The sequence below is a fragment of the Cololabis saira genome, chromosome 16 (genome assembly GCF_033807715.1).
Source record: "Cololabis saira isolate AMF1-May2022 chromosome 16, fColSai1.1, whole genome shotgun sequence".
Lineage (NCBI taxonomy): Eukaryota > Metazoa > Chordata > Actinopteri > Beloniformes > Belonidae > Cololabis > Cololabis saira.
The window spans coordinates 37,108,070-37,177,215 of NC_084602.1; the positions used below are offsets into that span (position 1 = coordinate 37,108,070).

Here is a 69,146-nt window from a genome sequence, read left to right on the forward strand (position 1 = left end):
CATCACAGGTGTATAGAAATGCGTATTGTAGAAACAAGATAGGATGGGTCCGGGTTACATTTTTATCAAAATATATTGGGTCCTTAGTGGTCATGTGTGATGATTGGGGTCCTAGAGGATTTTAGATCCTTCACTCTGTTTCATGTAGATCCTAAGCTTTTTTTTCCTCGTTTTCCAGCAAATCCATGCTCTTATGATGCAAAACAACCTCTTTAATGTATTTCAGTCTGGATTTCGGCCACACCACAGCACTGAGACTGTACTCATCAAAGTCTTAAATGATATTCATCTGAATAATGATGCAGGCAAATCCTCTGTTCTGGTATTATTGGATCTGAGTGCTGCATTTGACACAGTTGATCATAACATTCTTCATAACATTCTTCATGATAGGGCTTTTATGATGCAAAACAACCTCTTTAATGTATTTCAGTCTGGATTTCGGCCTCACCACAGCACTGAGACTGTACTCATCAAAGTCTTAAATGATATTCATCTGAATAATGATGCAGGCAAATCCTCTGTTCTGGTATTATTGGATCTGAGTGCTGCATTCGACACAGTTGATCATAACATTCTTCTCAGCAGACTGGAAAAGTGGGTGGGACTTACCGGCACTGTGCTTCAATGGTTTAAATCTTACTTGCATGATAGGGCCTTCTTTGTGTCAATAGGAAACCATGAGTCTGAGAGAACCAAAATCACATGTGGGGTTCCTCAAGGGTCCATTCTCGGACCGCTTCTATTCAACATCTATATGCTACCCCTAGCTCAGATTATGGAACATCACAACATTTCCTACCATACTTATGCGGATGACACACAGCTTTATATTTCAGTGTCACCACATGACTACAGTCCCCTGATCTCATTGAGTAACTGTATTCACCAAATCAATGAGTGGATGTGCCAGAACTTTCTCCAGCTAAATGCAGAAAAGACAGAGGTGATAATTTTTGGCCCTAAAAATGAAAGGGAAAAGATCAGCGCTCACCTTGGCTCCATGTCATTGACAGCTACGAATCAAGCCAGAAATCTTGGTGTAATTATTGACTCAGACCTGAACTTCAACAGCCATCTAAAGTTTATCACCAAATCTGCCTATTACCACCTAAAAAACATTGCTAGAATTAAGGGTATTCTGTCTAAACAAGACATGGAAAAACTTATTCATGCATTCATTTTCAGTAGGTTGGATTATTGCAATGGCATCTTTACAGGCCGTAACAAGAAATCAATCAGGCAGCTGCAGCTGATCCAGAATGCTGCTGCCAGAGTCCTTACAAACACCAGGAAACTGGACCACATTACACCGGTCATGAAATCACTACACTGGCTTCCAGTGAGTCAAAGGATAGAGTTTAAAATCTTACTGCTGGTCTACAAAGACCTGAATGGTCTTGGACCAAAATACATGGTTGATCTGTTAGTTCCCTATGAAGCTCCAAGACCCCTTAGGTCTTCTGGACCTGGTTTGTTGTGTGTCCCAAGAACCAGAACCAAGCAAGGTGAGGCAGCGTTCAGTTATTCTGCTCCTCACCGGTGGAACAAACTTCCTGTAGACCTGAGGTCTGCTCCAACTGTCAGCTCCTTTAAATCAGGGTTAAAAACATTACTGTTTACTGAAGTGTACTCTTAAATTAAACCTGCTGTACTCTACTGCCCTTTTTTTCAGCCTGTGCTTTTTATTATTTTACTTCTTTTCTCATTCTTACCTATTTGTTATTTTGTCTTGCCGCTTTTAATGTCAATGTAAAGCACTTTGAATTACCTTGTGTTGAATTGTGCTATATAAATAAATTTGCCTTGCCTTGCCTTGCCTTGCCTTTTTTGTGTCAATAGGAAACCATGAGTCTAAGAGAGCCAAGATAACATGTGGGGTTCCTCAAGGGTCCATTCTCGGACCGCTTCTATTCAACATCTACATGCTACCCCTAGCTCAGATTATGGAACATCACAACATTTGCTACCATACTTATGCCGATGACACACAGCTTTATATTTCAGTGTCACCACATGACTACAGTCCCCTACTCTCATTGTGTATTCATCGAATCATTAGCCCCTTTCACACAGCCAGTTCGAGGCGGGAACGTTGCGCCTTTAAGCCGCCTCGCTGTTCTGTGTGAAAGTCACGGAGGCGGAATGGGGGGGCCAAGTGGCCCCACCAATAAGCCGGCAGCGGAGGTAGTCACAGAGCCGAAACGGGGTCTGTGTGAATGACACAGCCGGCATGCCGGGGCCAGCCGGGGCCAGCGCTGACGCTGTCGTCACGCCTCTGATTGCGGAACGCCGGCATGCTGTGTGAATTTACAGACGGGAGCGGCGTTATGCCGGCGTTGTATGGTTCTGTGTGAACCAACAAAGGCGGCGTATTGGCAGGACTTCTTTACACCAATATTGCGGAATCTCTGTGTGAAAGGGGCTAATGAGTGGATGTGCCAGAATTTTCTCCAGCTAAATGCAGAAAAGACAGAGGTGATCATTTTTGGCCCTAAAAATAAAAGGGAAAAGATCAGCGCTCACCTTGGCTCCATGTCATTGACAGCTACAAATCAAGCCAGAAATCTTGGTGTAATTATTGACTCAGATCTGAACTTCAACAGCCATCTAAAGTTTATCACTAACCTAAAACCTTTATTACCACTTAAAAAACATTGCTAGAATTAAGGGGATTCTGTCTAAACAAGACATGGAAAAACTTATTCATGCATTCATTTTCAGTAGGTTGGATTATTGCAATGGCATCTTTACAGGCCTTAACAAGAAATCAATCAGGCAGCTGCAGCTGATCCAGAACGCTGCCGCCAGAGTCCTTACAAACACCAGGAAACTGGACCACATTACACCAGTCATGAAATCCATACACTGGCTTCCAGTGAGTCAAAGGATAGAGTTTAAAATCTTACTGCTGGTCTACAAAGCACTGAATGGTCTTTGACCAAAATACATGGTTGATCTGTTAGTTCCTATGAAGCTCCCAGACCCCAGAGGTTCATCTGGATCTGTTAGTTCCTATGAAGCTCCCAGACCCCTGAGGTTCATCTGGATCTGTTAGTTCCTATGAAGCTCCCAGACCCCTGAGGTTCATCTGGATCTGGTTTGTTGTGGTTCCCAAGAACCAGAACCAAGCAAGTCTAATTATGTCTTGCCGCTTTTAATTTCAATGTAAAGCACTTTGAATTACCTTGTGTTGAATTGTGCTATATAAATAAATTTGCCTTGCCTTGCCTAAGCGTTCCGTACCAAGGAAGATGTCTCCCATTCTTTCGTAACTCAAAAGTCAATTTTTTTTGTGCAGAGGGGAAATACAAAGAACAATGGCATATTTCTTCTACCAAACACATACTGTATACATCATGTTTTCATGTTTGACTTCAGGTTTAGATTCTTAAAGTGTGGTTTCTTCATTGAAAGAAAGTGTAGCGACCATTTGCTTATCAAAAAAGCCACTACCTGGCTGTGATCAGAGTTCAGTTATGACGCGTGCAAATACGAGCCTGTTCCAATGTTTCCATTGTACTTTTATTCATTACAGTGTGCAAGGAGGTATGGCCACTTGTCACTTTTGTGAACATAAAACAAACAAACAAATATCCACCTGCTATTTTTCTTACTTCTTCTATACACGCCCGAATGCACGGTCAAAAAACTTTTGCCTCCACACAGCAACCTGTGTGTGATTACACCCTGATTAAATAGACCGTGCCCAATTGTTTGTATCACTACTCCCCCTAGTGGATGGAAAGCTGACCAAAAACACAAGATAAACACATTTGGTAGAATAACACAAATGGCTCTTACAGAAAGTTTGGTGAGAAGATGGAAATATTCATGTAACATCCAACATGGAAAAACATCAGCAACATGTCTAAAAGTATTCAAGTACTCCTTTTTTTTTTCAGAGTGTTTTTATTAGAACCAGTTTCAGACATTGCAAAAAACTTCAAGTATACTGCTTATAGAAAAAGATAACAACAATAGTAACAGTATTAATAAAAAAAACTATAATAATAATAATAATACAATCGTCGAGCACAAATAAAAATATGTGCATATGGTCTGAAAGTGCAACACTTGATACAGCACTTCACATTCCAATGTGTTCATTTTTTTTTCCCCCTCCCACCCTAGAAAAACCCCCCCACCCCACCCCAGCTCACAACAAGACAACAATGAAAGTACCGCAAACAATGTATAATAGGATAACAAAAGCTCACAAAAAAATAAATAAATGTATATACATACTCATACATATGTATATACACATTTGTATGACTAGGCGCAAACTGTCAAAGTTAGTTAGGTAGCGTTTTTAACTTAGAAAAAACAGATAGAAAGCATTGCCATTTCTGATAAAACCTTTCTGTGCATCCTCTTATTGTATATTTTATTTTCTCCAGTTTAAAAAAAAAACATATCCCTAAGCCACAATGAAATTGAGGGATATCTGGCAGATTTCCAATGCAGCAATAAAGTACGCCTTGCTATTAAGGACGTAAAGGCCACAATATCCCTTTGTGCTGAACTCAAAACTAAGGAGGAGTCCGGAATCCCAAATATGGCAATAAATGGAGAAGGCAGCGGGGTCACTTTGAGAACTGTGGAGATAATTGTAAAGTAAAGTAATTAGACCAGAAATTATATAATTCCGGACAGAAAAAAAACATGTGCCCAAGATGACAGGGAGAGCCCTAGCATTTATCAGAACTCCCATCTACTCCCGGGTAAATTTCAGAGAGTCTTAATTTTGAGAAATGGACTCTATACAATACCTTAAATTGAATCAAGCTAAGACGAGCACATGAAGAGGACGTTCTAATTCTCATAATGGCATCCTCCCAAAGCTCTTCCGTTATTTGTATCCCCAATTCTTTCTCCCATGAATTTTTATTCTTCTGACTTGATTCATCATTCAATCTTAAAATAGAATTATAAAGCTTGGATATCAGCCCTCTTTGTTGTGGACCATATGTAACCATACTTTCCCAGGGTTGATCAGGAGGTATAGAGGGGAAGTTGGCAAAACACTTGGAGACATAGTTACGGATTTGAAAATAACGAAAAAGATGGGTGCCAGGTAAGTCATAGTTGGAAGATACATTGGAGAAGCTATCAAAGATCCCGGACCTATATAGTTGTCTTATTTGTTTAATACCCTTGTCATGCCAAATGATGAATGATGAATCTGAGAGAGAAGGTGGAAACAAATGATTTTTAGTTAAAGGACACAGAGAGGCAGCTACAAAGCCGAAACGCTGCCTAAATTGGACCCAATTTTTTTAAAGTGTTGAGAACCACGTGACTGTCCGTATACAAAGATGGTTTTATAGGCAGTGAGGAGTAAATTAATGCAGGTAATGATGAACCATGACAGGATGACAGTTCCATTCTACACCATGGGGAGCGAGGAAGCTTCAACCAATAGCAAATTTTCTGTATATGTGCCGCCCAGTAATAAGATTGAAAATCCGGCAGTGCCAGTCCCCCACTAAGTCTGCATCTTTGCAATAATTTTTTACGAACTCTAGGCGGTTTCCCATTCCAAATGAAGCCAGTTATAATCTTATCTATAGAATCAAAAAACATTTTTGGCAGAAAAAGGGGGATTGTCTTAAGAAACTTAAGTAAGATATTCATTTTAACAACATTAATCCTGCCCAGAAGTGAGAGAGGCAGATTTCGCCAGTGCTGAACGTCAGAAGTAATTTTTGAAATGAGAGGGGAAAAGTTTGCTGAAACTAAGCCAGAGAAAGAGCGTGTTACATTTACGCCAAGATACTTGAAACCCGAGTGACAAAGTTTGAAAGGTATATCAGATTGTTGAAGACCACAAGCAGTCGTATTAACAGGAATGTTCAAAACGTTGGGGATAGAACTAACTGGACTCGACACGTATAATAATAAATCATCCGCATATAACGATAGCTTGTGTTCGGTTCCATTCCGGACAATCCCACTGAATAAATTAGGAGAGCGCAAAGCAATGGACAAAGGCTCAATGGCAATAGCGAAAAGCAGGGGTGATAGTGGACAGGCTTATCGTGTGCCACGTCCGAGAGGAAAATAATCAGAAAAAATATAGTTCGTTTGAACTCTAGCTTTCTCATTCTACTCTGTCAAACGCTTTTTCGGCGTCAAGCGATATAATTATTTCTGGTGAATCAGATTGCTTTTTTGTATAAATAATATCTAAAAGGGTACGAACATTATAAAATGGCTGTCGACCCCTGACAAAACCATTCTGCTCCTCTGATATGATTAGGGGAAGAAATTACTTTAGCTAACACTTTCACATCAGCATTAAGCAATGATAATGGTCTATAGGAGCCACATAGAGTTGGATCTTTGTCTTTTTTTAAGTAAAACAATAGAAGCTTGCGTTAAAGGGGACATATTATGAAAAACATGTTTTTTCTTGTTTTAACATATATAAAGTGGTCTCCCCTCACCCTGCCAGCACAGGGGAGACAAAATACCATGAATTTTTGCAAGGTCTGTGACCCCCGCCTTACAGAATCCCCCAGTGTCACGCAATTTTTTTGAGTCGATGAGATTCTGCGCCTAGGGTGACGTCACCCGAGGTGCAGAGGTTTGGCCTCCGCTGCTGAAACCACGCCCACAACCAGCTCTCTCCGTCGGCTCGAGCGTCCGCCATTGTTCAGAAGCGGTGGCTGTTTGAACAGCGAGGGAGAGTAGAAATTAGATTTTGCATCGATATTTACCCTCATAAAAGGATCAGTTCCCACAGCACGGACCCGGCAACTGAACACGAGTCAGCGGTAAGTTCCTTTTTTTTTTATGTTATTTATATTTGTATGATCTTTGCATGGGCTAAGTATTTAGCTTAGCTCCGGAGCCCCGGCGCCGCATATGGAGCTGCGGGGGCTGCTCACGGACCGGACCGTCGAGGAGCCCCGGGCTCGGGGCTCTATTAGTACCGTAATACATTTTTCTTCTGTGGTTTCAGATCTTTCAAGCACCTGGAGCTGTTCACATTCAGAAGACGTGCGGTCCTTCCTTGAGCCAGCAATAGTGCATACATTTTATTTATATATTTTAACAATAAAGTTGCCATTTGTGAAAATTAAGCGTTGTGATTTGTTTACAGTTAACATGATTCATTTGTCTTGTAACATAAGAAGGGAAATGATGGGGAGTCACGTGGGACGCCGTCCGGAATGGCTGCGAAGTGAGGAGCTCCGCAGAGCCAAACACATTACACCCCTCTAAAAATGAGATACTAAGTGCTTGAATATAAGTCTAATAGTGATAAAAACAAATAGACAACATGCCACGAGACGAACCAAGACAAAGCGCGCGGGGGAAGAAGAAATATGAAAAGGAGCTGACAGCAACGGACGAGGCCCGGTCTGATACAGCCACGGAGCTAGCCAGCATAAAGTCCATGCTGCAGGGAATCGCAACCGACATCGGAGAAATGAAAGGGAGCCTCGAGTCTCTCCAGACGACGGTACAGCGGCTCGGGGGCCGAATTACGGAGGCTGAAACCCGCATTTCTGCGCTAGAAGATGGATGTAACACGAGAGAGGAAAAGGTAACTCGAGTGGATAAAACTATGACGCAGCTTCAGGAACGGGTGACATATCTGGAAGACGCGGGGCGCCGTAATAATGTTCGTATTGTTGGTGTTTTGGAGGACTCTGAGAAGAGAAATATGGAGGAGTTTGTGGGTACATTGCTGGAGGAGGGACTGGGCTTGGACATTGGCGGGGGCTTTGAGATGGAGCGGGCTCACAGATGTGGCCCCAAGCCAAATCCTGAAGCGAGATATAGCCGCCACATCTTGGTCAAGTTCCTCCGGTTCGGGGCGAGAGAGGCGGTGCTGAGAGCGGCGAGGGAGAAGGGCAACGTGGAGTGGCGGGGCCAGCGCATATACTTCAGACAGGACCTGTCTAAAGACACAGTGCAGAAGCGCAAAAAATATGACGAAGCTAAACGCCAACTTCGACTGATGGAAGGTGTATCATATGCCGTGTTGTACCCGGATATACTGAAGATATCGGTGAACAACAAGAGCCACTTTTTCAAGACCCCCGCAGAGGCGCAGGCGTTCATCTCCACTCTGCGCTGACAGCTGCGTCTGCTGAGGATCAGCCACTAGGGGGCGACAGAGCATCACGCAACCCCTTGGGACTTGGGCTTCGTGTTACCAGAAATAGAAACCAGGGATGAAGAGCTACTAGCACTCTATATGAAGGATGTAAGACATATTATCTGTAATTTCAATTAACCGTTCATGAGCATTCATATTACCTTTTTGCTTTTTTGTTAATTAGAGACAATACTGCTCCTACGGGACTATTATGGCAATGGGAGTCATTATAATTTCACTACAACATAATTCATATATGTTTTGTAAATATGTTATTGAGGTTATAGTCAAAACAGGGGTTCAGACTGCCCTATTATCTGGGAATTGGGACAGAAAAGACCGCACTAGTGGTCAATAATCTTAATGTTGAGGACTGAACATCTCAGGCGGATTACTATATTTTTTGTGTACTGGCAGTGGGTGGATGTATAATTGTGAATTGTCTGGGGAGGGGAGGGGAACTTGGAGGGGATGGTCTGACTTTTTCTAGGTTTGTACAATGGGTATAGACTTGCACTGAGGTTGGTATTAAAGGGGCCCAGTTACAATAGATTATTAGTTACAGTCTGATATTTTTTACTAGTTGGGTTGCGGAATCTCCAAGGATCAACAAGGCCATTCTGTGTCATGAAATCGGAAAATGTTTGAGACATTAAAGATTTATTTAGATTACGGGGATTAGATCTATCTAATGATGGCTCAAAAACACAGTTTAGGTCTCCCCCAAGAATTAGTAAAGATGAATTCAAACACGGTAGGCTACTTAGTAATTTGTTCGCAATATCTGGGTCATCTATATTCGGGGCATATACATTAACTAAGAGAACCTTTTCCTGCATCAAAGTCCCGGAAACTATCACATACCTTCCGTTCATATCTGCTATGATGTTACTAGCTGAGAATTGTAAATTTTTACGTATGAGAATAGCAACCCCTCTTGATTTAGAATTAAACTCAGGATGGAGAACTTGGCTTACCCATGAGCAGCGCGACCGATTATGATCTTTCATCCGAAGATGGGTCTCCTGTAGGAACACTATGGAAGATTTTAGTTGTTTTAAGTGAGAAAAAACTTTTGATCTTTTCACAGGGTGACCCATGCCCTTGATATTCCAACTGATGAACCTTAAAGAGGCGCCTAATGGAGTTGAAACAGGGCCTTTATTGGTACTAGTCATTTACAAAATAAAAATAAAAACAGAACCGCTGTTGTGAGCTGAGGTAATAAAAAAAAAACACCACCCACCCAAAAAAATAAAACCCAAACAAAAGTACACCCAGTCTCCATTAAACCAAAAACAAAAAACAACGGAGACAACAGTGATAAACATACCCCAAAAAAAAGTTGTTCACAATAAACTAGGAACAACTCGGAGGTAGTGCCAAGCACCCAAAGAGGAAAAGAGTCAACGAAAAAACAGAAAGAAATTGACTCCGCCAACTTCCAAAAATAGAAAGAAAAAAAAAAGTGTGTGCAAAAATAGAGTTAAATACTGTATTGCTCCAGTATAACCATCTGAACAAAAATAGGAAAAATTGCTGGTAATGTCAAAATTAAACTCACCACTCCTTAAATCACCTCCAGCATATCACGAATAACCACAAATGTCCAGATGGTAATCATAAAACTTCAAAAGACCCTGCAGACATATTAATTATACAATTAGTCCGCCGCTCAGCTGGAGATCAAAGTCTTGACATATACCATGGCGTCTTCAGGTGAAGTAAACTTCTTTTCGGCCCCCTGGTAGGTAACGCGTAGCTGTGCCGGGTGAAACAGTCCATATTTCACCCCCTCGATGCCACGGAGCTGCCGCCTGACCTCGTTGAACGCCGCCCGGGCCCATGCTATCTTTGCCGTGTAGTCTGGAAACACCGACACCGTCTTGCGGGCCCGCCGCAAGATGTCCACACAATCACCATAGTAGTGAAGCCTGCACACAATGGCCCGTGGTCGGTCCCCGGGCTTAGGTTTAGGCTGAAGAGTCCGATGAGACCGGTCCACCAGCGGTTCTTTATCCAGGGAGAATGCATCCTTCAGCAGCGCAGCCACCGCGGTGGGAGAGCACCTGCCAGGGCCCTCCTCCACACCAATAATCCTTATATTATTGCGTCGCGATCTTGATTCTAAGTCTTCACACTTGTCTTTTTTTTTTTTTTTTTTTTTTCTCCCTTGTCTGCACACATATTAATGATTGATAGCATGACGGTAGAAACCAAAAGTATATATATGTGCATTATTACTATATTTAATATATATACATATATATACGCATACATATGCGTACACATGGCAGGCAGCATAATTTCAAGATGGCAGCATGTTCTTTGTCTCTGTCAGGTGTCTGTCTGTTTTTGTGTTTTTAGTCGATTTTTTAGTGGATTTTAAGCATCTTTACCTATGGATTTTGTGCTGACGAACGGCTAAACCTCAAAGGTCTGTGGACTGTTCACGTTTTTGTCTGCTCTGGATTGCTGCGCTGCCTTATGATTTGGCCTGCTCTCTTGTTTGTGGACTGGTTTGTTAGCCATGGCTTGTTCTGAGCTTTTGGAACTGTGAGCCTGAGGCCTCCTACATCCACCCTGCTCTGAAGCCTGTAGCTTGCTTCATTGTTCTGCTCTTCAGCCTGAGGCCTCCTACATCCACCCTGCTCTGCAGCCTGAGGCCTCCTACATCCACCCTGCTCTTCAGCCTGAGGCCTCCTACATCCACCCTGCTCTGCAGCCTGAGGCCTCCTACATCCACCCTGCTCTGCAGCCTGAGGCCTCCTACATCCACCCTGCTCTTCAGCCTGAGGCCTCCTACATCCACCCTGCTCTGCAGCCTGAGGCCTCCTACATCCACCCTGCTCTTCAGCCTGAGGCCTCCTACATCCACCCTGCTCTGAAGCCTGTAGCTTGCTTCATTGTTCTGCTCTTCAGCCTGAGGCCTCCTACATCCACCCTGCTCTGAAGCCTGTAGCTTGCTTCATTGTTCTGCTCTTCAGCCTGAGGCCTCCTACATCCACCCTGCTCTGCAGCCTGAGGCCTCCTACATCCACCCTGCTCTGCAGCCTGAGGCCTCCTACATCCACCCTGCTCTGCAGCCTGAAGCCTGTAGCTTGCTTCATTATCCTGCTCTACAGCCTGAAGCCTGCTCATCATTCTGCGGCAGCCTGATATCTCATCTCCCTGCTCTGCAACCTGAAGCCTGTTCCACACTCCTGAGATCTGCTACATCCACCCTGCCGTGATACAGTGCTTCCTTGCACGCTGTTTTTCTCTCCTGGGTCTGGACTTTGTGCAGGTACTATGCATTTCCTTCTCACGGTCCTCATTGCTATTGTGACTCTTTTGGACTCTGGGGTAACCAGCCACTATGGGGAGTGCACATCAGCTATTGTGCTTTCTCCTCCAATTATTCCAAACCCTGAAACCAATATCTTGCCCAGTGAACAAAGTGAACATGTGTTGACTCATTCTTCACACTTGTCTTTTTTTTTTTTTTTTTTTTTTCTCCCTTGTCTGCACACATATTAATGATTGATAGCATGACGGTAGAAACCAAAAGTATATATATGTGCATTATTACTATATTTAATATATATACATATATATACGCATACATATGCGTACACATGGCAGGCAGCATAATTTCAAGATGGCAGCATGTTCTTTGTCTCTGTCAGGTGTCTGTCTGTTTTTGTGTTTTTAGTCGATTTTTTAGTGGATTTTAAGCATCTTTACCTATGGATTTTGTGCTGACGAACGGCTAAACCTCAAAGGTCTGTGGACTGTTCACGTTTTTGTCTGCTCTGGATTGCTGCGCTGCCTTATGATTTGGCCTGCTCTCTTGTTTGTGGACTGGTTTGTTAGCCATGGCTTGTTCTGAGCTTTTGGAACTGTGAGCCTGAGGCCTCCTACATCCACCCTGCTCTGAAGCCTGTAGCTTGCTTCATTGTTCTGCTCTTCAGCCTGAGGCCTCCTACATCCACCCTGCTCTGCAGCCTGAGGCCTCCTACATCCACCCTGCTCTTCAGCCTGAGGCCTCCTACATCCACCCTGCTCTGCAGCCTGAGGCCTCCTACATCCACCCTGCTCTGCAGCCTGAGGCCTCCTACATCCACCCTGCTCTGCAGCCTGAGGCCTCCTACATCCACCCTGCTCTGAAGCCTGTAGCTTGCTTCATTGTTCTGCTCTTCAGCCTGAGGCCTCCTACATCCACCCTGCTCTGAAGCCTGTAGCTTGCTTCATTGTTCTGCTCTTCAGCCTGAGGCCTCCTACATCCACCCTGCTCTGAAGCCTGTAGCTTGCTTCATTGTTCTGCTCTTCAGCCTGAGGCCTCCTACATCCACCCTGCTCTGCAGCCTGAGGCCTCCTACATCCACCCTGCTCTGCAGCCTGAGGCCTCCTACATCCACCCTGCTCTGCAGCCTGAAGCCTGTAGCTTGCTTCATTATCCTGCTCTACAGCCTGAAGCCTGCTCATCATTCTGCGGCAGCCTGATATCTCATCTCCCTGCTCTGCAACCTGAAGCCTGTTCCACACTCCTGAGATCTGCTACATCCACCCTGCCGTGATACAGTGCTTCCTTGCACGCTGTTTTTCTCTCCTGGGTCTGGACTTTGTGCAGGTACTATGCATTTCCTTCTCACGGTCCTCATTGCTATTGTGACTCTTTTGGACTCTGGGGTAACCAGCCACTATGGGGAGTGCACATCAGCTATTGTGCTTTCTCCTCCAATTATTCCAAACCCTGAAACCAATATCTTGCCCAGTGAACAAAGTGAACATGTGTTGACTCATTCTTATACGGACTCTTTTATTTTTGCTCAATGGTTATGTCTTGTTTGCACCTCTGTCTTAGAATCACATTTTATATTGTCTGATAAGTCTCTTGTCATGTTGCATGTTAGACTACACTCCAAAACAGAAACACCTAGCAATCTTGAAGTTACTAGGAAAAGATTTCTGCTGTTTATCTTACTCATGATTTCTGGTATTCAGCCAAACCCTGGTCCTTGTACTGCAATCTGTAACACACCTGCTGAATTTAAGGATAGAACCGGGCTAGGTTTAATCCACTTGAATATTCGTAGTCTGCCATCAAAGATTGATATGCTGCACATCTGGGCAAAATCAACTGACGCAGATGTCATTGTTCTGTCTGAAACGTGGCTTAGTAAATCCTATTCTGATAAAGCCATCTCTATCAAAGGGTACAATGTATTCAGGGCTGACCGCCCCAAGAAAGGGGGCGGGGTTGCAATTTATTGTAAATCAAAATTTAAAGTAAATGTCCTGCAATCCAAATCAATCAGTAAACAGTTTGAGTTCTTGGCCATAAATCTTGAAATTTCAAATGGGTTTTTCATTACTGTTGTTGGCTGCTATAGACCCCCATCAGCTACTGCTGAAGCACTAACTTCCCTGAACCAGCTTTTAGCTGACATGAACTATAATGAAATAATATTAACTGGTGATCTAAACTGGGACTGGTTAAATTCTAAATCTGATGTCTTCAAGGATTCCTGTGCTTCATTAAATCTTACACAGCTCATTGAAAGCCCCACACATCTCAACTTGAAGTGTCCAGATAAATCATCTTTAATTGACTTGTTTTTGACTAATGCTCCACACAAGTTTTCAGGTCAGGTGTCTTTGCAAACGATATAAGTGACCACTGTGTGATCGCTGCAGTCAGAAATGCCAAAATTCCAAAATCCAAACCTCGCATCTTGATAAAACGTAACATGAAGGCCTTTGTTGAACAGGGGTTCTTTCATGACTTATATAATTTCAACTGGGAGCGTATTGAATTGATTGATGAAGTAGAGACTGCATGGCAATTTTTCTCTGAAGGTTTCTCCTCCCTGCTTGACAAACACGCCCCCTTCAGAAGATATAGGGTTAAGGGAAGGGATAACCCTTGGTTCACGCCTGATTTAGCTGATCTATTGCATAATAGAAATCTTGCCTGGGCTAAGGCCAGAAAGACTCAGTCTGAGGCTGACAAACTTATATTTAGGCAACTTAGAAATCGTTTTACCTTTTTTATCAAAAAAGCAAAGTCCAGTTTTTATCTTTCTGCTGTAACGAAAAATTTAAATGACCCTAAGAAATTTTGGAAAGTGATTAAATCTATCTCACCCACTGACAACCATAGCGAACTCCCATGCTGTATTGTCAATGACGCTACCACTGTAACTGATAGGGCTACTGTACTTGATTGTTTTAATAATCACTTCTCTGCCTCTGGTTCGTTATTTTCTGGGTCTTCTTCCTCAATTGCTTTGCCTACCCTTAACCCTGTGTCTTCTGCCCTAGATGCTGGTAACATGTCTGGTCAACCTTCCTTTGCTTTTAGGTTGTTCTCAGTGGAAGATGTTCGTAGAGCCCTTCTCTCTCTTGACATTACTAAATCTGCAGGCCCAGATAATCTGGAACCATATTTTTTAAAGTTAGCTGCTGATTTTATCGCCAAACCCCTCCAATATCTTTTTAATCTCTCAATCACTACGAATTGTATTCCAGAAATTTGGAAAGTCGCTTATGTCCTTCCCCTTTTGAAAGGGGGGGACCCTACTTGTTTAAATAATTATCGACCTATCTCCAAGCTATCCATTTTGTCGAAGGTCCTTGAAGGTCTAGTAAACGATCAGTTAAAGTATTTCCTTCATATTCACAATATTCTCTCTCCATATCAATCTGGCTTCAGGAAACAACACAGCACAACTACAGCCACTCTCAAACTCACCAATGACATAATAGACTGGCTGGACCATAAGAAACTTTGTACAGCTCTTTTTGTTGACCTTTCCAAGGCCTTCGACACAGTCGATCATTCTATTCTGAAGCAACGACTGCTTGACATAGGTTTATCTGAGCAGGCCGTTGGTTGGTTTGATAATTATTTGTCTAATAGAAAACAATGTGTTCACTTCGAAGGCACCTCATCCACACTGTTAAATGTTACCACCGGTGTGCCTCAGGGCTCAGTTCTGGGACCCATTTTGTTTGTTATTTATGTAAATACACTGGGCAGAAACATCCCAAATGCCAAATTTCATTTTTATGCTGATGACACGGTTATATATTGTTGTGGCTCCACTCTTGCCGAGGCTCGACATCCACTGCCAATCCAGGAAGCAGGAACACACGGAAACACACGTCAAGCACTGGAAATCTGCAACAAAAAACCACAAACAAAGCACGAAACCGGCACGGAGCCAACCAAAACAATAACAGCAATCGACCTAAATCTTGAGATCTGATTGCAGTCTGAGCTAGGCTATCGCTACCGCTACCTAAACCCAAAAACTAGAGAGCCAGCATGCAGGTGAACAAGCCAGTGTGTATGTCTATGTGTGTGTGTGTGTGTATGTATATGATCATGTGTGTGTGTGTGTGTGTGTGTGTATATGCATATGCGTGTGACTAAGTGACTATGTGTTTGTGTGTGTGTGTGTGTGTGTGTGTGTGTAATAAACCAAACAAAGTTCCCCCTGAAGTGTATCTATAGTGGGGGAGGGGGGGGAGCAACCCCGCCACCCGCGAGACCAGAGGCCAACACGGAAGAGCCCGGAACCCAGGCCACCGGCAACCCCACAGAGGGGAGAAGTAGGAGGGAGGCAACCCACCGCCTGCGAGGACCCCCCCCCCCCCCCCCGGCGGAGGGGGCCCGCGGACGGGGCCCCCACGGCGCGGGAAGAAGCAGCCAGGGATCCCGCGGCGGACCGCGACCCAGGCAATCCCCGGCCACCCGGTCCGGGCCGGACACGCGGCCAGGAGGCCCCCACCCTTCAGGCCAACGACCCCCACCCGGCAGGGGGCCAGCCTGCCCGGAGAGACAGAGCCGCCCCGGCCGCCGATGCGGGCAGGCGCACCCGCCCCCCACGAAGTGGCCCTCCAAGACCAGAGGGGCGCCCCGCCGCAGAGGCAGCGGGGGGGGCCGGAGACGGGCCCGGAGAGATGGAACCCCCCAACAAGGCGACACCCGTGCAGGCCCGACAACGGAGGGCCCCAGACCCAGGCATCCCATTCATTCATCCATTCACCTATCCGATATCTATACTAATAATAATATGATATACTATACATAATAATAATACTAATAATACTAATATAATAATAATAATAATAATAATAATAACCATCTTTGTATAATATAATAATGATAAATTATTAAGTTTTGATGTCCTGCCAATGGAGGCCCGAATCCTCCATGGCAGGACCCTTCCATACCGCATTCTCACTGACACAGACACACAATCACGCACCGTTTCCCCCTCCCCGGAGGGGTCCAGCACCGCCAGAAGGCGCCCCAGGCTGCACGGCGAGCCCCGCCAGGCCCGGGTATCCCGACCCACCTATCCCAGGCCGGTGAGGGAACGCGGGTGATGTGGGACCCCCTCCCGCCCCTGGTGTTGAGTGCATGTGATTAATGCCATAAAAACAGGGAGGGGGGAGGGCCAAGTATCGATTTGACACCGACCCCCCCCCCTCCCGAACTACGTGTCCTTGTCAAATGTATTTATTAAGTGTTGAATGTGCAGTGTCTATTTTGCTGTTAAAACCGTGAGGCGGGGAGTGCCGGGCCACGCGGGACAATGCCCCCCCACGACCCGGACCCCCCGCCCTTCGCCTATGTGCGTATGAATCGTGTAGGGGGGGAAGGAGGGGGAGCGGAGGCCGAAGCCAGGAAGCAGGACCAGCAAAGCCGGCCCTGATAAGACACCCGCGTCCCCCCACCGGCCATCCAGTAGACGGGGGCCGGCCCTCCGAGCCGGGCCAGGGCCCCACCGTACCTCCACGGGCGCCCCCGGCGCCGCCAGCGCCCCCAGACGGAGGGGGAAACGGTCCAACATCCTCCCATTCATACTGAAAACATAAGACATAGACACCTGGGAATGGTGCCACCCCGCCGCCGTGCCCGCCCGTGCACCACCCGGTCAGGGGAGGCCCGATCCCCGGACCCGGCCCCACCCCCCCCCCCCCCCGAGGCCACCCTGGCGGACACCCCAAGGGTCACGGAGTCCCCACATCCGCAGGGGCACTTGGCCCCCGCCCAGCGACGGAGGACCAAGGCAGCAATGCCCCCCCAGCGCAGACAGCCACCCCCCACCCAGGCAGTGCCGGGCCCTCCGAGTGGGACCCGCCCGTCCACGGCCCAGCCCCCCCCCGGGAGACCCGGAGACGCCCAAGCCACAGCCCCCCAAGCATATTTGTGACCAAGAAAACTGGTCGGTATTCAGAGAGAGATCCGCCTCCCACTTGGAGATCGGGAGAGAGACTGAATCGTCCAGTTTAGACACTAACCTGTAGAGTTTTGATAACAACTTTAAAGTGCTTAGATTCAATAAATCTGTTATCTTAGCGGGAAGTTGTAAATCTAATTGGCTAATTTTGTATGTTTTATTTATTATGGCCTTAAGTTGTTGATACTCTAAAAATGTATTCCTGCTAACTCCGTATTGAACAATAAGTGTATTGAAAGGTACAAACTGTCCTCCTACAATTACGTGCTGTAAATACCGTATTCCTTGATCTCTCCATTGAACGAAATTAACCATCTTTTTATCATTTTTCACGATGTCTGGGTTGTTCCATATGGGTGTACGGTCACATGGAAAAAGTGAAATTTTAGCTACTTTAAGAAATTCCCACCAAGCTGATAAAGTTGTGCTAATATTAATGCTTTTGAAACATTGATGATGTTTGATACTTTGACTAATGAATGGTAACTCTGAGATTTCTAGTTCATTACAAAACACTTGCTCTGAGTCCAGCCATTGACAATCTAAAGGATGATCTTTTGACCATTTTGCAATATACTGTAATTTATTGGCTATGAAGTAATACTGAAAATTAGGTAACTCTAAACCTCCATATTCTTTGGATTTTTGCAATGTCTTTAAACTAATACGTGGAGTTTTATTTTTCCACAGAAATTTTGAAACATATGAGTCCAACGATTTAAACCAGGAAAGAGGGGGTTTGCATGGTATCATTGAGAAAAAATAATTTACTTTTGGTAAAACCATCATTTTAATGGTGGCTATTCTACCCATTAGTGAAATGGGGAGAGAGCTCCATCTGGAAAGATCATCTTCTATTTTCTTTATAAGCTGAACATGATTTAATTTTATTAACTCTGACAGCCTAGGGGAGATGTTTATGCCTAAAAATCTAATGTTCCCTGATTGTAATTGAGTATTGGTTATATTCCTAAAATAACACACAAAACAGTGGATTTAGACCAATTAATAGAATAATCAGACAGAGATGAAAATCCCTCTATAAGTGCAATTGTCTGTGATAGTGAAGATCGTGAGTTCTGGAGGAAGAGGAGTACGTCATCCGCATAAAGACTTATTTTGTGCTCTAATATTTTGCATTGTATACCTTTAATATTTTGATTTTGTCTAATAGCTGCTGCTAAAGGTTCAATAAATATTGCAAATAATGAGGGAGAGAGAGGGCAACCCTGTCTAGTCCCTCTTTGCAAGGTAAAACTTGTAGAGATTTGATCATTTGTCCTTACACGTGCCTTGGGAGAGCTGTATAATATTTTTATCCAGTCAATGAAAGATTCGCCAAATCCAAATTTATGCAAAGTTGCCAATAGAAATTTTCAATTTACCTTATCAAATGCTTTTTCCGCGTCTAAGGATATAATAGTAGTCTCCTGTTTATTGATACTCGAATAGTCTATAATATTTAATAATCTGCGAATATTAGTAGAGGAATGTCTACCTTTAATGAAGCCTGTTTGATCCGGATGTATAATAGAAGGGGTGACTCTTTTCAGACATTCAGTAAGGGCCTTGCTAATTATTTTAAGGTCTACATTTATCAATGAAATTGGGCGGTAGCTCGATGGGAGCAAGGGATCTTTGTCCGGTTTTAATAAAAGACTAATATTAGCAGAGTTCATATTTAAGGGTAAGCTTTTATTCTCCCTAGCATTTAGAATCATTTTATAAAATGTTGGTGCTAATATGCTCCAGAATTCCTTATAAAATTCAGCTGGGAAACCATCTGGGCCCGGGGCTTTATTATTGGGCATATGTTGAAGAGCTTCATGGAGTTCTCCTATTGAGAGCGGTGAGTCTAAATTCGTAACCTGTTCCTGATGTAACTTCGGCAGATTAATGTCTCCAAGAAACTCATTAATGGATTGATCAGATGGTTCAATTTGTGACGAGTATAATTTATAGTAAAAGTCTCTAAAGACTGAATTTATTAAACAGGGATCATGTGTAACTTCCCCTGACTGGTCCTTAATGGATGTTATGGTTGTTTTTTCTTTGTTTATTTTTAGTTGATTGGCTAAGTATTTTCCCGATCTGTTAGCATGTGCAAAGTTTTCCAGGCGAAGCCTTTGTACTAGAAATTGTGTTTTTGCGTCAATTATTTTATTTAATTCTATTTTAGTTTTCCTTATTCTGTTAAGGATACGTTCGTCTGCAGAGGTCTGGAAGGCCTCCTCTAGCGTCTTTATTTCACATTCTAATTCTTTTGTTTTTAAGTTGTCTTTTTTTTTCTTATTTGAGGAAAAGGAAATTATTTTGCCTCGCATTACTGCTTTTCCTGCTTCCCATAGAACGCTCGCTGATATTTCCGGCTGGTCGTTATTTTGTAAAAATATATCCCATTCTTTCTTTAAAAAATTAGTAAAGTCGGGGTCTTTGAGCAATGATGTATTAAATCTCCAAATTTTGGAGGATGATACGCTCCCCCTCTTCCCCAGAGTGAAAGAAACAGGTGCGTGATCGCTAATAATGATTGGGTGAATTTGTGATTCTGAGATATCTCTCATCAGAGAGCTACTGACTAAAAAATAATCTAACCTAGAGTATGAGTGATGAACGGCTGAGAAAAAAGTGTAGTTCCTAAGGGTTGGGTGTAAAGAGCGCCATGTATCGCAAAGACCCAGATCATTCATGTATTGCTTAACAATACTTGCTGACTGCCAACTCCTGTGTCCGCCTGCATTACTGAGCCTTCACACTTGTCTTCAAGCATAGCAACCCTGGCAGTAAGGCGGTCAATGCTTGGTTTCATGGCAGCCACATCATCTGAACACCCAGTCAGGGCCCCGTCCATATCACCCAAAGTAGCCGTTAGCTTAGCCAACTTAGCATCGATGGCAGCGCTGTTGCTCGCCATCTGCAGTTTCACGGACTGCAGATGGAAAATGGAGAATGAAGAAAAAATATCTTGCGGAGGTCGATGAAAAGGAGCAACCAAAAACACTATTTTTTTTTTCAAAAAATTGCACTACTAAATAACAATTATATCAGAAGTTGGCAGGAGCCAAAAAAAGTACGTCTCACTCCATTGACTGCTCAACAGCGCCCGTATTCAAGTACTCTTGAAATAAACCAACTTCGGCCTTAGAAACCGATTGAAGATGAAGTGATGACATCTCTTCCTCTCTGACCTCCAACTCCTGGATGGAGGTCACATGATCTGGTGCTGGTGAGAGTTTCTCCAGGAACTCCAGCTTCCTCTCACAGCTTCACCTAAATGGAGGGATGAGACCTAGTCTGGATGGGTGGAGGGATGAGACCTAGCCTGGATGGATGGAGGGATGAGACCTGGTGCCACTAGATGGCGAATTAATGCAGTAACTTATATGTCCACTAGAAGGCAAATAAGTGATTTTAATGCAGTAATTTATGTGTCCACTAGAGGGCAAATAAATAATTATAATGCAGTAATGTATATGTCCACTAGAGGGCGAGTGGTAGCCTAGTGGTTACAGAAGTGGACTGGAGTCTGGGGACCAGGTTCAAGCCCCCAGAATGCAACCCAGGTCAACCACCCTGGGCCCCTGAGCAAGGCCCTCAACCCCAACCGCTCCCCGGGCGCCTTTCATATGGCAGCCCACTGCTCTCTAGTCTAATTAGAGATGGGTTAAATGCAGAGACCACCTTAAAATTTTAGGGGGAGTGGCAGCCTAGTGGTTACAGAGGAGGGCTGGAGTCCAAGCCCCTGGATTGCAACCAAAGTCAACCACCTTGGGCCCCTGAGCAAGGCCCTTAACCCTTACTGCTCCCCGGGCGCCATGCCATTGCATGGCAGACCACTGCTACTAGTTCAACTAGAAAATGGGTTAAATGCAGAGAAAGAATTTCCCCATTGTGGGAGAACTTTTTTTTTTTTTTTTACCTTGTCTGCACACATATTAATGATTGATACCATGACGGTAGAAACCAAAGGTATATATATGTGCATTATTACTATATTTAATATATATACATATATATACGCATACATATGCGTGGGGATGACGACATCCACTGCCAATCCAGGAAGCAGGAACACACGGAAACACACGTCAAGCACTGGAAATCTGCAACAAAAAAACCACAAACAAAGCACGAAACCGGCACGGAGCCGACCAAAACATGAACAGCAATCGACCCAAATCTTGAGATCTGATCGCAGTCTGAGCTAAGCTACCGCTACCGCTACCTAACCTCAAAAACTACAGAGCAAGCATGCAGGTGAACAAGCCAGTGTGTATGTCTATGTGTGTGTATGCGTGTATGTATATGATCATGCGTGTGTGTGTGTGTGTGTGTGTGTATGTGTGTGTGTGTGTGTGTGTTCGTATGTGTGTGTGTGTGTGTGTGTGTGTGTGTGTGTTCGTATGTGTGTGTGTGTGTGTAATAAACCAAACAAAGCTCCACCTGAAGTGTATCTACCATTGTGGGAGTACTAAGGGAAGCATTTGTTTTATTTATTTAAATAAATGCATTTCAATGCAGTAATTTATGTGTCCACTAGAGGGCAATTAAATACATTTAAATGCAGTAATTTATATGTCAACTAGAGGGCAAATAAATGATTATAATGCAGTAATGTATATGTCCACTAAAGGGCAAATAAGTCATTGTAACACAGTAATTTATGTGTCCACTAGAGGGCAAATACATTTAAATCTAGTAATTTATATGTCCACTAGAGGGCAAATAAATGATTATAATGCAGTAATGTATATGTCCACTAGAGGGCAAATAAGTCATTTTAATGCAGTAACTTATATGTCCACTAGAGGGCAAATAAATGCATTTCAATGCAGTAATTTATATGTCCACTAGAGGGCAAATAAGTAATTGTAACACAGTAAGTTATGTGTCCACTAGAGGGCAAATAAGTCATTTTCATTCAGTAACTTTTATATCCACTAGAGGGCAAATAAGTCCTTTTAATGCAGTAATTTATGTGTCCACTAGAGGGCAAATAAATACATTTAAATGCAGTAATTTATATGTCCACTAGAGGGCAAATAAATGATTATAATACAGTAATGTATATGTCCACTAGAGCAGGGGTTCTTAACCTTTCTGACCTTGGGGCCCAATTTTTTCAGTACAGAGTGGCCCGGGGCCTGTTAAATATTAACACTGTATAGCAGGGGTATTCAACTTTAAGAGGTCCATTTAGAGAAAATTTACTCAAGCGAAGGTCCAGAACATCATAATATATATATATATATATATATATATATATATATATGCGGTACTCCGCACTGCCGTTCGGCCCGTAGACACAAACAAGGACGGTTTTAGGGGGGGCAGGGGTGCGTCCTGCCCACCCAAACGTGCGTCCTGCCCACCCAATCAAAGGTTATGGTGATCCTTTATTTTTTTTATAAATATAAAAAAATATCACAAAATATCTGTACCGTTTCTGATTGGGTGGGAACCGCGCATCATTTTTAGACACAACAATGAACGCATACCGCAAAAGTTGTGTTTCGGTGGAGGGACCCAACGTCCCAGCAAAATGAGCACAACAGAGAAGTGTTCTGAACAGCGCACAGAGACAACACTGAGGGAGAATGAGCCGTGTCGAAAACCCCTTACACATAACCACGCCTCCAGCAACATGTCCACCAATCAGCAGTTATCCATGCAGAAAAGACACAGAAAATGAGAAAATACGTTTCAGTGTTTTTTTGTCTAAGAAAATAAAGTTTATAATCACGGCCTCGGTGCTCCCGTCTGCTCACTCTGTTGGTATCAAGCAAAAGACATGCATCGCTTCTTTAAGCCCATAAACAAAAGCAAGCCTAGTGCTGCTTCTGCCTCTGCAGTGAGCGCAGTCCCTAGCACGTCTGTTAGCACTGTTGCTAACACGGAGGCTGCTGTTCATGCCCCCCCCACAAACAGTGTCTCAACACCGGCCGGTGCGGCCACAGACTCTGCTGTCTCACTCGAGTCGGGCTCGGCTCCAGTGAGCACAGACTTGAATGAAGAGGCACCATACTACCATATTAATATACCATAATATACCATACAACCCATGTTAAATTCATACCCCAAACGTGCATTTGGTGCGACATCACGTGCATTTAGTCATGCCTGGTACCGCACACGACCATGGCTTGAGTACTACATGGCTTGAATAGCAGTGTTGGTAATGAATGGGATGTTGTTTTTACCGTGCGGGGTTACACTAACCCCCTACACTAAGGCTCTGCGTTGGTCCAACGAGGAACCATAAATCAGCCTGTACCTCTCACTGCACCGACACGCGCGGCTTTAAACAACAAAAACAAAAAAAAGTCAAGTCAAGATGTCTCCAGAGGCTCCAAACTCCCCACCTCGTCCTAAAAGAGGAAACAGAGGTCTCCCGGAGGTGTGTCAGACAGCATGCTGCAGGACCCTCCACAAACGTAATATAAAGTCACAGAGGAGCCAGGCATCTGTTGCGCAGTTCTTCATACCTGAAACATCCCCTGAGCTTGATATGGTGTGATATGGGACATATATTATGCTCTTATTTATTGGTCATAATATACAGGTGAAGGTCGGAAAATTACAATATATTGCTAAATTTAATTCGTTTCAGTAAATTCAACTAAAGGTGAAACAAATATATTATTTCCCACTACATGCAAAGTGAGATATTTCAAGCCTTTGTTATAATTTTGATGATTATGGCCCACAGCTTATGAAAACCCCAAATTAATCTAAAAAAATTTGAATATTTTATGAAATCAATAAAGAATTAAATAATCAAAATGATAACAAATAGTTCAGTGGAGCTCCTCATCACTGAACTTTGAGCAGACCTGTTCGGAGTTCCACACCACAGTTCTGAAAGACAAGGAGCTGCTTGTCTTTTATCGTTTTGTCATTTAATTTAGGTGCGGTTCTGTTTAACTGCCCAATGCAGGCAGACTTTGTTTAATTTACGATGACCATGCGCAGGTTCAGGCTGTCTGTACAGTCATGAAAGTTCAATGCTATTACAGCATTGTGGCAGGGTGGAGGAGATGCAGCCACTCAGGCTGATTAGGGCACAGGTGGGCCCAATCAGCCTCTACACCCTGCCAGCCTTCATAAGGCATGGCTGCCCAGCAGCAAGGGTTCTCCTGTGAAGCTGCTGTGAAGGTGCTTGTGCACGCGTGTGATTTGGGTGAATAAAAGGGTCTGCACGAAACTCCGTGTCTCTCCATCCTTCGGTCGGCCCCGGTAGCACTCGCCCTCGCACTCCCCCGCACTCCCCCTCTCCCCTGCAGACCACGCCCCAATCCTGCACCCTGCCACAAGCATTTAGTTTTTTTATATAACATATATAAATTTCTATGCATTTTAGATGTTTTGGGAATGTCCCTTTTTTTTAGTGCTCGCGGAAATCGCTGAAATCGGGACGTTCCTTATTTCTATTTCTGAAAGGTGGCAACCCTAATTGGAGATGTTATCAAGTTTCTCTGTGTTAACGAGCTGGGGCTCCGTGGAACAAAAGAAAACTTACGTGACCACAGCAATGCTGATGCTGGTGATCATGATGACATTGCTTCTGGTCTTTTTTTGAAGTTATTTGAAGGATGAGAAGCTAGCTGCTATTGCTAAGAGCATGAATAAAAATGCTACTTACACATCCAAAGGTATTCAAAATGAAATCATTGCAAAATTTGGCCAGCATGGTTCTTGCAGAGATACAGAAAAGATATTCAAAAGCTGACTCTGCAAGATTCTGTATAAAAAGTGATGGGACAAGGGACAGGACAAATGTGGAAAACCTGTCTATAATTATAAGATTTGTAAGTAAATCCATACCAGAGGAGCACCTAATTGGATTACTTAGCTTGCACCAACTTGATGCTGAGTACACCTGCACTGAAATATTAAAACACATTTCTGAGGCTGGCTACAGTGATGACAATATAGTTAGCCAGTGTTACGATGGTGCTTCGGTGATGAGTGGAGTACAAGGTGGTGTCCAAGCACTACTTCAAAAGAAGCTGGACAGATATGTGCCATATATTCACTGTTACAACCACCAGTTGCATTTAGTGGTTGTGCATGCTATGCAGGGTGAGCCACGTGCCAAAAAGTTTTTTGATCTCTGCAATTCCCTGTATAACTTCTTCCGTCACCACTATGTGTCAGAAAGGTATGATGCTCCTTGTCTCAGACGACTAATTGAAATTCGCTGGATTCGCATTGTTGAGAATGAGGAACGTCTTTGTACTATCCTGTCAGAGATTTCAGAGGATGATGAGGCCTCAGTTGATTTGTGCACTGAAGCATCAGGCCTTTTAATTCAAATTAAGAGGCTACATTTCTTTGAGATTGGCACATTTCTAGTGCGGGTGCTTAGTGTCTTAATTCCAGCAAATGGAATTCTACAGTCTCATGCTGTGGATATGTGTTCTGCAGGTTTGGTTGTTACTCAAACACTGGAGTCCTTTAAAGACATCCGCAAAGAGGATTGCTGGACTGAGCTTTCACAGTTATCTGCAGAGGATCAGGGTGTGTCACATCAACCTAAAAGAAGGAGAATATTGAGCAAACACCTTTGGGAAAGTGTTGTGTTGTCAACTGTGGGTCATGCAGATACTGATAACCCCACCATCACCCCCTCTCAGTCTCTCAAAAGATCCTTGCTCAGCATCCTCGACAGGGCCATTTCAGAAATGGAAAACAGATTCTCAAAGAATAATTTAGGCCTAATGACAGCCATATCAAGCCTTGTACCCTATTCTGAGAGATATATAGACTCTACCTTGTTGGAACCTTTGCATGCACTTACTGGAACTGGAACAGACTATGCAACTCTGAAAAGCGAACTCATTGTTGCAAAGCCAATGTTGTCCAAGTAATGTTGTCCAAATGAAACAGACCTGGCCACTATGTCTAAAGACATACGAGAAAGCATTTCCTGTGTTGCACAAGTTGTATGTGACAGCCCTTGTAATTGGTGTGTCTTCAGCTTCATGTGAGACTTCCTTCTCCACACTTGCACATGTCCTAACCCCCTACCGTCGCACCATGTTGCACGAGAGAAAAAAGAACTTGGTCATCTTGGCACATGAGAAATCTATAACAAATACATTAGATATGGATGAATTTGTTACAATTTTTGCCAGGACAAACAGAAGACTCATGTTATAGAGATAGACAGAGAGATTAAAAAATAAAAAAGATTAAAAAAAAAAATACAAAAGAAATGCAGCCTCAACAGAGCACACGCCAGATATGATGATTGATAGATAGATAAATAGATAACCTCACCTTGATTGATAATTAAAAAAAAAAAACAAACAAAAAAAAAAGAAGCAAAAAACATAACATAAATGCAGCCTCAACAGGGCACAAGCCAGTGTCCTATTAGTGCTGGTCCCAAGCCCGGGTAAATGCAGAGGGTAGTATCAGGAAGGGCAATTGGTTTAGCATACTTTTGGTCAAAGAAGGAGAAGATAGATGAACTGATATGATGATAGCATAGTTTTCTATGCATTTCGGGGGCTTGACCCCCCCCAAATTTTTTCAGCGTCGCCCACCTTAGTGGGCCTCACTAAATCCGGCCCTTGGCACAAACAACAGTGAGAGACCTTTTCCCGACCAGAAGGCGCAGGGAAGCGACCCTCTCGTTCACCGGGGTGAACTCCAACACATGGCGGCTGAGCTGGGGGGCTATAACCAAGCCCACACCAGCCCGCCGCCTCTCACCCTGGGCAACTCCAGAGTAGTGGAGGGTCCAGCCCCCTTCAAGGAGCTGGGTTCCAGAGCCCAAGCTATGTGTGGAGGTGAGCCCGACTATCTCTAGCCGTTACCTCTCAGCCTCACGCACAATTCCGGCTCCTTCGGGTTTTGGTCCAGGGATTGGGTCGTCGAGGCACCCCGCCACGACTGCTACCCACTCCACAATGCACCGGCCTTTCATGGACCTTCCTGCGGGTGGTGGGCCTACAGGAAGGCGGGCCACGTCGCCGTTTCGGGCTGAGCCCGGCCGGGTCCCACGGACAAAGAGCCGGCCACCAGGCGCTCGCCTTCGAGCCCCAACCCCAGGCCTGGCTCCAGGGCGGGGCCCCGGTGACGCCGATCCGGGCGACGTTACGGTCCTTTGTTTTTTTTTCCACCATGATGAGCTTGTGAAACAATTGGACTGAGAACATAAAACCTATTAGGTCTGACTTTTGCCAACTTGACAAAAATAAGGAGTGGGATCAAAATGTGTTTTGTAACATGATATATTGATATAATCTACAGCACGATCTTTACTCATTCTGCTTTGTTTGGAATTTTTCTGTATGTAATATTTAAGATGAGAAGCTTTCCATGTTCCATGTAAATATTTTACAAAGAAAATTCTGGGAAGAGCCAAGAAGCAAACTGGACATCAGAAGTTCTACAAAATGTCACGCTGATGTTATGTTAACTTACTTGAAGTGATTTTGACGCTATGTAAATCTGCATCTGTTGAAAGTAAGGCTTTTCCAAATAAAAGATTAAAAAAAATAAATAAAAAAACTGCAGTCTAATCCAGTAAATGTACTTTTTCTTTTTTTTTTCTCTTGCAGGAAATTTCTTGAAAACTTGAAACAGTAGCGCGACTTCCTCCTTTTATATGTGATCAAACTGCTGAATATCATGTTACGTCACCTGAAAATGAAATTAAAACACTTAAGACATTATTTAATCGTGAAGATTTTTATTTCAGACGTGTTTTTTTTTACTTTTCGACTTTAAAAACTACTGAAGGAATTTCATCTGGACAGAGCCGACCCGGGAAACCTGCAGGAGTATTATATAAAAGATACAAAAAACCTGACTAAGTTGTCGAAGCGCCGGTCCATCCGACCTCTGGGAATGTTGACGACCTTTCCCCCCCTCGATACTAAAGTAATGTAACAGTGCTTGGACCTGGATGCAGAAAATAGACGGACGTGGATTCTGGAAGAACCAGGAACCCTCTGGTGTTCGGGAATGTTGTGAAGGTTGCACTGCAAAAACTCAAAATCTTACCAGGAATATTTGTCTTATTTCTAGTTAAAATGTCTCATTTTTAGTCAAAAAATCTCATTACACTTAAAACAAGTCATCACCAGAAAAATAACTTATTTGACAATTTTCACCTGTTTCAAGTAAATTTTCACTTGAAATAAGAAGAAAAATCTGCCAGTGGGACAAGATTTATCTTCTCATTACAAGCAAAAAAATCTTGTTCCACTGGCAGATTTTTCTACTTATTTTAAGTGAAAATCTACTTGAAACAGGTGAAAATTGTTATAGACATTTTAACTAGAAATAAGATAAATATTCTTGTTAAGATTTTGAGTTTTTGCAGTGTGGAAACGCCGGAGGACGGCCGACGCGGCTACGTCGACGCGGCTACGTCGACGCGGCTACGCCCGGCCTCACAGCTTCTTCAGGGCTCTGGCCGTTTCCTCGATGGCCTCCCTGGGTTCGCTGGGCGGCGGGATCTTCAGGTCGGTGGGCTCCACCCCCCACACCTCGGTGGCGTACTCGGCGATGGTCCGGTCGCTGGAGAACTTGCCCGTGGCGGCGATGTTCTTGATCACCATCTTCGTCCACTCCACTGGGTCCTTTTACAGGAAAGAAGAAGAAGAATTAAAGCTGCAAGCAGCGATGAACGGGCCCTCGCACCCTTGTGCACGTTCAGGCGGCAGTGGAAGCTTGTATGACTTGATGTAGATTCTTCAGGACTGGACATTTAGTGGATGAAACCACCCACGACTCTCTATATCAAACCATTCAAAAGTTATGGCAGAAAGTAGGAACTATCAAATATTGACCGAGAAGAAGGGTGGGCGCGCTTTTTGGCGTCTATCGTCGCCACGGTAACGCTTTTGACTGAGAAAAGTAATGCGCGTCGTCGCAGGATGGAGACGCACATTTTGATGTATAACACACCTTGGTGCACGTTACGGTTCGGGCTGAATTAACGGCCGAAGGAATGGCATAAATTAATTCAAAATGGCCGACTTCCTGTTCAGTTTCGGCCATGAGACTTTTCTTTAAGTTGCGACATGGTACAGGTGTGTACCGATTTTCGTGCACGTACGTCAAACCGTATCGTGGGGCTTGAGGCACGAAGTTTTCTAGGGGGCGCTGTTGAGCCATTAGGCCACGCCCATTAATGCAAACCATTGAATATCACATTTTTCGCCAGGCCTGGCTTGGTGAAAAATTTGGTGACTTTTGGGGCACGTTTAGGGGGAAAAAAGGCCCTCATTTCGTCAGAAAAAAAAAAAAAGGAAAATTCCTACAGATACAATAGGGCCTTCGCACTGTCAGTGCTCAGGCCCTAATGATAATAAAAAGAGTCCTTACAAACACAAGGAAACTTACAGAAACGTATTGCATTCACTTGAGAAAAAAAATCTGCTCTGTTTTTCCGAATTAACGAGTTAATTATCTCAGAAAAGTTTTAATGGGAAAAAAAAACCAAAAAAAAAACGCTTTCCGTCTGAACAACCGGAAACTCCTGAGGTGCCTCAGCAAAGTCGACAAACTAATAACGATACCATCTATACACTGCAAAATCTCAAAATCTTAACAAGAATATTTGTCTTATTTCTAGTTAAAATGTCTAAGTTTTAGTAAAAAAATCTCATTACACTTAAAACAAGACTCATCACTGGAAAAAACTAAAATCTGCCAAGATTTTTTTGCTTGTAATAAGAAGATAAATCTTGTCCCACTGGCAGATTTTTCTACTTATTTCAAGTGAAAATGTACTTGAAACAGGTGAAAATTGTCAAATAAGTTATATTTCTGGTGATGACTCTTGTTTTAAGTGTAATGAGATTTTTTGACTAAAAATTAGACGTTTTAACTGGAAATAAGACAAATATTCCTGGTAAGATTTTGAGTTTTTGCAGTGTAATACTGTATTTGACCCGGTCTTTGTACATTTTGACCGTATAGAAACGTACGGTAATTCTTGCCAATGTAAGAATGAGATGTACCTGCGTCACTCTACTGCCCTTACTTTTCAACAACTTGTGCTTCTTATTATTTTACCTCTTTTCTTATCATTTCATTTTATTTACTGTTTAATTGTGTCTTGCCGCTTTTAATGTTGATATAAAGCACTTTGAGTTACCTGGTGTTGAATTGTGCTGTACAAATAAACTTGCCTTGCCAAAAAAGCTCTTTACACCAAACGAGAACCTAAAATAATCCAGAAGTCACGTTGATGCTGAAACTCTCACCTGGTAGAGCTGGCTGACTCTCTCCTGGCACTTCAGGTAATCTTCGTAATCTGCAAACACCTTGAACCTGCACGGATACACGGAGCAAACTTATTAACCGTTAAAAAACATTAGTTTCATTTTACAAAAAAAAAGCCATAAGAATAACAATATAATCATCCTTCAAATCCATTATTCCTTCAGTTAAAACTGTTGCAATTTCTTGAATTAGTGGAGATTAGTGGAAGTAGACAGAATTCTGCAAATGATGTGGAAATTAGCTCATAAGAAAATTTTGCCAATCAATATACAGAAAAAATTTGAAAAAAGAGAAAATAAGTATAACTTAAAAGGAACAGAGATCTTTAAAAAAACAAAATTCAGGACTAAATTAATGGAACGTTGCGTTTCTGTAAAAGGTATCAGTTTATGGAACAATCTGGATACAGAAGCCAAAGCAAATCAAACATTACATTTAAAAGAATAATAAAAGCCAGTTTGATGAAGAAATATCATGATAATTGTTAAGTTAGGTGGGTTTTCTTTTTTTTTTTTCCCTCTCTCTCTTTTTAGCACCATTGTCAGATCTTTTTTCTTTGAATCAAAAAAGAATACGACTATCTGTGATTGACGACAGATCATTTGTGGAGGCCTTGCTTTAGTTTTTTTTTTTGTGTTTTTTTTTTTTTTTTTTTTTTTTTTTAATTACGTTTATTGGAAAGTGTTTGTTTTTTTTAAATTGTGTGATTTGTAATTTTTTTTAAAGGTTTTTATTAACATTATTTCTCATTACAGCATGTTTGTGCATCAAGTAATACAAGTTTGTGCAAAGAATACCCGTTTTATAATTTAAGAAAAAGCCAAAACAAAAGAAAAAAATTAATGAAAACAAAATAGGGAATAAAAAATAATTAAAAAATTGCATGTACATATGAGAACACATGCCAGCATATGCTTCTAAGAGAAAAGAAAGAAGGAAAAAAACAAATAAAATAATTCTGAACACAACAAGGAACACATCTAATATACATGTAGACAGGATAACAATGACTTCAGTCAAATAATTAATTAAAAAGAATAGGTCACAAACATGTCAGATGCAAGGAGGATTATTATTATTATTTTTTAATTTTTAATAATACTAAGCTTATTTTATCTGTCCCTTTTTCCTAAGAAATCAAATTTCAATTAATGTAATAAATTGAAATTTGATTTCTTAGGAAAAAGGGACAGATAAAATAAGCTTAGTCTTCTTTTTGTTCCCTTTCATTCAAGGAAAGAGATGTGTTGTTATTATATTGAACTGTTTTGTTGTTATTTTAATGAATGAAATAAAGACTAGAGTGAATTAAGAGGAGCCTGACGAAGGAGGAAAAGGTACCGGTCGTGTTTGAAGAGCATCTCCGTGAGGTCCTTGAAGAGGTCGGGGTTCTGGGGGCTAAAGAACCCGCTGGTGATCTGGTCCATCACCTCCTTCAGGTCGGGGATCTTACGGTAGTACGACATGGCATCGTATCTGTCGGGACAAGTGGAGAAAAGACTTAGGACACGTTTACACCAAACCGGTTCCAGGGCTGGTTCTGGTTCTGGTTCTGGTTCTGGTTCTGGGCCAGTGCTGAGTTTGGAACCGGGTTTTCTGTTTCCACTGACTGCGTTTCCAGCATCAATAACCCTTTTCTAACTGGAATATTAGCAATAACCCGAATTTGCACGGCCATGTAAACACCAATAACCCCTTTGAATAACCAGAATTTGCTCATATTCCGGTTTTTAAAAACCCGAATATGAGCCCTGAGTTACTCCTTTTAAAACCTGAATATTGGGTCATGTAAACGCCAAATGGAATATCCCCATCAAACGGAACATGAATTTGTTTTCTGCACATGCTCTGTTCACAAGGAATCCTGGTCTTTTGAGTCCAGGAAGTTCTTATAAACACGGAGAAACCAAGACCAGGAGGAGACTAATCACTTCATAAATGTAATGAAGGATATGAACATTTCTGCATTTGTAGACGGTAGAAAGTACCGGGATAGAAGATTTACAAGAAGGTGAGAGAAAAGTTGCGCGAAGCAGCATTTGTTTTGAATTTGGATACAGGAAGAAGAAGCGGAAATGACGGGAATTGCGTCATGATGTTCTCCGCGCGTCGCTGGTTTGATCCAGATATCCTGAATGATTAATTACCATGTAAACGGAATATTCCGAATGTTTCAGTAACCGGAATATTAGCAATAACCTGAATTTTGACTGCATGTAAACGTGGTCTGCGGGCCAGAAGAACTGGTTCCAAGGTAGCACCAACTCTTTGCTGGTGTAGAGGAAAGAACCGCTTACGTAAGTGGAGGGGAGGAGTTATTAAGACCAACGGCAACAGCAAGACTGGGAGACGGAGACATTTTCAGATAAGAATGAATTTGGATGCAGAAAAGCATCATGGGAGGAGGAGGAGACAACCTGTCTTTAATGGCACTTTTCCACTAGTACCTACTCAGCCCGGCTCTCCTCCACTCGGTTTGGTTCTTTTCCACTAGGGGTCTAACGTGTCGAGTAGATACTTTTCTGTAACTATTCTGCCGAGGTTCTAAGCGGCTGAGTCGGCTGTATCTGACATCATCACACTCCAGGCCACCGATTGGTCGGGGGGTTGGAGTCAGACGTCTGATCAGGATGTGACATCAGAGAAAGAGACTCTGACGGAGATTCTGGTTCATTTTATTCCACCAGCAACGGCAGCAAAAGTCTGTTTGGTGATCCAACTCTGAGGTGCAGATGTTCATAAACCTGGTGCTGAGGAGAGAATTAAAAACATCTAGACGGGCGATAAGGAACGACCAGATCTACCAGGAGCTCTGTCTCTTCATAGCTGCTCACGGCTCCAATGGACTTTTCATCAGCGCCAAGACAAACTAAAAAAAATGTAAAAGCGTCACCACTTGAAGTTTCTCTCACTCTCATTTTTAACTTGATAACAAACACAAGCCAGAGATCCAGCAGCACATCTATCATCTCCTCCAGGTTCTACATCTTTAGTGTTGTTGTCTTCTTCCTTTAGATACACAATCAAATACGTCACAGCAGCTTCTCCAACCTCCTACTTCTGCTCCAGGTGCTGGATTGTAGTGGAAAAGAAACTTGGCCGAGTTGAGATAGAGCTGAGTAGGTGCTGGTGGAAAAGTGCCATTAGAGCAGATACCTGGTTGTTGCTTCAATTTTCACGCAAACGCAGCGACGTAACTGACGTTTGCAGCAACGTAATGATGTGGCTCCTCTTAACACCGAGCTGTGGAAAAGTAAACCGGTTCTTATCTGGTTCCTGGTTGAACTAGTTGTGTACCAGAACCAGCTCTGGAGCCGTTCTGGTGCAAAAGGGGTGGAAACGGGAGCCGGTTACCCCTTCTGGTCCATCTCAGCCACGTCCTCCACCCTCATCCCGAAGATGAAGAGGTTTTCCTCCCCGGCCTCCTCGGCCATCTCCACGTTGGCCCCGTCCATGGTGCCGATGGTCAGCGCTCCGTTCAGCATGAACTTCATGTTCCCCGTCCCCGAGGCCTCCGTGCCGGCGGTGGAGATCTGCTCCGACAGATCTGTGGCCGGGATCACTGAGGACGGGACGGTTTTTAATAGTTATACAAGGTTCAGACACATTTTAACCAACACATTTCCATGACTTTCCCATGACTATACATGACGAAAACATCAATGTATGAATGAAATATAGGAATAAAACTATGTAAAAAGTCCCCACAGTGGAAATCTAATGACAATTATGGTTTAATACAAACTAAACATTTGTTTAAACTAACACTGATATACCAGCAACATGTTGTAGTATATGTAGTATAGTAATCTAATATAACTAATAATAATCGATCTGCATGATGCACAAGATACTAGGCACGTCACGCGTGAGACTTTTCTATATGAAATATTTATTGATCAATTTTAAATCTACCTTATAGGCTGTTATTACTGACGACGGAGTATTAGGGCCAAACTAAGACAAAAAAAAAAAAAAGGGAAATTACGAGAATAAAATTATAATATTATGAGAACAAAGTCGTAATGTTGCGAAAATAAAGTCGGAATATACAATGATAGTATGTTCTCGTAACATTACGACTTTATTCTCATAATATTACGACTTTATTCTCGCAACATTACGACTTTATTCTCATAATATTACGACTTTATTCTCGCAACATTACGAATTTATTCTCATAATATTACGACTTTATTCTCATAATATTACGACTTTATTCTCATAATATTACGACTTTATTCTCATAATATTACGACTTTATTCTCATAATATTACGACTTTATTCTCACAACATTAGGCTATGACTTTATTCTTTTAATTTTACGACTTTATTCTCGTAAAATTACGACTTTATTCTCGTAAAACTACGACTTTATTCTCACAACATTAGGCTATGACTTTATTCTTTTAATTTTACGACTTTATTCTCGTAAAATTACGACTTTATTCTCGTAAAATTACGACTTTATTCTCGTAATATTACGACTTTATTCTCATAATATTACGACTTTATTCTCGTAATTTCCAATTTTTTTTTGTCTTAGTTTGATTCTAATACTCGTCGTAATTACTAAATGTTATCATTAAGTGAGAAAAATAAATTCCATGACTTTTCCAAAACTTTTGGGATGAACTTATGTTTTTCCAAAACTTTTCCAGGCCTTGAAAATTACATTTTCAAATGTATGAACCCTGTTTATATAAAAAAACAACAGTTTCTAATGATAACTTCTGGATTAAAAGCCGACCTTTCTCTGCCAGCGAGACCCTGTAGTTCTCCAGGTAGATGACTCTCAGCTTGTCTCCCACGGCCGGGTCGTTGTTCACCACGTCGGCCACCGAGGTGATGAGCTTGATGATCATCTTGGCCATGTGGTACCCGGGGGCGGCCTGCAGGGGGCGACAAAGTCTTTATAGATTCATCTATGTATTTATCTATCTATTTACTGCAGTTGGGTGTTTGTCAGGTTTGGCTGAGCTTGTACCTTCCCACCGATTATCACAGTCCGTGGAACAAACGGCGCCTTCGGGTTCTTCCTGATACCTTGAGAACAGAAATAAACAAATATGACTGATTTTAGGCCTGTGTTGAAAAGATCGATTTTCCGATTCTAAAATTGATTCTCATATTAAATTCCTAAAAATCGATTCATATCTCTAAAGACCTATTTTCTTCCCCCCTCCCCAATCATTACATTACAACTTTTGGTATTTTTTTGTTTATGCCCAAAAAAGGAATGTTTTGTTGGACACGAGAATAACTAGTGCCATGTTTTTGCCTTTAAATATGTTTAAAAAGGTATGAAAACATTAGTTTTCAGTTATAATTGCATAAATTGTCTATATTTCATTACTTTATATACAGGACTGTCTCAGAAAATTAGAATATTGTGATTTTCTGTAATGCAATTAGAAAAAACAATAATGTCATACATTCTGGATTCATTAAAAATCAACTGAAATATTGCAAGCCTTTTATTATTTTAATATTGCTGATCATGGCTTACAGGTTAAGAAAACTAAAATATCCTATCTCAAAAAATTTGAATATTCTGGGAATCTTAATCTTAAACTGTAAGCCATAATCAGCAATATTAAAATAATAAAAGGCTTGCAATATTTCAGTTGATTTGTAATGAATCCAGAATGTATGACATTTTTTTTTTAAAATTGCATTACAGAAAATAAAGAACTTTATCACAATATTCAAATTTTCTGAGACAGTCCTGTACTGTCTTGGGGTTACATTTGCATAAAATGCTAAAAAACAAATTCTCATAAATAGGAAAAAATAAAACCGATTTCATCCGTCTCTGTTTCCTCCCTGGATCTGTTTGGTAATTCTGACCCACAATGTTTCTGAAAGCAGTTCTATCAGCATTCTGGGAGATGATTGGTCCTTACAGCATCATTAGCTGCAATACTTGCTGTTGAATCTCAATATAATACTAGTATTAATATGTTGCATAACTACAATCATATAATTCATGCAACAGCTCAAAAAACAAGTTTTAAAAACACTAACCCAAATCGATATTGGATAGAATCAAATCTTGATAATCGATTCTGAATCTTAAGAATTGGAATCGATTCTGGACATTTGGATGGATCCCCAGCCCTAACTGCTTCTGTACAAAAGTATTTATTTCATGCATATTTTTTGTGAAGCTCATTTGATGAAGAAAGACTGATTTTGATGGTGAAAGGGGAAATAAACAAGAGTTTCTGGTGCGGAGAAGTGAAGAAGTGATGCAACTGCAGCCCTGTTTTTGTTTTTTTGTTTGCTTTTTTACAGCCTGGTGGAAAATTCCCCACATCTGCTTCAGATGGCAACATTCCTCCGTGTGTTTCGACACGCCAGCGCCGCCGGCCCCCCGGGACGGTTCAGGGAGCTGCACCTACGGTTGTACATGGAGATGATGTGCAGGCAGTTCAGCAGCTGCCGCTTGTACTCGTGGATCCGCTTGACGTGCACGTCGAACATGGAGGACGGGTTGATCTTCACCCGGTACTCCTTCTCCAGGTGCTGCGCAAACTTCACCTTGTTGTCCTGTCCAGATTAAAACAGAAATTAAAGCTGCAAGCAGCGATGAACGGGCCCTCCACCCTTGTGCACGTTCAGGCTGCAGTGGAAGCGCTTGTATGACTTGATGTAGATTCTTCAGGCCTGGACATTTAGTGGATGAAACACCCACGACTCTTTATGTCAAACCATTCAAAAGTTATGGCAGAAAATAGGAACGATCAGATATCGACCAATCAGATGAAGGGGCGGGGCTAATTTGCACCAATTATGTTCAAGGACTCAAAACCGAATCCGATGACACCACCCATGACTCTTTATGTCAAACCATTCAAAAGTTATGGCAGAAAGTAGGAACTATCAAATATGGACCATCAGATGAAGGGGGGAGCGCTTTTTGGCGTCTATCGTCGCCACGGTAACGCTTTTGACTGAGAAAAGTAATGCGCATCGTCGAAGTTATGGTTCGGGTGAAGAAGCGGCCGAAGGAATGGCATAAATTGCGCCAAAATGACACGATTAATTCAAAATGGCCGACTTCCTGTTCGTATTCGGCCATGGCGCCAGGAGACTTTTCTTTAAGTTGTGACATGATACAGGTGTGTACCGATTTTCATGCATGTACGTCAAACCGCATTGTGGGGCTTGAGGCACAAAGTTTTATCTGTATGGACCAATCAGATGAAGGGGGGGCGCGCTTTTTGGCGTCTATCGTCGCCACGGTAACGCTTTTGACTGAGAAAAGTAATGTGTGTCGTCGCAGGATGGAGACGCACATTTTGATGTATAACACACCTGGGTGCACGTTACGGTTCGGGCTCTGAAGCGGCTGAACAAATGGCATAAATTGCGCCAAAATTACACAATTAATTCAAAATGGCCGACTTCCTGTCGGGTTTCGGCCATGGCTCCAAGAGACTTTTCTTTAAGTTGCAACATGATACAGGTGTGTACCGATTTTCGTGCATGTACGTCAAACCGTATTGTGGGGCTTGAGGCATGAAGTTTTCACTCATTAATGCAAACCATTAAATATCTAATTTTTCACCAGGCCTGGCTTGGTGAAAAATTTGGTGACTTTTGGGGCACGTTTAGGGGGAAAAAAAGTTGAGTTGAGTTGTAGGGAAATTTGTTTTAGGCATCAAATACACATACAATCATCAACACATACAGACAGCAACAAATATCAGACTCAATACCACAATAAAATTAGTGAGAAACCAAGCAGCAGTGAACGACATTGCACATACCCTAGGCAAAAATTGCATCTATCCCGGAACCTCATTTCATTACATTTCATTATTGGCCCAAAAAGGCCCTAATTTCGTCAGAAAAATAAAAAAAAACAAGGAAAACCAAAATTCCTACAGATACAATAAGGCTTTTGCACCGTCAGAGCTCGTGCCCTAAAAACACATGACTCAGCAACGTAGGAATGGGGGAAAACTGCCGAGTCAGACCGCAGCTCTGTCCGGACACGTGCTCCGGTTTTACACCTGCAAGACGCGCTGATGCAACGCTAACACATTCAGGCATGAAGTAACAAATATATAAGAGATTAGATTAAGATTCGTGTGAAACTGGCAGGAACTAATGCAAGTCTGCAGTTACACGTAGGCTCAAAGTAGGCCGGTCGTCATGTCTTCACCTGACTTCTGCTTTTGAGTGGAAGATCCTCTTTTTATTTTAAAGTAAAAGTACAGAACTATCAGTCTAAATAACTGTATTTTACTGCAGCTTATTTGTTTTCCTCCGTTGGAAGACGTTTTTGATTTAATGTAACGCAAAGAATCCAGGCTTTTGGGGGTCAATGTTACAACTGCTGATGTGCATCGTGTTATTTTATCTTTCATGTTTGAATAAAAGCTTGGGAGAAGTCGAAAAGGCAAGAATTAATATCCACATAAAAAGGCATCATGTGCATACTTGTCAAGTTTTGGATTTAAAAATAAGGCTCCCACCAGCCCAACCGAGGTCTAGTTTCTTACATTTTAAGACAAATTTACAAGAATCTAAAATATCTACCTGTCAACCACTTATAAACTACAATTATGTTCAGAATCTGATAGTCCGACCTTTGTTGACACTGAAATGTTGTGGACATTCCTGTGTTTGTGATTCCTATAATAGTCTAAATGAAAACAAAGGAGAATTAAAGCACACTTATTTATTTTAAATATTTTCAATTTAAATACACATTGATTGTCTTCAAGTGAAACATTTACATTTTCACTCATGAGACTCTGGCCTTCACTGACTGGTTATACAGCGCTGGTGCTACTGACGGAGAGATAAAAACAGCTAAAAACCCAGTTACAAATCTTTCAGAACTCGTAACTGTAACATCCTGCTCCTCTTTAGGAAAGTAAATTTGGTTTTCCCATTTTTAGAGATATTTACACCAAGTCTTCACTTTTTAGCAGAAATGTCTTCTCTCTGGTTACCGTACATCCATCTCTGATTTGTTGTTCCGAGTTTGCTCCCGTTGTCGACTCTAACCTTGCGAGAACCCGGTTACAGTAGGAGGCAGTTCTCGCGAGGCTAGTGACGATTCAGTTTCTAGTTTTAAAATTATTATATTATAAAACAGTAAATTTACAGGAAAATACTAATACGGGAGGACGGTGGGAAAGAGAGGTGAAATACGGTAGTTTCCCGGCCAAAAACGGGAGACTTGACAGGTATGGTCATGTGACTTTAACCACAGCTGGTGACATCCTACTGTAACGGACTCATAATAATAATAAAAAAAAATGATAATAATAATAATAATAATAATAATAATAATAATAATTAAAGCTGCAAGCAGCGATGAACGGGCCCTCGCACCCTTGTGTACGTTCAGGCTGCAGTGGAAGCTTGTATGACTTGCATGTAGATTCTTCAGGCCTGGACATTTAGATGACACCAGCCACGACTCTATATCAAACCATTCAAAAGTTATGGCAGAAAATAGGGATTATAAAATATCAATCAGAAGAAGGGGCTGGGCTAATTAAGGCCAATTATGGTCAAGTACTCAATACAGAGTCCGATGACACCACCCACGAGTCTTTATGTCAAACCATTCAAAAGTTACGGCAGAAAATAGGGACTATCCAATATGGACCAATCAGATGAAGGGGTGCCCTTTTTGGCATCTATTGTCACCACAGTAACGCTTTTGACTGAGAAAAGTAATGCGCGTCGTCGCAGGATGGAGACGAACATTTTGATGTATAACACACCTGGGGGCACGTTACGGTTCGGGCTGAATTAACTGCTGAAGAAATGGCATAAATTGTGCCAAAATTACACGATTAATTCAAAATGGCCGACTACCTGTTTGGTTTCGGCCATGCCGCCAAGAGACTTTTCTTTAAGTTGTGACATGATACAGGTGTGTACCGATTTTGGTGCATGTACGTCAAACCGTATTGTGGGGCTTGAGGCACAAAGTTTTCTAGGGGGCGCTGTTGAGCCATTAGGCCACGCCCATTAATACAAACCATTAAATATCAAATTTTTCACCAGGCCTGGCTTGGTCCAAAATTTGGTGACTTTTGGGGCACATTTAGGGGGAAAAAAGACCCTCATTTCGTCGGAAAAATAAAAAAAAGGAAAAATAAATTCCCACAGATACAATAAGGCTTTTGCACTGTCAGTGCTCGAGCCCTAAAAACACATGACTCAGCAACGTAGGAATGGGGGAAAACTGCCGAGTCAGACCGCAGCCCTGTCCGGACACGTGCTCCGGTTTTACACCTGCAAGACGCGCTGATGCAACGCTAACACATTCAGGCATGAAGTGACAAATATACAAGAGATTAGATTAAGATTCGTGTGAAACTCTGGCAGGAGCAAGTCTGTAGTTAGGCTCAACACGCTAAACACCCTAATAATAATAATAATAATAATAATAATAATAATAATAATAATAATAATAATAGCAGCTTCACTTAAAGCCACCCTATGTAACAATTCCACATGTGGCCACACGGAGGCAGCAGAACACCAGAAACGTCCTGTTGTACGTCTCTAGTGAGAGAGTCGTGCCGGACCGTCCCCGTTCATAAGCCCAGCAGATCCACGCGCCCCCCTGTGGCCAGGAGGGTTATTGCAACTTGGAGTTACTTCAAAAGCTGAAACATTTCCTCTGCTCGTCTTTTCAAAGACGGCATTGTTTGATTGTTACAGTCGGACGAGCTCCGACGGCAACGGACGGGATCGACCCGCTTGTATCTGCATCTACACGTTGCCCACGGCGACCACAGCTAGGTACCAAAATGGACGACGCTGCAGAGACTGTTGCTTTAATTATTTCATCAACAGTTTGTATGTTCGGCGGCACGACCGCAGACCAGAGCTTCAAAAGTAAACTGTTAAGAGTCCGACAGGAAGTTGAGGTTCAAAAACCAGAAGTGATGCTGAAAGAAGAGTTGATGCAACAGAAGTTGCCGAATCGCATCCAGTAAATTTCCACCGAACGTATTTGATCAGTTTCAGCAACCGCAAGTCGTCTTTGTCAACTCGTTTCCCCCCGAAACGCCCCGAACCCGAACGTTTACCTGCTTCACTTTGGAGACGTCGCGGATGAAGGTGACGTTGTCCACCAAGTCGTTGAGCTTCTGTAGCTGGCTGAGCTCCGTCACGTAGTCCTCCCCGATGGCCTGGTATGGAGACAGTCACACTCAGTTAGTAATAGGGCTGGGGATCGATTCAAATATCAAGAATCGATTTGATTCCGATTCTTAAGATTCTGAAGCGATTATCAAGATTTGATTCAATCCCATTCGATTCCGATATTGATTTGGGTTAGTGTTATTAAAAATGTTTTTTCAGCTGTTGCATGAATTATATGACTGTAGTTGTGCAACATATTAATACTAGTATTATATTGAGATTCAACAGCAAGTATTGCAGCTAATGATGCTGTAAGGACCAATCAGCTCCCAGAATGCTGATAGAACTGAAACAGAAACATCGTGGGTCAGAATTATCAAACAGATCCAGGGAGGAAACAGAGACGGATGAAATCGGTTTTATTTTTTCCCCATTTGCTGAGAATTTGGTTTTTAACATTTATGCAAATGTAACCCCAAGACAGTATATAAAGCAAAGAAATATTGACAATTTATGCAATTATAACTGAAAACTTTAATGTTTTCATACCTTTTTAAACATATTTAAAGGCAAAAACATGGCACCAGTTATTCTCATGTCCAACAAAATATTTCTTTTTTGGGCATAAACAAAAAAGTACCGTACCAAAAGTTGTAATGTAATGATGACATTTTTTTTTTTTCTTTTTTTTAGACATATGAATCGATTTTTAGGAATTAATATGAGAATCGATTTAAATTCGGAGTATCGATTTTTTCAACACAGGCCTAGTTAGTAACTCAGTTACTTAGATAAAAAAATAATGCGTTACTATGAAAAGTAACTTTTTAGTTGCTTTAAATAGAAACATTATTTTAAATGCTCACATTAATCCCCTCTAGCCTTCATTTCAGCAGGTTCTGTATGGATTTGCATTGTGCCTTGTGTTCTGCATTCTAAACAGTCTCCCCGCTTCTTCACTTCCTGTATCAATAACGTTGGTTGCTTAGCAACAATGCTGAGAACGGCCAATGAGCTTCAGCAGCAGCTCAGGAACGGGACCTTTGATGAATCGTTCATTACAGTCTCAAATATAACCAATGGTAGCATGTCAGTTTATAAGAATCTTTTTGCCCAGAAGAAAAAAAGAGCGACAACAACGACCCATAACTATTTTCTTCTCTGGTAAAAACACACCTGCACCGCGGCTTTAGGAGAAAAAGACGCTACAGAGTCGGGATGCAGCGGCTCAGAAGAGCAGGGGAATATGTGCTGATCTCTGCAATTTGAAGCCTTCTATAATAATTGTAAAAAGAATTTCACTCTTTTTGGAACATAACCCCTGCGAAAAACCAGGGATTACTGTAATGACAATATCTCCACGTTGCAAAACTCTCCTTCTCTTGGCTCATGACCGTCATGTTTTTGAACACACACTACGTTTCCTCCGGTCTCCGCGTGTGGGGGAAAAAAAGCTTCACTGTAGCCAGAAATAACGGAGTAATGCACCGTTTGGTAACGGTAACTGCGTTACTGAATTTAAAAAGTAATGCGTTAGAGTATTAGTTACCGCAAAACTAACGGCGTCACTGTAACGCGTTAGTCCCAACACTGGAGACAGTCAGGGGTCAAAGTTCAGCCCCCCCTGGGCTCAGACTCACCTCGGCGATGAGCTCCGCCAGCCCGGGGTTGCAGAGCAGCAGCCAGCGGCGCGGAGTGATGCCGTTGGTCTTGTTCTGAAACTTGTCCGGCTCCAGTTCGTTGAAGTCACGAAATCTGCCGAGCAAAAGGGTCTACGGTTAGAGCTTCAACCACAACGTGGCGTGAAATCAGTAGCCAGATTCTTCTCCTCCGTTGTTCCCCGATGGTGGAACGACCTACCAAACTCTGATCTGCATGGTCTGGACCTACTTTTAAGAGGAAGCTAAAGAGTCAGCTCTTTAAGGAGCACTTTGGCATCTAGTAAGATGCATATACTTATGACAAGATGGTGTCTTCTTACAGCCATCATAACCGCATGCGAGCGCCCGACTCTCGCGTCGCACTGCGTTACATCGGACGCTCTCTGTCCACACTGAACGTGTTATGGGCCCCCACGTTATTTTGATTGACAGCTGAAACTCGCTTTTTAAGGCTGATTTATGGTTCCGCGTTACACCAACGCATACCCTACGGCGTAGGGTACGCCGTCAATTTAACGCGGAACCATAAATCAGCCTTTATTCACTGCACTACCCGCCCGTGCGCTCCTGAAAGAAACTCCTAAAATAACTCCTAAAAGAGTAAAGAGACAAGTAAAAGATGGGTGAGTACTTGTAATCTTCCTACGTTAGTACTTTCTAAACAGAAAACAAGCTTGATATTGTGATATTTAAATATTCTTCTATGTTCTTCTATGTTTTAAATGTTCTTCTATTTTCTTCCTGTCGCTCGCGTTGAAAGCCGGTTGAAAGCGCTGTAGGAAATAGTCATGATGAGGAACGGCTGATCCAGTTAGTTGAAAAGAGAAGTTATCTCTATGATTCCTCCTCATTTCACTACAAAAACCTCAATAAAGTGGCAGAAAGAAATATTATCTTATTATCTTTAACACTATTGATGTTCTTGGAAATGAGGAGGAATCATAGAGATAACTTCTCATTTCAACTAACTGGATCAGCCGTTCCTCATCATGACTGTTTCCTACAGCGCTTTCAAAACGCTGCATCGCTGCGGCCAGTTAGGACAGTCCAATAGAAAATAAAGCAATGGAATTGATTTTGTTGCTGATGCTCGCTCACATCGCATGCAGTTATTAGGACACGGTGTTAGACATAGCTTTCTTATTAAAAAAAAAAAAATATATATATATATATATATATATATATATATATATTTATAAACGCATGCACGCACGCGCTGACATCATTTTGTCTCCGGTTCAGCTTCCATCGGAAAACGTTCCCCGGACCGGACCAGGATCTTCCCGGGTGGAAGGATCTGACTCCCCCCCTAAAACCCGCCTGGAGATGAAATAAACGAGGGTTCAGTTCTGGGTTCAGGTTCTGGTTTCTGAAGTCTCTGCTGCTCCGGTTGAGCTTTTCATCACATGCTTGTTGGAAGTGCAACAGCTGAGGTGTGATGCCACGCTGGTGATGCAAGCCTTTACGGGCTTCGCTTGGCTAACGGCTTGATCCGGAGCGACGGCTCGGCCCCGCCCCCTCAGCTCTCAGCCCCGCCCCCGAGCACTAAGCCCCGCCCCCAGTGTTAGGCCCTGCCCCTATTGTGGGCTCACATGTCGGTCTTGATGATGTGTGAGTGAATCTGGGCGACGCCGTTGACGGCGTGCGAGCCCACGATGCACAGATGCGCCATGTTGACCCTCTTGCAGCCGTCCTCCTCGATCAGGGACATCTTCCTCATCTTCTCCATGTCCTTCGGGAACAGGGACACGATTTTCTGCAACAAACACAAGCGGGATCTCCTTTAGTGCGCGTGCGACACCCAGAATGCACCTGTGAAGAGTGAGCGTCCACTGACGTCCAGGTGCGCCTGGTTGATGCGGTAGATGATCTGCAGGTGTCGGGGCAGCAGGTTCTCCAGCAGCTCCACCGGCCAGCGCTCCAGAGCCTCCGGCAGGACCGTGTGGTTGGTGTAGGCGAAGGTTCGGCGGGTCAAGTCCCAGGCCTGAGGACACAACAACGTCTTTCAGTCTGAACAGTTCTGTCACTGTGTTTCCATGCATCAATAACCCTTTTAAAACCGGAATATTAGCAATAACCCGGTTTTGCACGGCCATGTAAACACCAATAACCCCTTTGAATAACCAGAATTTGCTCATATTCCGGTTTTTAAAAACCCAAATATGACCCCTAGGTTACTCCTTTTAAAACCTGAATATTCGGTCATGTAAACACCAAACGGAATATCCCCATCAAACGGAACAGGAATTTGTTTTCTGCACATGCTCTGTTCACAAGGAATCCTGGTCTTTTGAGTCCAGGAAGTTCTTATAAACACAGAGAAACCAAGACCAGGAGGAGACTAATCACTTCATAAATGTAATGAAGGATATGAACATTTCTGCATTTGTAGACGGTAGAAAGTACCGGGATAGAAGATTTACAAGAAGGTGAGAGAAAAGTTGCGCGAAGCAGCATTTGTTTTGAATTTGGATACAGGAAGAAGAAGCGGAAATGACGGTAATTACGTCATGACGTTCTCCGTGCGTCGCTGGTTTGATCCAGATATCCCAAATGATTAATTACCATGTAAACGGAATATTCGGAATGTTTCAGTAACGGGAATATTAGCAATAACCCGAATTTTGACTGCATGTAAACGTAGTCACTAGTGGCGCTTTTCCACTAGTGACTACTCGACTCGGTTTGGTTCTTTTCCACTAAGGTTCTAACGTGCCGAGTAGATACTTTTCTTTATACAAAGGTCTGTGTGAATACTCTATTCTGATTGGCTGGCAGGTGTCCTTAAAAGTGATAATCTACACCTAGAAAACAAGTTCGCTCAAATTGCCTGATAACTTCAATATCATTGCGCTGGATCAACTGCCGGGTGTTAACCATGGCAACGGAGATTCAGAGAAGAAGAGCCGGCTACCGCAGGATGGCAACGTGAGTGATTTTGTAATTTCTATTAATTTATTTGGGGAATTTAACCATTTTTATGACTGGGATGCAGAACAGGGGAGAAAAGAAACAACCAGATCTACCAGGAGCTCTGTCACTTCATAGCTGCTCAGATACCAACGGACTTTTCAGCAGCACCGAGACAAACTAAAAAAAGATTAAAAAGCGTTGCCGCTTGAAGCTTCTCTCTCTCTCATTTTTTAACTTGATATCAAACACAAGCCACAGATCCAGCAGCACATCTATCATCTCCTCCAGGTTCTACATCTTTAGTGTTGTTGTCTTCTTCATTTAGATACACAATCAAATACGTCACAGCAGCTTCTCCAACCTCCTACTTCTGCTCCAGCTGACTTGTTATGGAAAACAAACCAGGCTGAGTTGAGTTGAACTGAGCAGGTTCTAGTAGAAAAGCTCCATTAGCTGCTTCTGCTCGGCCCGGTTTGTGTTTCCACCTGAAATGTTTCTTACGCAACAACAACAACCTCCAGCTGCTGGTTCTGTGGTTTCTACCTCCCTCCTGCCGCTTGCTCTTACTTGCTCAGTGTTTCCTCATCACACACAAGTCAAGTTCCTCTCTGAACCAGTAAGAACCGGCCCAAACCCAAACCCGGACCAGGACCAGGACCCGCCCTGCACCCACCGTGTCCCAGTCCAGCTTCTCGATGTCCACGAAGATCCTCATGAGTTCGGGGATGGCCATGGCGGGGTGGGTGTCGTTCAGCTGGATGGCCACCTGGAAACACCAGAGCCGGCGGTGATGAAACCGTTAATAACCCCCCCCCCCAAAAAACAACATAACATGAAGCACCAATCAACAAAAAAGTGTATTCTGTATGACTCTAGACCAGGGGTCGTCAACACGCGGCTCTAGAGACGCATGCGGCTCGTTAGCGCCGCCCTAGTGGCTCCTGGAGCTTTTTCAAAAATGTTTGAAAATGGAAATCGATGGGGGAGGGAAATATATTGTTGGTTTTAATGTGGTTTCTGTAGAAGGACAAACATGACACAAACATTCTAAACGTTTTCCAATGCTGTAAAAACGTGTAGAATAAATATTACATTTCAACATTTCTGTTAACGAAGATTTGTACGGAAGAGTAAGAAAGAGGCCGTGCAGGAGAAAAACATTTTTGAGGAGGAAGATTTTTTTTTATTGTGCAAAAATTGTGAAAAAAGTCAAAATGTCGAGAAAAAGTCGAAATGTCAAGATTAATGTTGAATACAATTTCAAGAATAAAGTCAAAACTTTTTCTCAACATTGACTTTTTTCTTGAAATTTTGACTTTTCTGGACATTCCTACTTTTTTCTCAACTTTTCATTTTTTGACATATTTGTTTTTTGTGTTTTTGGTCCAATATGGCTCTTTCAACATTTTGGGTAGCCGACCCCTGGACTAGAGGTAAATTGCAAAATCTTGTCCCACTGGCCGATTTCTCTACTTATTTCAAGTGAAATTTTACTTGACTAAAAATGAGACATTTTAACTAAAAATAAGACAAATATTCCTGGTAAGATTTTTAGTTTTTGCAGTGTGGGTAAAAAGGCCTTCAAGTTTTCTGTCCCCTCAACCTGGAATGATGCGCAGAAGGACTTGAAATTGGTTGAGCTTGTATCCTTGAGTGAATTCAAATAAATTTAAAAAAACAGAAATTAGCTCTCTCAGTTCTTGTGTCTGCCCCGTTGTGTAAATTTTACTATTGTTTTACTATTGTTTCTCCGGAATGTGTGACTGACTGTCTGTATTGTTGTATTGTTTTTATGCTGCCATTTTGGCCAGGTCACTCTTGGAAAAGAGGTTTTAATCTCAATGAGTTTTTTACCTGGTTAAATAAAGGATATATATATAAAGTTAGACGCTTACTTTTTCTGGGAAGGTCTCGAAGGAGGTGCGAGCCGGGCTGCCCTTCTTCGTGGTCTTGAAGCGACGGATGATGTCCTGGAGTGTGGCCGCCACCACGAAGTACTCCTGCTTCAGACGCAGCTCCTTCCCCTCGAAGAACTGACGGAGACCAGAGACAGATCAGAACAGAGTCCTCTGGACCATAGACATATAAACGTAGAGGCCCCATGGAGCTGCTGTGATACGTCAACGTCGCCGCCATATTGGATGTTCAAGACTGCGCTGTAAACTAATACAAGTAAATTGACTTATTTTCATAAAACGCCTTTCTACAAAGAAATGTACGTTTTACGTCTCATTTATTCATTCACACACGCACTAATATACTTGGGAAACAGTTAGGCACCAAATATAATATATTTAATTTTCTCAGATGGAAAAAATAAGAACTTTATTGATCCCACATAGGAGTAATTCATGTTCTATCAGCTATAGAGAACAAGGTAGGTAATATATATGGGGCGTCTACGTTTATATGTCTATGCTCTGGACCCCCGGAGACTCGTCTGCAGGTGAAACCCCGGACTCACGTTGTCGTTGGGGTACAGCACCCGGGAGATGTTCTCTGCCAGGTTCCGGTCCAGCACGGCCTCGATGTAGTCGCCCACGTTGACTGTGAAGAGAAAACACGACGAGGGCGTCGGCAGAGAGTCACGGTTAGAAACGTGCAGGGGGTAAAAGTAAAGTAACTTTATTGATACCTGAAGGTAGATTAGTCTGCAGGTAAAAAGTAGAAACTTATAACATCATACATAAGACAAACAGGAGAATAACTAAACAAAATATTGACGGACAAACAAAAAAAATGCTCCAGATTGAATAAGCAATACAATAGATAAATAAATAAATAAATAAAACAATAAATAAATAAATAGATAGACTTAGATGGAGGATGGAAATCATGTCCTATTCAGGGCATTAATAGCTGAGGGGACAAAACTACATTTATACCTTTTAGTTTTGCACAAAGGCCTTTTAAACGTACGGCCAGAAGGAGATACTGGAATTCACGTGTAGTGGACGAGACGCATCATCTGAGACTCAGCTAGTCTCTGTAGCTGCCCATTAAAGAGGCTCTAAGATGAGTTGTGGCTCAAAAACTCTTTAAAAACTCCTTTAAAACTCCTTAAAACTCCTTTAAAACCCTTTTAAAACTCCTTTAAAACTCCTTAAAAACCCTTTTAAAATTCCATCTAAACTCTATCTAAACTCTTTAAAACCCTTAAAACTCCTTTAAAACTATTTTTAAACTCCTTTAAAACTCTTTAAACTCTTTAAAAACCAGGTTAGGTATGTATCTGAAAGCACAGCCTTGTGTGGATCCAGTGGGGTACAGATCTGGTCGGGGGCGTGTTGGGGCAGAAACACTCACAGTCCCTCAGTAAAACTCTTTAAACTCCTTTAAAAGTCAGAAACACTCACAGTCCCGGAGGTTGAAGTCGTTGGGCGCCCGGGCCGACCACAGCCTCATGGTGTTCACCGTGTTGTTCATGTAGCCGGGGATCGGCGTGTCGTACGGCATCGCCAGGACCACCTGACAGGGAACGGGATGGAGAACAAAAGTTGTTTTAAGTGTAATGAGATTTTTTGACTAAAAATAAGACATTTTAACTAGAAATAAGACAAATATTCCTGGTAAGATTTTGAGTTTTTGCAGCGTAACCATGGCGACGCCGTCATTTCACCTCCAACGTGCATCAACACATTAATTAGAGTTAATAAACAGTTATTCTGGTCTGTTGAGACTTGGGTACCTGGGTGTCGACCCACTTGGGCCCGTCCCCCGTCTCCTCCACGCGGCCGTAGAAGTGGACGGGCAGCGTGTACTCGGGCCGCGCCTTCTCCCAGGGGTTTCCGTGACGCAGCCAGTCGTCCGCTTCCTCCACCTGCCGGGAATCAGACGGTTAGTCCGGGCCCCGGGGAAGTGCTTTACATAAAAACATTAAAAAGAGTTTAAAAAGCAGAACAAAAAGAACCCAAAAACAATAAAACAGAGGAAGTGCATGAAACCAAAAAGTTGCAATGCATTCTGGGAGATTACTGAAATGCAGCAGTAAATAAAAAAGGTCTTCAAAGCCCATTGACAGCAGCCCAGATGCATTCTGGGAATTTATTCCACAAGTGAGGAGCATAAAAACTGAACCTGCCTCAACGTGATTGGTTCTGACTCTGGGTACAGGAAGTGGGCGTGGGCGTGGCCCTGACAACCTAAGGGTTCTGATTGGTTCATCATGGACCAGATCAGAGATGTATTTTGGTCTGAAACATGGATCTATTATAAATCTGGATCGGAGACTGAAAATGGCCGCCCATTCATTTCAATGCATATTACTCACTCAGCGCATACGCTGAAAAAGTTCCTGACTTCCGGGTTTACTTCCGCATACAGCGGCCCATAGAGCATGCGCAGTTGAGTCACCTCCCATGATGCTCTGGGGCCTCCCATCATGCCCCGGGGCAATGACGCGAATATTTATATAATATGTATTAATATAATACATAAATTAATGTATATTATTACATGTATAGCATTACATATATTATTAATGTATTAATATAATATAATTACATAATATATATTAATATAAACATCCGTGGAATGCACGGACACGGCTGTGACGTCATCCGTGACGTCACGCCCAGAAAGAGACTTTTCTTTGACTTTTCTGGCCGTTATAAAACATTTTTGACGGATATAAAGTCCATGACTTAAAAATATAGAATACAAAGATTAGTAATTGCCGGTGATTACAGCTGGAGGTGTCCTGTGAACAGTTTTAGAGGCTTCTCTTTTACTATATCGGTCTATGGGAAAAAAGCTTTCTGGGCCGCATGGGATTTTCTGTTGCAGTACCGCGGCTGGACACTGGAAAAAATCGGCGTGCCTTCTGACTGCCAGACCCGGGGGCTGGTCTGAAACCATCCAGAGATTTATAACATTTATTCTGGGATGGACAGGAAGCCAGTGTAAAGATCTAAAAAAAAAGACAATTATTTCTCTTTTATCGTCAATTAACTGAAATAAATTATGTTTAATTTGATCAGTGTTTGAACGGGATTATAGTCTCCTGGTGAGATGGTTAAATAGATTTGTGTGTCATCTGCGTAGTTATGGCAACACATTTTGTTCTCTTTCATAATTAGAGTGAGTGGGAGCGTGTCGATGTTAAACAACAGGGGCCCCAGGATTGAACCCTGGGGAACGTGGAGAAAGTGATTGTAAAGGCTGCACTTAGAGCTGATTGGACGGGGACGACTACATTATTCTACATGATTTTTTAGTTTGAGGCCGACTGAACGAACATTCCTTCATTAAAAAAAAATAATAATTTTGACATATTTGATTGTGTCTCTGCAATATTATAAAACTGTATAACTGCACCAGGCCTCATGTTCTACTGCGGAGCTACGGTAGTCTCATCCGAAATCAATTATATTATAAAACACCTCAAAAATTGTCCCGCCGTGTCGCTCTATACTGCTATGCCCCCGCCTCTCTATACCAGTTTCCTGTCCACCTACATTATAAATAAAGGCCACAAAAAAAATTGTGACCATCAGTTTGATGGGTTGTTTTCATCCCAAAAAAGGGGTGGAGTTAATGTACGAAGGAAAATAAACCTGGATGTGTTCTCTATTCTCTACTTCCAGGACCTTTGACCCTTTACAGGGCTAGAGACCGTATTCCTTTAGTGTTGTTTTTATATTGTGTTATAAAGATTTGGGTGTCATCTGCGTAGTTATGGCAACAAATTTTGTTCTCTTTCATAATTTGAGTGAGTGGGAGCGTGGAGATATTAAAAAAAAAAAAAAAAAAGGGGCCCCAGGATTGAACCCTGTGGAACTCCACGCCAGAGAACGTGATTGTAAATGCTGCACCTAGAGCTGATTGGACAGGGAAGACTGCATTATCCGTCTCTGGAGTTCTACTGTACGTGATTTTATGTTTGAGGCCGACTGAACGGACATTCCTTCATTAAAAAAAAAAAAAAAAAAGTAATAACTTTTACATATTCCATTGTGCAATATTTTAAAACTATTCCTGCAACAGGCTTCATGTTCTACCACGAAGCTACAGTAGTCTCATCTGAACTCAATTATATTATAAAACACCTCAAAAATGTACCATCAGTTAGGTTTAATGGGTTGTTTTCATCCCAAAAAAGGGGCGGAGTCAATGTACAAAGCCAAATATACCTGTATATGTTGTTCTCTATTCTCAAACAAAAAGTGGTTTTAAATGCATTTTCTAAAACTGCTCTTCACTTCCAGGACCTTTGACCCTTTACAGGGCTGAAGACTGCGTGACCCGCAGTAACCTGCAGTCACTACGTAACCCTCGTGAGTTTAAATGTTCAAAAGTATTTCATTGACTAACCTATGCAAAAAAAAAGGACTGAAAGAGAGAGAGAGAGAGAGAGAAGGTAGAGAGCTAGAAATCTATCGTCTGATTGGGTAACTTGTCTCCAAGCAAAACCAGTTTGAGGTTTAAAAAAAAATGGGTCAAAATTGAGCAACAGATGTGAATCTCCAACATTCATCATCTACAAGCTGGTCGTCGTGGTGATAATCTTGTGCCGGTTCTCGTCACCCGTGATCAGAACGGCCGGCCCACATGCGTCGGGTTCAGGGTTCAGAGGTCGTGTTTACACGGAGGGGTTAAAACTTGCCCAAGAGCAAGAGCCGCCGGCGTTTTGGGAGCTCTTATCACAAGATACACAATTTGGTTTTGTCATGTGAAACCGGCCGACGATAAGAGGACCCCGGTTAGGAAAGAAGAAAGAAAGTAGATACTTTTCTGTATCTATTCTGCTGAGGTTCTAAGCGGCTGAGTCGGGCTGTGATGTCATCACACTACAGGCCACCGATTGGTCGGGGGGTTGGAGTCAGACGTCTAGAGTCAGGATGTGACATCAGAGAAAGAGACGGAGCTTCTTGTTCATTTTATTCCAGCAGCAACGGCAGCAGAAATCTGTTTGATCCAACTCTGAGGTGCAGATGTTCATAAACCTGGTGTCTGAGGAGAGAATTAAAAAGATCTAGACGGACATAAGGAACGACCAGATCTACCAGGAGCTCTGTCACTTCATAGCTGCTCGCGGCTCCAGCTGACTTTTCAGCAGCTCCGAGACAAACTGAAAAAATTAAAAAGTGTTGCCGCTTGAAGCTTCTCTCACTCATTTTTTAACTTGATATCGAACACAAGCCACAGACCCAGAAGCACATTTACACTGCAAAAACTCAAAATCTTACCAGGAATATTTGTCTTATTTCTAGTTAAAATGTCTCATTTTTAGTCCAAAAAAATCTCATTACACTTAAAACAACAGTCATTACCAGAAAAATAACTTATGTGACAATTTTCACCTGTTTCAAGTACATTTTCAGTTGAAATAAGTAGAAAAATCTGCCAGTGGGACAAGATTTATCTTCTCATTACAAGCAAAAAAATCTTGTTCCACTGGCAGATTTTTCTACTTATTTTAAGTGAAAATCTACTTGAAACAGGTGAAAATTGTTGTTTTTTCCAGTGATGAGTGAAAGACTACAATTAAATTGAGATTAAATCAAATATAATATCAGTGAGTTTATTGTGTACGTTGTACTTTTCTCTGCCATAATGGACACTTTTTTCTTAACAATTTATCCTAAATATTTAGTAAAAACCAGGAAAAGCAGCCAAAGTTTTATCAACTCACCCAGTCCTGTATTTTTCAGCCCAATTGGGCAACACTGACTTATTTCTCCTCAAAACTATTTAATAAACTTTTCCTTTTCAAAGTGTAAGAAAACTTCTTAATGATGACCGGAATTTACTTGATTTACTTGAAACAGGTTAAAATTGTCAAATAAAAAGTTATTTTTCTGGGGATGAGTCTTGTTTTAAGTGTAATGAGATTTTCTGACTAAAAATGAGACATTTTAACTAGAAATAAGACAAATATTCTTGTTAAGATATTGAGTTTTTGCAGTACATCATCTCCTCCAGGTTCTACATCTTTAGTGTTGTTGTGTTCTTCGTTTAGATGAAACCCGCCTACTTCTGCTGCAGGTGCTGGATTGTTAGGGAAAAGAAACCAGGCCGAGTCGAGCCGAGTAGGTTGTAGAGTAAAAGTGTCATTAGTAACCCCCCAGAGTGACCAGTTACCTGCCAGCCGTCCCGGATCTTCTGGTTGAAGATGCCGTACTCGTAGCGGATGCCGTAGCCGTACGCCGCCAGGCCCAGGGTGGCCATGGAGTCCAGGAAACACGCTGTGCACAAACAAGCCAGCAGAAATAAGAGCAGAGCGTGGGACTGCAGGAGGGGGGGGCTGTAGCTTCACGTGCTGAATAGGAACCAAGTTATTCGGTGGAAAGCTGCCAAACGCAGCGCTGCGGTGGTGAATACAGAGCGTTTATGTGCAAAATAAAGTTCTCTGAATCAGACTGGAGTAAAGCCTGTTACTCTGGGTGCTGGTTTTACCTGCCAGGCGGCCCAGGCCTCCGTTCCCCAGCCCGGCGTCCTCCTCCATCTCCTCCAGCTCCTCCATGTCCAGGCCCAGCTGCAGCAGAGCAATAACAAGGTCACTCGGGTGGTCCAGCATGTGTCTGCAGAGACTCTGAGGGGTCAGGGGTCACAGGGGGTACAGACCTGGTAGATGGCCTCATCGCAGGCGTTCTGCAGCCCCAGGTTGATCATGGTGTTCTGCAGGGCCCGGCCCATGTAGAACTCCAGAGACAGATAGTACACCCTCTAAACAGAGAGAAAATATAGTAATTAAAGCTGCAAGCAGCGATGAATGGGCCCTCCACCCTTGTGCACGTTCAGGCTGCAGTGGAAGCTTGTATGACTTGATGTAGATTCTTCAGAACTGGACATTTAGTGGATGAAACCACCCACGACTCTATATCAAACCATTCAAAAGTTATGGCAGAAAGTAAGAACTATCAAATATGGACCAATCAGAAGAAGGGGTGGGGCTAATTTGCACCAATTATGGTCAAGGACTCAAAACCGAGTCCGATGACACCACCCACGAGTCTTTATGTCAAACCATTCAAAAGTTATGGCAGAAAGTAGGAACTATCAAATATGGGGGGGTGCTTTTTGGCGTCTATAGTCGCCACGGTAACGCTTTTGACTGAGAAAAGTAATGCGCATCGTCGTAGGATGGAGACGCACATTTTGATGTATAACACACCTGGGTGCACATTACGGTTTGGGCCGTATTATCTGCTGAAGAAATGGCATAAATTGCGCCAAAATTACACGATTAATTCAAAATGTTCAAAATGGCCGACTTCCTGTTCGGTTTCGGCCATGGCACCAAGAGACTTTTCTTTAAGTTGCGACATGATACAGGTGTGTACCGATTTTGGTGCATGTACGTCAAACCGTATTGTGGGGCTTAGTGCACAAAGTTTTCTAGGGGGCGCTGTTGAGCCGTTAGGCCACGCCCATTAATGCAGACCATTAAATATCACATTTTTCGCCAGTCCTGGCTTGGTGCAAAATTTGGTGACTTTTGGGGCACGTTTAGGGGGAAAAAAGGACCTCATTTCGTCGGAAGAAAAATAAAAACGAGAAAAATAAAAACATCTCCTACAGATACAATAGAGCCTTCGCACTTACAGTGTTTTTAAAGGTTTATTCACTTAAAACTGAAAGTTTGTGTGTCTGAGGCTCAGAAAAGGGAGGAAGGGGGGGGCAGAACCGGACCGAGCTGCACAAAACAGGAGGCGGTGACCTGAAAACACAGAGCTCCTTTGTGATCTGCAAACTCTGGTGCAACAACTGACAATCTGGACCTTAAATCTACTGAAACCTGGATCATTTCTCACAGGGTGTCTACAGGTTTGACCAAGTTATATTTAAGACTTTTAAGACCAAAAAGACAAGTCACTAAGAAATCCAGCACTGTGGTCGAGGTTGCCAGATCTGACAGGTTCCAGCTCTAACGCCATGTAAAACCTGCAGAAATAATGAAAAACCAGCTCAAATCAGACATTTTCTATGTTAAAACCATAAATGATTAAATGCAGAAACGCAGCAAATGAAACCAAAAAAAGTTCAGGCTCCAAACAAAGACTACAATTACATTGAGATTAAAGCAAATATAATATCAGTGAGTTTATTGTGTAAGTTTCTACTTTTCTCTGCCATAATGGAAACTTTTTTGTTTATAATTTCTCCTAAATCTTTAGTAAAAACCAGGAAAAGCAGCCCAAGTTTTATCAATCCGCCCAGTCCTGTTTTTTTCAGCCCAATTTAGCTGAAACCAGCCCAATCTGGCAACAATGACTTCACTGATTTCTCCTCAAAACTATTTAATCAACTATTCCTTTTCAGTGTTTGTAAGTGTAAGAAGACTTTTGACTAATGATGACTGGATACATTCCCCCTAAAATTAAGACCCTTGGATTGAGATTTAAGACATTTAAAAGGTCTTATTTTAGGAAAAGTGTCATTTAAAACTTTAAGGACCCGCGGTTTCTTGGTAACTCAGTTTAGGTCCAGTTAATCACCTGGTTGGAAGGAACGTATTAAAGAGCAATTAAAGGGTTTTTTCGGCCCAACGTTGATCAACCCGCCCAGTCCTATAGTTTTCAGCCCAATTGGGTGGAAACCCGTCCAACCTGGCAACACTGACTTATTTCTCCTCAAAACTAGTTAATAAACTTTTCCTTTTCAAAGTGTAAGAAAACTTTATAATGATGACTTGATACATTCCCTCTAAAATTACGACCTTTGGATGGAGATTTAAGGTGAATTAAGACATTTAAAAGGCCTTATTTTAGGAAAAATGGGATTTAAATTTTTTTAAAAAGGACTTGCCCTCTAAAATGAAGACCCTTGGTTTGAGATTTAAGACAAATTAAGACATTTAAAGGCCTTATTTTAGCAAAAAAATGGGATTTAAGACTTTTTAAGGACTTGTCTCAAGTCTTATTCTTGGTAACACTGAGTTTAGGTCCACTTGTTGACCTGGTTGGACCGACCCTGAACTACAGGTACAACCCTGCACTTCCTCCACCTGGTCACCTGTTGGCCACGCACACCCCCACCTGCACTGCAAAAACTCTAAATCTTAACAAGAATATTTGTCTTATTTCTAGTTAATGATGACCAGATAAATGCCCTCTAAATAAATCTTCCCTCCCTTCTACTCTAGTCACTCGTGTGCAATAACCTGTTTTTCTGAAAGTGCAATAACCTTCTCCCTCTAAATACCTCACTGGTATATATTAATGTATATATTATTCGTTTTTCGGGTTTAGTATTTCTTTTGTACATTGCTCATTTTTTATATTGCTCTTTTTTAATTATTTAGCTATTTTTGTTATATACTTTTTTATACCTTTTCATACTTCATGTGTATTTTGTAAAATTGTTGAGAGTGTGTATGTTTGCTGCTGCACAAGTAAATTTCTCCTCAGGGGGAATTATAAAGTTTATTCTATTCTATTCTAAAATTAAGACCCCTGGATTGAGATTTAAGACAAATTTAAAGGCCTTGTTTTAGGAAAAATTGGATTTAAGACTTTTTAAGGACTTGTCTCAAGTCTTATTCTTGGCAACACTGATTTATTTCTCCTATTTCTCCTCAAAACAACAATAAACTTTTCCTTTTCAAAGTGTAAGAAAACTTTTTAATGATGACTGGATACATTCCCTCTAAAATTAAGACCCTTGGATTGAGATTTAAGGTGAATTAAGACATTTAAAGGCCTTATTTTAGGAAAAATGGGATTTAAAACTTTTTAAAAGGACTTGGCCTCTAAAATTAAGACCCTTGGATTGAGATTCAAGACAAATTAAGACATTTATTTTAGGAAAAAATGGGATTTAAAACTTTTTAAGGACTTGTCTCAAGTTTTATTCTTGGTAACACTGAGTTTAGGTCCACTTGTTGACCTGGTTGGACAGAACCTGAACAGGTGCGACCCTGCACTTGCTCCACCTAGTCACTTGGCCACCTGTTGGCCCCGCCCCCCTCACCTGTTGGCCCCGCCCCCTCCCCTCACCTTGGGGTCCGCCTCGTAGTAGAACTGCTGCGTGCGGATCCATCGGCCCACCAGGTGGTCGCGCACCGTGTGCGCAAGCGCGAAGTAATAGTCCCTGGGCGTGGCGATGTTGCGGTCCTTGACCAGCGTGAAGTGCAGGTGTCGGTTAAAGCCCTTCTTCAGCTCCGCCACGTTCTCCACCCCCACGATGCCGCGGATGCTGATCTGCTTCCGCTTGTCCTGGTCGCTGAGCGGGGTGGCCATGGTTCTGGAGGGGTTTGGTGGGGGTATAAGAGGGTTAAAAGGGTCCGGGCTGACGGGGAAGTCCGCAGCTGCAGAAGCTGCTCACGCTTTTCACCCTCTGAGACCACGCCCCCTTGACCAGGCCACGCCCCTCGCCGAGGCCACGCCCACGAGCCCGCTGATTGGCTGCCGCAGGGGGGCGGGGTCCGCCCACAAAAATGCCTTTATATAAATGAGGCCAAATAAAGTTTTAAAGGACTAATTATCCACTAAATTACACAAATAAAGACAGTAGAAAAAACCTGAGTAAACTGGAAATATGTTGAATAAATACGTGTTTTAATTTAGGCTCTTATAGGAATCACAAACATAGAAATGTCCACAGCATTTCAGTGTCAACAAAGGTCAGACTATCAGGCTATGAGCACATCATTGTAGTTTGTAAGTGATTGACAGGTAGTTATTTTAGATTTCTTGTAAAATGATAAGATACTGGACCTCAGTTGGGCTGGTGGGACTCTTATTTTTAAATCCATAACTTGAAAAGTATGGTATAAACTGAAAATATTTAAAATAAATAAGTGTGCTTTAATCTTTTTTTTTTTGTGTTTTCATTTAGGCTCTATTATAGGAATCACAAACATAAGAATTACATACATAGGAATGTGTCAAAAAAGGTTGGCCTGTTAGATTCTGAGCACATAATTGTAGTTTGTAAGGTGTTGACAGGTAGATATTTTAAATTTCTTGTAAATCTGTCTTAAAATGTAAGATACTGGGCTGGTGGGAGCCTTATTTTTAAATGCAAAACTTGGCAGGTATGCAGAGAGCCACATGGGTGAAATTGACAAATTAAAAGAAAATGTAAATGCTTCACTTGAAGATAATCAATGTGTATATAAACTGAAATATTTAAAATAAATGAATGTGCTTTAATCCACGTTTGTGTTTTCATTGAGGCTCTGTTATAGGAATTAAAAATATAGTAAGTAATAGGAATTACAGACATAGGAAGTCCACAGCATTTCAGTGTCAACAAAGGTCAGACTATCAGATTCTGAACATCATTGTAGTTTGTAAGTGATTGACAGGTAGATATTTTAGATTTCTTGTAAATCTATCTTACAGTTGTTTCAGTTGTTTCAGGTGTAAACAGCAGATCAATAAAAGCGACATATAAACACTGTCTTTATATAAATAAGCCCAAATGAAGTTTTAGAGAAGTAATTATCCACTAAATGACACAAATAAAAATAGTAAAAAAAGACCTGAGTATACTGAAAATATTTAAAATAGTGTGCTTTAATTCCCCTTTTGTGTTTTCATTAAGGCTCTATTATAAGAATTAAAAACATAGGAAGTCCACAGCATTTCAGTGTCAACAAAGGTCAGACTATCAGATTCTGAACATAATTGTAGTTTGTAAGTGGTTAACAGGTAGATATTTTAGATTTCTTGAAAATGTGTCTCCAAATGTAAGATACTAGACCTTGGTTGGGCTGGTGGGACCTTTATTTTTTAATCCAAAACTCAACAGGTATGACTGAGAGGAAGTAAAAATAAAACGCATTAACCAATTTCCGCATCATTTTGACACAAGCTGTTTATAATTTTGACACCTTTGTTGAGCAGAAGTAAGCTGGTTTTAGAGGCTCGTTTCAGGTGTGAACAGCAGATCCAGGTGAACTATAAATAAGCCCACAATAAAGGTTAAAAGAACTGATTATCCACTAAATGCCACTAAAAGCAGTAAAAAAAACCTGAGTGTCCGGAAGTATAAATAAAACAAGCATGAAACAACTTCTGCATCATTTTGACACAAGCTGTTAATAATTTTGACCTCATTGTTGAGCAGAAATAATCTGGTTTTAGGGGTTTGGTTGACGTGTAAACAGCAGATCTTGGTGAACTAACTCTCCCCTGCAGGCTGTCGCCCCCTAGTGGCAGTAACCGGTAACCGAGCTGCTGCTGGCTGTCTGACAATGACTGCTTTTGATTAAATTATAAGATTATATAAGGGTTTTTTTTAAATAGGACATTATTTCACATGATATGAATCCATATTTTAATCAAAAGCATTCCAGAGTGCGTCATTAGTGCCCCACTTGGGTTGTTTGGTGTCACGGGCCGAGATTTATGTGTTATTAGTAAGTAAAGTTTATTTATAAACTTTCACAGACATTTGTCACAAAGTGCTTTACAGAATGAAAACAGTTTAGAGCAATAAAACACATAGAATACATGATAGAAAAGAAAAAAAAACATAAAATAACTTAAAAAAATGCAGTTTACATGAAAGCCTGTTTAAAAAGGTAGGTTTTTAGTTGGCTTTTAAAAGAGCTCACAAACTTAATAGATAAAAAAGTTGCAGGCAGAGCATTCCAAAACTTAGCGGGCATAACCTTGAAAGCTCGGTCATCTTAAGGCGGGTGCGAGGGATAGCCAGTAAGTTATGCTAATTTTATCTTTATTTATTAGTCATTTCAGCAGCTTATATGTGAGAGAAGACTACAATTATATAAAAATAGGTTTGTTTAAGCTCAGAAATAGTCACCAAAGTGCATTATATTTGATTGTTGAATGGGAAATAGCATTGTAATGGTGAAGTCAAGTAAGGTCCAAATACAAAAGTGCTGGGGTTTTTTTTCCAACTTTTTTTATTGGGTTTTGCAGATGTATACAATTATATTAAAACATTTACAGAGAGTTAAGCATACATTTTTCTTTTGTGAAAAACAACAGAAAAAGACCGTGGTCACTTAAGTATTGCAGCATACCCGAACAATTTATATAAAACTAGAACAACCACAATAAAATAATAATTAGATAGATAAATAAAAAAAATAAAATAAAACTACGACAGAAATAGAAAATTACAAAAAATAAATAAAGAATTGTAATGAGAATTATTAATTACATTTTAAATAAAAAAAAAGGCCCAGGCACATCAGTGAGGTAATAGTGAATATAAGGTTTTTTTCTTAATAAAAGGACATTATTTCACATATGAATCCATATTTTAACTAAACGCTTCCCGGCTACGAGTCTGTTTTCTAGCATCATTAATAAATGTCTGGCTCCTTCTATGGCTGTTTTTAAATCTCATCCTAAAACTCATTTTTACTCACTAGAATTTTACTTGCCATGATTGTTTTATTTTATTTATGGGTTTTATGTTTTACGTTGTGTTTTTATTTTTCTTTCGCTTGTCCAGCACTTTGGTCAGCTGTTGTTTTTAAAGTGCTTTATACATAAACTTGAACTTGAATTTAGCGCCCCACTTGGGTTTATTTGGTGTCGCGGGCCGAGATTTTTGGGTTATTAGTAGGGCTGTCAGTTTAGCGCGTTAATTAGATTAATTTATTACACTGCTAATTAACGCGTTATGAAAATTAACGCAATTAATTATAAGTGGCAAGATGCGCGAGCATCTTAAATTTAAATTTAAAATTTCTCTTCTTAGTGTATTCAATTGATTAGTCATGCACTGCAATTTTGTAATGTCCTAGAATTCAAATTCTTTATTTGGGGACCTTTAGCAGATATGAGATTAAAATGCTATTAATTAGATTAATTAATTATAGATCCTGTAATTAATTAGATTAATTCTTTTAATCGCCAGACAGCACTAGTTATTAGTCATTTCAGCAGCTTATATTCGAGAGTAAAATACAATTATTCAAAAAATGATTTTGTTTAAGCTCAGAATTATCAACAAAGTGCATTATATTTGATTGTTAAATGGTAAATAGCATTTTAAGGATGTAGTTAAGTAAAGTCCAAATAAAAAAGTGGTGTTTTGAGGAGGCGTTTCTGACAGAGTCTAGACCCGAGCTGCTAGTTTTAGTAAAAGGTAAAAACCACGTCAGGTTCAAGGTTTCCAGGATGATGGAGGACTGGGTTTAGCGGCGCAGGTCGACCTTTGGATGGAGAGAAGCTGAGTTGGTGAGGAGAGTTTGGCCCAGTCCCAATCCCCCCCTTAGTCCTACTTTTCAGCCCTACCCCTACATTTTGTGCGTTCCCATGAGGGTAGTGGTGTCCCAATTCCTCTTTACATGTAGGGCTAGTGGACATAACGAGGGCTAGTGTGTATAGCCCTTCAGAGCGAGGGATTTCAGATGCTGACTAGCTGAACTAGGGCTAGAGAAAATTTCCCAGAACCATAAATCAGCTCCCGACCCGGCAGCTCTTCTCATCCCCGAAAACATTGGAGCAAATTTCTTAACGGCGTTATTTGGATAAACTGAGCCCAGGTTGGGGATCTTAACGGTTACTTTTACGCCTGAAAAAATATTAAAACTTAATAAAGTGGCATATTAACAGCGCTACAGCTGAAATTAAAACAGCTTTTATCTCTGGGCTTCCTGATATGGTGTGACGTTTGCGCAAACGTAACTACACAGTCGCTTACGTACCCGAACGTAAACCACGCAGTGACGTAGCAAGTGGTGTCCCAATCCCTAGGGAACATTACAAGGACCCTATTCATTTTTAGGGCTAGTGGTAGAAACTAGGGGGTGTATTGGGATTGGCCCTTTCTCCTGCTCGTCTTTCTGCAGTTTGTGCAGTTTGTGCTCCGGGCATTCCTGCTTGTTTCCGTGGTGATGATTCTTCACACCATTGAGCTCCAGGATCCACCACTTACACTTTCCTCCCAGCAGTTTGGGTCTCTGCAAACGGCTTGTTTTATTTTAAAGCTCCGTTTGACCTCCAGTGCTCGTCTCTTCCTGCGTATTTGACGGGATTCACATCGTCTGCCGGTTCCCATCTGTGTTGCTTCGTCCCTGAGTTTTAACCTCTCAGGTCTTCTGGATTCTGGTCACGTCCCCTTCAGCACCTTCATTTGTTTTCTCCCTGGACATTCCTGCAGCTGCTTGTAATCAGCGCTTCCTTCCACGCCAGCCGTTTATTACCGTTCCCTCTCGGTTTTTATTAAAGTTTCCTCCGTTTATTTCCCCTTCTTAAGCCCCGGAGTCTGCATTCGAGTCCTTTTCTGCTAAAAGAATGTTTCAATGTTTAAGGGGATGCTAGATTGGGTTCTTTCTGTCTTCTATGATACTTTATTTAAAGTTTTCGGACTTTAAATGTCTTCTGGTAGAAACTACTACTATTTGTATTTTGCATCTGATTGAATGTTTTGGTGCATCTGCATGTGTCTGTATTTAATTACAGTTTTGTGTTTATAACGGCCTTGTTTGAATATTGTGATTGATTAAGCATCAGGTCCATTTCAGTGATGCTGATACACTGCAAAAACTCAAAATCTTACCAGGAATATTTGTCTTATTTCTAGTTAAAATGTCTCATTTTTAGTCAAAAAATCTCATTACACTTAAAACAAGAGTCATTACCAGAAAAATAACTTATTTGACAATTTTCGCCTGTTTCAAGTAAATTTTCACTTGAAATAAGTAGAAAAATCTGCCAGTGGGAATTTAAGTGTAATGAGATTTACAGTTTTTGCAGTGCTGTAGACCTGAGGTCTGCTCCAACTGTCAGCTCCTTTAAATCCGGCCTAAAAACATTACGTTTTACTGAAGCGTACTGTTAAAGGGGACCTATTATGGCATCTAATACCTATTTTAAACAGGCCTTGGATGTCTTAAAAACAAACTTTTGATTGTTTTTGCTAAATAAATTAGAAATTCAGCCTCTAAACCATGTCTTTATCTTCCCATTCTCTAACCTCATTATCTATGCAGGATTCTGAGTGGGCGGGGCTATGATAATGAGCTCTGTGCTGATTGGCTGCCTGAATGACGCGATACACCGCTACGAAAAAATGGCGGAAGCTCTGGCCGGCGGAGTTAACGTGTCCTAACACCGTGTCCTAACTGCATGCGATGCGAGCGTCAGCGACAAAATCAATTCCATGTCTTTATTTTCTATTGGACTGTCCTAACTGGCCGCAGCCGTTTTGAGCTGAACATTTGTCGGACGTCCAGCTTCTATTTTCTTCCTGCTGCTCGCATTGAAAGCCGGTTGAAAGCGCTGTAGGAAACAGTCATGATGAGGAACGGCTGATCCAGTTAGTTGAAATGAGAAGTTATCTCTATGATTCCTCCTCATTTCACTACAAAAACCTCAATAAAGTGGCAGCTGCTGGAGGGAGATGGACAGAGAGCTGGAAGTTCTTGACCGTTATTTTTGTGTGTTTTGTCAGGATGCTGAGCAGACGTTAATTTGCCGTTAGCTTCTGTTAATGTAGCTACTGTTAAACCGTTGAGGGAGGGTAGTGAGCAAGTTCAGCACAATGTCCTGTTAGAGTTGAACAACAATTAATGACAGAACTGCGTATTAACGGTTTCAGCATGGACAGAGAGCGTCCGATGTTACGCAGTGCTACGATAGTCGGACACTCTCATGCAGTTACACGGTTTTATAGTCATGGACGTAGTTTGCATTTTGGTTACGTAATGAAAATGCGCCGAATCTTATTGGCTCGTAGATCCACATCACACTGGACGGCTCATCCGGGCGGCTGTACAGACACTGCAGAATTTGGTTGTTTCCTTCTTCTCTGAGTTGCTGAGGGGAGACCACTTTATATATGTCAGTTAAATAGTGTTGTCCCGATCGATCGGGCCGATCACGGCATTTTCAAAACATCGGTATCGGCCAAAAAAGTATCGGGACATACCTAGTTATTAATGTTTTTAATATATATTAAATCGTTTTTGAAATGTTCTATCTGTTCATGTTCATTAAGCTGCTGCTATTCATTTCATCCATTCAGAATGTTGCACTAAGGTTAAGCAAAAAGTATTTTAATTTTCTTGTGTTTGTGAGTTTGACTGGATGTCATTCAACTAACTCTTTTGAAGTTAAAAGTATTTATTTTTGTTATTGCAGTTATTCTGCACTTTTTGTTTTAGTTTACAATTTCATTTCATGTCCATGTTGTTCTCCAATGGACAATAAAAGAAACTTGGGATAATTTAGTTTTAGTCCTCTTTTTTTCATTGCCAAAATGTATCTGATCAGGAAAAAGTATTAGAAATGTATCGGGAGCCAAAAAAAGTGATCGGATCGGGAAAAATTGGGATCGGCAGAAACTCAAACTCAAGTGATCGGGAGTTAAAAAATCCTGATCTGGACCACACTACTGTTAAAGCAAGAAAAAACTATTTTTCATAATAGGCCCCCTTTAAATTAACTTACTTACCTGTACTCTCCTTGACAACTTGTGCTTTTTATTATTTTACCTCTTTTCTTATCATTTTATTTGTTATCTAAGCATACTCTTAAATTAAATACTTTTTGATTTTTGAAAATATCATTTTATTTCATTTTATTTGTTATTTACTGTTTAATTGTGTCTTGCCGCTTTTAATGTTGATGTAAAGCACTTTGAATGACCTTGTGTTGAATTGTGCTACACAGATAAACTTGCCTTGCCTAATGACGGCTAACTGTTAATGAGAAGACCAATATATGCTCCCCTTTTCATTAAATATTCATTATTATCCGTCAATAAAATTAACATTTTTCAAACATGTTTATTTATGTTCAAATTTAAAAATTATATACAAGATCTTCCTCCTTCTTTTCACAATTTCTTTTGTGTTAATTCCGATATTCATTCTTATGCCACAAGGCACAAAGATGATTTTAATTTACTGTTTTGTAGAACGTGTAAACATCAATCTTTCACCACTTGTGGAATTCACTCAATAAATCTCTTAAATCCTCACCATCCTTGCCAATATTCAAAAGACATTTAAATAACTTTCTTATTGTTTCATCTTTGCAGTGTTTATTATTTAATCTGAGTTACATTTTCTTTTGTGTTTTTTGTTTTTTTACTCCCCCTTGTGTAGCTTTTGTTTTGTTTTTTATTCATATATGGAAAGGATTCTATATAAGCCACCAGGCTTCTTCCTTTCCTTGCATATTATTTCAATGTTTTTACATTTATTGTTCAATTTGTCTTATATTGCTAAATAAATAAACTAAACTAAACTAAACTAAATATATGCCTAGAGTACACATATATCTGGTGGGGGGTCTCGTCTTTAAACCCGGGTGTACAGTAGAGACTCCAGACCATGAAATGCCTTGTTGACACCAATTTATTGAATAATCACACGTACAAGAAAACACAGAGGCTCATTAAATACTTTCAAATCATAACAGCAGTAATATGGTGATAATAGACATAAAATCATGACCATCAATTATCATAATGTTGAAATGATAGCTTTAATCTTATATTCATGAAATATTTCAGGTTCATATTATCGAGTGATGTCGATGCGTCGAACATCGAACAGGAAAAACAAATATCTCTGTGACAGTTCTGACCACATGGGGGCAGCGTCATCACCAGAAGGGGTTGTTGGTTCAATCCCTGGGGGTTGGACGCACGTCAGGGACACACGTCAGGGCGCCCCTAGAGGGTCCGAGTGGTATTACAAGACGTGCTGGGTCGTCATTAAGGGCCAATCCTAATACACCCCCTACTTTCTACCACTAGCCCTAAAAATGAGTAGGGTCCTTGTAATGTTCCCTAGGGATTGGGACACCACTTGCTACGTCACTGCGTGGTTTACGTTCGGGTACGTAAGGGACTGCGTAGTTACGTTTGCACAAACGTCACACCATATCAGGAAGCCCAGAGATAAAAGCTGTTTTAATTTCAGCTGTAGCGCTGTTAATATAACACTTTATTAAGTTTTAATATTTTTTCAGGCGTAAAAGTAACCGTTAAGATCCCCAACCTGGGCTAAGTTTATCCAAGAAAACTTAAGAAATTTGCTCCGAAGATTTCGGGATGAGAAGAGCCTGCCAGCTCGGGAGCTGATTTATGGTTCCGCGTTAAATCGACGAAGAGCCTACGGCGTAGGTTACGGTGTAGGGTACGGTGTAGGTTACGGCGTAGGGTACGGCGTACGGCGCGCGTCGCCGCGTAACCTACGCCGTAGGCTCTGCGTTGGTGTAACGCGGAACCATAAATCAGCCTTTATTCTGGCGAGATCTGAAGATACAACGCAACAACGAGCACGCAGTGATTATGTACATTCACTGAGTGAATATTATGAAAGTAAAATATATATTTCTCGCTAGAAATGTAATCAAAACGCATTTTTATGCAGAAAGTAACTCAAAATATTGATTTTATTCACTAAAAATGAGAAATGTCCGCCGTGTTTTTTTGTTTGATTCAGTCTGCAAATGATGACGTAAAGCATTCTGGGAAATTTTTCTGGCCCTCGGTCAGCGAGTCAGAATCTGAAATCCCTCGCTCTGTAGGGCTAGATTCATACACCCTAGCCCTCGTTATGTCCACTAGCCCTAGATGCAAAGAGGAATTGGGACACCACTACCCTCACGGGAACGTTCAAAATTTAGGGGTAGGACTGAAAAGTAGGAGTAGGGGGGATTGGAACTGGGCCTAACACAGTTTTGTAAGCGGATCAATACAGCGCCATGTGGTCAGAAGTGTTGTTACTACATAGAGTGTCTTTAAAATTAGGTCATAATGAAGGTAATGCACACACGCACACGCACACGCACACACACACACACACACACACACACACACACACACACACACACACACACACACACACACGTATGTACATTTGGAGTTCCAACACCCAGCGTCGCCCAGCGACTCGGTGCAAATAACTTTGAAAATCTTTCATTGAGGCGTTCCTCTAGAATTAAGTTTTGTTATTAATATATTTAAAGGGGAATTTGGCCGGTTAGAAATAACAAACATTCCCGTCACACACTTCCTGGTTGTGCACGCCGCCTCGCGTGCGGCTCACAATCACTGATACGAACAATCATGAAACCTGTTGTTGAATTAAATCGGTGGAATTCATTCATCCTGGAATATGAGGATGTGCGATGCTCTGGAAACACGTTCACGTGTCCGCGGGTCCGGAGAAGTTCCCGCCACCTAGTGGCCGCTCGAACGCCGCAGGCCGCTCGTACGGAAAAAAACTGATGTTTTATTGGCGGGCAGAGTCATACCGTATTGGCCCGAATAAAAGACGACCCTGATTATAAGACGACCCCCTCTTTTTCAAGACTCAAGTTTGAAAAAAGACTTTTTGAACACCAAATTCAATTCTTATACAGAAAATAATTACAGTACATCTGAAACCAATGATTATAACAATATATTTGAGAGAAAAAGCATGTTATTTTGCTTCATTCAAATCATTATCTTGAAGTTTGCATCATAACTTCTCCTCAGCTGCCGGTTTACCTGCCGATCTTCCACTCACTTTTCTCCAGATTGTATCTACGTTTCTCCATTTTCTGTTATCTCTTCTCTTATTTTCTTCTCTTTTCTTCCTTACCGCTATTTTTTAATTTTCTTTGTCGTACTACACTGCAAAAACTCAAAATCTTTGAGAATATTTGTCTTATTTCTAGTTAAAATGTCTAATTTTTAGTCAAAAAATCTCATTACACTTAAAACAAGTTATTACCAGAAAAATAACTTGTTATTTGACAATTTTCACCTGTTTCAAGTAAACTTGAAATAAGTAGAAAAATCTGCCAGTGGGACAAGATTTATCTTCTCATTACAAGCAAAAAAATCTTGTTCCACTGGCAGATTTTTCTACTTATTTCAAGTTTACTTGAAACAGGTGAAAATTGTTGTTTTTTTTTCAGTGATGAGTCTTGTTTTAAGTGTAATGAGATTTTCTTTGACTAAAAATTAGA

The 69,146-nt window shown here is 41.6% G+C and overlaps 2 protein-coding genes across 2 annotated transcripts in view; one reads left to right on the forward strand and one right to left on the reverse strand.

The window, feature by feature from the left end:
- Window positions 1-1,192, forward strand: part of LOC133462189 (NLR family CARD domain-containing protein 3-like) — a 23,342-nt gene extending 22,150 nt beyond the window's left edge. Inside the window, exon 12 of the mRNA XM_061743331.1 lies at window positions 1-1,192. This exon is cut by the window's left edge and continues 862 nt beyond it. The gene's annotated coding sequence lies outside the window, so the exon portion shown is untranslated.
- A 27,499-nt stretch (window positions 1,193-28,691) lies between these two features.
- On the reverse strand, window positions 28,692-58,514 carry pygl (phosphorylase, glycogen, liver). Its single transcript, XM_061743762.1, has 20 exons — window positions 58,242-58,514; window positions 54,868-54,969; window positions 54,700-54,778; window positions 54,385-54,488; window positions 49,991-50,122; window positions 49,659-49,770; window positions 48,767-48,849; window positions 48,198-48,335; window positions 46,976-47,068; window positions 45,227-45,373; window positions 44,982-45,145; window positions 43,369-43,483; window positions 41,674-41,775; window positions 37,006-37,153; window positions 35,589-35,647; window positions 35,352-35,493; window positions 33,955-34,162; window positions 31,942-32,076; window positions 30,582-30,648; window positions 28,692-28,949 (listed from the first exon to the last, which is right to left on the reverse strand). The coding sequence occupies exons 1-20, from the start codon at window positions 58,482-58,484 to the stop codon at window positions 28,761-28,763; spliced, it is 2,562 nt and encodes an 853-aa protein (XP_061599746.1). The 5' UTR covers window positions 58,485-58,514; the 3' UTR covers window positions 28,692-28,760.
- Between the last annotated feature and the right edge of the window lie 10,632 nt (window positions 58,515-69,146).

What these genes read in the sequence shown, in the direction of transcription:
- pygl (XM_061743762.1), bottom strand. Translation starts at nt 58,484, where the DNA reads ATGGCCACCCCGCTCAGCGACCAGGACAAGCGGAAGCAGATCAGCATC. An exon ending in CCAAGTGGGTCGACACCCAG is followed by an intron (nt 49,771 to 49,990) that starts GTACCCAAGTCT and finishes GTTCCCTGTCAG; the next exon opens with GTGGTCCTGGCGATGCCGTA. An exon ending in CTGTGATAATCGGTGGGAAG is followed by an intron (nt 35,494 to 35,588) that starts GTACAAGCTCAG and finishes CGCCCCCTGCAG; the next exon opens with GCCGCCCCCGGGTACCACAT.